This window comes from Silene latifolia, chromosome 3, assembly GCF_048544455.1.
Source record: "Silene latifolia isolate original U9 population chromosome 3, ASM4854445v1, whole genome shotgun sequence".
Classification (NCBI taxonomy): domain Eukaryota; kingdom Viridiplantae; phylum Streptophyta; class Magnoliopsida; order Caryophyllales; family Caryophyllaceae; genus Silene; species Silene latifolia.
Window position 1 is genome coordinate 125,476,070 of NC_133528.1, and position 72,089 is coordinate 125,548,158.

The window sequence follows — 72,089 nt, forward strand, 5'->3', positions numbered from 1 at the left end:
GGCTTGGCTGCGGTCAAGTTGGAGGCACAACGAGGACGTTATGTTCTTTAAGTGGGGGGGATTGTAATACCCCAAGTTATTGAGAGTAAGGTTGTCCCACATCGGGGAATTGAGGAGGTTGTGATATATTTATAAGGGATTCCACCCACCACTTAGTAACAAGGCCTTGTGCTTTTGGGCTTAAATGAGGACAAGTAATGGGCCCAAAGGTACATATCCCATCTTATTGGGTTGTGTTACGACCGTGGTGGGTCGGGTTGTTATAACTTGCCCATTTATGGGTCCATGCTGGTTCTTATATTTGTCGCACAAATACGTGTAATTTTATTTTAAACATCGTTTCATGTTTAAATACTTCCATAATTAATTCGTCCAAATCACTCCGTAAATATATACGTGTACCACTACACATATTATTTACGTACTAATATTAATCACATTAATCAATTAGTATAATTTTAGTGAATTATGAATTAATTAACTAAAACCCGTCTCCCAAAATATATTATTCAATTATCACATAATTAAATAATAACTGTCGTTCCTCGAGTTCGCAACTCGAATTCTCTCTAAAAATAATTGACTAACCTTTTAGTCTACAAATCAAGGGACTAAATAAATTGTATCTCATACAATTAATTAGTAATCTATTGGGGTTCGTTCCTATAGGTGTGACCGAAAAGGGGTCAGTTGATCACCGCCGTCTCACGACAATAACGTCAAACTCTAGTCAGCCAACCGTTATCAATTTACATTAATCAACTGATGAGGATCAAATAATTAAATATCTGATGATATTCCATTAATGAGATTTATTATGTTAACGCACTATTGTGGAGGACACTAACTCTAACAATCTCCCACTTGTCCGACATAAGGTGTGCGCTACCAATTCTCTTGTCCGTTTTAATCTCCCACTAAATGCAAGGTGTCTTTCAGGTCGCACTTGCACACGAACATATCGCGAGTGGTTTTCTCGATCGGGAGTGTGACTACCTGACCGAAAAAATCTCTCACAGGTTACTTCCGAGCGTGGCCACGCATTTGTAGTCATTAACTCCTCGAGTGGCCTTGAGATATAGTTACCCAACGTGGGTGGACAATTCCTGTTGCCCTATCTATCATATTGCATAATACAGCTCACCATGACCTAGTAAATCCCCTTTTGGTCTCCTTTCACGGCACGACCTAAGACAAAAACCAAAGTCACTCGGAAACTGCACTTGCTCAGATAATAGTCTCCAGTCAAAAGAATCGACTCATTAGAACATCTTGGAGATCCCCGCCACTACCAGGCGTCTATAATAGAACTTATGGACTCTCTAAATGGTCACTGTCCGGCAAAATGTCACACACTCTGCCTATGTAATCGACTAGTCATCACACATGACCTTATGGTGTTGAACAACCATCAATCGACTTACAATCTAGTCACTCTGAGACGTCACCTCATTAAGTGACTAGGGACAAAATACAATGTTCATCTTATTCACTTGAATAGTGTTCAACATTGTCTCCACAACTTATTCAGATAAACAAGGTATTTAAAATTTAGTCACACTAAATAAAAGATTCATAAAAGAATGAATGCGAAAACAATGAATGTGATTATCATATATATAATAAGAGATACATTATCCAATTATTACATATCCATAATCTAAAGAAAATCTGGTACTCGTCTCAATCCCATAGCGACGACATGACCATTATGCTTAGCCTTTGATAAAGACTTGGTTAAAGGATCAGCAATATTATCATCTGTCCCAACCTTACAAATGTCAATTTCCTTCCTTTCCACATAATCTCTAATTACATGGTATTTCCTTTCAATGTGTCTAGATGTGTTACTAGACTTAGGCTCTTTGGCTTAAAAAATAGCTCCACTATTATCACAATATAGAGTGATAGGATCTTTGGCGGAATGGACTACTCCTAGCCCCTCCATGAATTGCCTAATCCAAATAGCTTCCTTCGCAGCCTCAGACGCTGCAAGGTACTCAGCCTCTGTTGTAGAATCCGCGGTAACGCTTTGCTTGAAGCTCTTCCAGCAAACAACTCCTCCATTTAGCATAAACACATAGCCGGATTGGGATTTCATCTCATCCCGATCGGTTTGAAAACTTGCGTCCGTGTAACCTCTTACACGCAACTCAGTTTCTCCTCCAAACGCTAAGAACGAATCCTTAGTCCTTCTCAAGTACTTAAGGATGTTCTTTACGGCTATCCAGTGACTCTCACCAGACTTGGCTTGATAACGACTTATCATGCTCAAGGCATACGCAACGTCGGGACGAGTGCAAATCATAGCATACATGATAGACCGAACAGCGGAAGCATAAGGGACGGTCTTCATGTGTTCAATTTCCTTAGGGGTGGAGAGAGACTGTGACTTGCTCAAAGTAATCCCTTGGCCCATAGGTAGAAATCCTCTCTTGGAGTCTTTCATATTGAACCGGTCAAGAACTTTGTCAATATAAGCTTCTTGACTCAATGCTAGTATCCTCTTGGACCTATCCCTATAGATCCGGATACCTAAGATTCGTTGTGCCTCTCCCAAGTCCTTCATTTGGAAGTGTTTCCCTAGCCACTCCTTAACGGAAGTGAGTGATGGAACATCATTCCTAATGAGCAATATGTCATCCACATATAGGACAAGGAATGCAACCTTACTCCCACTAAACTTCATGTATAAACACGGTTCTTCCACACTTCTAATGAAACCATATTGTTTAATAACATGATCAAAGCGATGATTCCAACTCCTAGATGCTTGCTTACGACCATAAATGGACTTCTTGAGCTTACACACCTTCTTAGGGTTAGATGTATCCACAAAACCTTCAGGTTGTATCATGTACACCTCTTCTTCTAGAATCCCATTCAAGAAGGCGGTTTTGACATCCATTTGCCAAATCTCATAATCATGAAATGCGGCAACCGCTAAGATTATCTTAATGGACCTAAGCATATCGACTGGAGCTAAGGTTTCGTCATAGTGTAAACCATGAACTTGGGTGAAACCTTTTGCCACCAATCTAGCTTTGTAAACATCCACATGTTTATCCACGCCGAGCTTAATTTTATATATCCATTTACACTGAAGGGGTGGCACTCCCTCAGGTAAATCCACCAAGTCCCATACTTGGTTCTCGTACATGGAATCCATTTCGAACCGCATGGCTTCTTGCCAAAGCGAGGAGTTGGGACTAGTCATGGCCGATTTGTAGGTAGTGGGTTCATCACTTTGAAAAAGTAACAAAACACCATCCTCTTTGATGTTACCAAGGTAACGGTCAGGTGGATTAGAAATCCTACTTGACTTTCTAGGAACAATTACCGTTTCAGAGGAAGAGAGAATGCTATCCTCCACGTTCTCCTTTACCTCATTCTTGGTTTGTGGCTCTCGAACTTCTTCAATTCAAATTTTATCCCACTCTGTCTCCTAGAAATAAACTCCTTTTCTAGGAAGACAGCATCACGAGCCACAAACACTTTGTTCTCGTGTTTATTGTAGAAGTAATAGCCACGTGTTTCCCTTGGATATCCTACAAAAAGACATTTGTCAGACCTGGGTGCAAGCTTATTGTCAGACTTGATCTTAACGTACGCTTCGCAACCCCAAATACACATAAATGACAAATGAAGGACTTTCCCTGTCCATATCTCATGTGGAATCTTATCGGCCACTTTAGTCGGGCTTCGATTTAGTGAAAATACTGCAGACAAGAGGGCAAAACCCCAAAATAAACTAGGAAGCTCAGTTAGACTCATCATAGACCGAACCATATCAAGTAAAGTTCGGTTTCTCCTTTCGGCCACACCATTTAATTGCGGTGTGCCAGGAGGAGTCCATTGTGATACTATACCACAATCTTTTAGGTGTGAATCAAATTCAATATTTAAATACTCACCACCATGGTCGGACCGTAGGGTCTTTATCTTTTTATCCAATTGGTTCTCTACTTCATTTTGGAACTCTTTGAACTTGTCAAAGGCTTCACTCTTGTTCTTCATTAAGTAGACATACCCATATCTACTTAAATCATCAGTAAAAGTAATGAAGTAGTGAAAACCTCCTCTAGCGGTGATGGTTAACGGTCCACACACATCCGAATGTATGAGAGCCAAAACCTCACTAGCTCGTGTCCCTTTTTCCCGCAAAAGGTGCACGAGTCATATTGCCTAGAAGGCAAGACTCGCATGTACCATAAGATTCGAAACCAAATGGTTTGAGCACTTTTGATGAAGCAAGTCTCTTAATGCGTCTTTCGTTTATGTGGCCTAAACGACAATGGCAAAGGTAAGATTCGTTTGGATCACCCGTTTTGAGTTTTTTAGTTTCCACATGATAAACGTCATTAACATCATTTAAAATATTAATGCCTCCAATTGAAATGGCCTTGCCATAAACCACGTCATTAAAAGAAAAAGTACAACACTTGTCCTTAATCATAAAACAAAAGCCTTCCGCTTCTAACGCGGAAATGGAGATGATGTTCTTGGTTAAAGTTGGTACAAAATAACACTTATTTAAATACAACTCTAAAACACTAGCTAAAGTGAGCACATAGGTCCCCACGGAAACGGCGGCTACTCTAGCTCCATTTTCCATGCGGAGATCCACATCACCTTTTGCTAGTGCTTGCACGTCCCTTAAACCCTGCAAATGATTACAAAGGTGAGAGACACATCCGGTATCAAGTACCCAAGTGGAAGTACAAGCATAATTAACGTCTATCACATAGAGAGAGGAAATCATACCAATAGGCGTCGCACGCCCTTCCTTGAGATTCTCCAAGTATTTGGGACAACGCCTCCTATAATGCCCCTTCCCATTACAATAGAAACATTTGGCCTCGGAGAGCTTGACACTTTTTGCCTTGGGATTGCCATTCTCAACGGCTTTCCCTTTTCCCTTGTCATGTTTCTTTGACGATTTCTTGAATTGGGACTTTTCTTTCCCTTTTCCTTTCTTGACTCCAAGGGACATTTTCTTTAACTTCATGGTTAAAACATCTCCCTTTTCACTCCCACTAGCTTCCATATCCCTCTCCGCTTGGGTGAGGAGTGCATGAATTTCATGGTAACTCTTATCCATGTCATTCATGTTGTAGTTTACCCTAAAGTGGACAAACTTGGTGAGGAGTGAGTGGAGGATACGATCCACCACAAGAGTCTTAGGAATCTTACAACCTAGACGCTCTAGGATGTCAACATATTCAACCATTTTGAGTACATGGGGACCAACCTTTTGGCCCCTCTCAAGCTTAGCTTCAAAGAAGCGTGCCGCCGCATCGTATTGACGGACTTTAGGTGTTTGTGAAAACATAGTGATCATACGAGTGAATATCTCGTACGCATTTAAAGAAATGCATGATAGCTTGAGCTTTGGTGCCATTGACCATATCAACACATTCTTGATATCATTCGACATCCTCACATGGTCATCATAGGTGGTCCGCACCGCCGATGAAGCCCTTGCACCGGGCTCGATAGGAGGAGCATCGGTCAAGTAAGTGAGCACATTGTCGGACAACGCGACACTTTTGATGTTGGATTCCCATTCAAGAAAGTTACTACCGTCATATTTTAAAATACATTTGTCCATTACGGACCTTAGCCATGAATCTTTGCCTAGTAAAGTAGTCGATGGAGTTGATGAAGTTGCCATTGCGAATTAAAATGCTACAACAAAAAGGAAAAATTAACATTCATTGTTTTAAAAATTACTTGTAGAAACATGTTTAGCAAGTTTTAGCATTTATATAATGACCTCCCACTAAATTATATAAATGATTCCAAGACCCAAATATTAAACAAAAATGAGCATCGCTTGGGCGAAATATCCCATAATTGCGTAAATTCGGTAAGTCACGTTGACTAATTCTACCTCTAGAACTCTTGGTCGACGAATTTTCTTAAATCCATCTACTAGCCCCGGAACACAAGACCGTCTTATATCCCGTTGAGTCCAACCAATTTTAGCGTGTGATAACCGTTTACCACCCTACTTACCCAAGGAAAAAAGAGAACACCCCGCTTGGGCGAGCGTGGCTCTAATGAACAAGAGATTCATAGGTGTTACTTGTAACACCCCCATACTCCAAGTGCCTTACCAGGACCACTCAGGTATGAAGATATTACCATCTCGGTTACCCGAGGCAATGATAATCAAATTAACAATAAAGAAACAACGTTTAAATATAAATACTTAGTAAAAGGTTACAATCTCGAAACCAAAACCAAAAGTACAAATACATGTTCTCAAACTGACTGTTTACTGTTGTAACTGAAATGTAAAGAAACTACTAAGCTACAGCGGAAGACTTCTATCAACATATCGTGGCAATCCCAGCTATCCCAGTACTCAACTCATACCTGCTCAATATCTGCTCACCATCCCCGAATGGATCACCGCAGGTTTACAAAACAACAACCGGGGTCAGTACTAATCACACAACTCAATATATATATCAGCAATAAGATAAACGGACAGCTTAACTGTCACACACACAATCACACCAATTCCAACAATCTCAATCACCGACTGTCCACTGGACCAGTCCTGCCAGTGGGGGACCGCAGCCGTACCCACCAAATCCCCGCTCCTCATAATGAGCGATAACCCTGTCCATTAATGTGCACATCTCTTCTATGGCGGGTTCCACAGAAGGAGAAACTAGGGCATGAAGCCACTCCCGCAAGTGACCCCACTCAGCCGAGGACACGCCTCGAGAAACTTAGACAACCAATCACAATCACAAACACAGCCGTCACAATACAATTACTATAGCAAACAATCAATCTCAACACATCAACAATCATCCCATTATGGGACTAATACTGAGTAGGAAATCCTACCTGGAAAGCACACTATCAGACGATATCTACAGCTGTATCAAAAAGCTTCCTCTACGAAACCTCCTCCTATCATACAACATACAAATGCTACCAAATCACATACTACTCAAAAACCCCCAAATCCCTATATTAGGGTTTAACCAAAACAAAGGAAAGACAACAAAAAGGGTACATAGATCTTACGCTCGACGCAAGGATCTCAACGGTATAACCAACGATGAAAACCGACCTTCCAAACTCCGGGATTTGCTAACGATGCGATTAGGATTAAGAACGTACTTGCTTTCTCTCTTTAACAGTAAATTAGGTTTTGCAAAAGTGTTTAGAATAATGACGACGAAGGTTATATATCTTAATCGCATAATTAACAAAACCCGAGAAAAACTCCCCGTAAACCGGCTACTCGATCGAGTACCCAAGGTACTCGATCGAGTACCCCCTTACTCGATCTAGTATCCTAGATACTCGATCGAGTACCCAACAGGTCAGAAACTATTCTAAAACGCAACTCACCCTTACTCGACAGAGTAAGGCCTACTCGATAGAGTGCCCGAAGACTCATAAATACGGAGTATTACAGTCTTCCCTCCTTAAAAAGAATTTCGTCCCCGAAGTTCAAACCACTACTAAACAAAGGTACTCCCTCAACGCTTCCGACTCACTACCAAAACAAAACTCAACATAAAACATGTTACTAACCCAACTCATCCCGACCAACATTCCGACACAAGATACAAAAAGGGTATAAAACGGTTAAAACTCTTTGCGATCATCTCCTACCCCCCTAAAAGAAACAAGGGTACGTCCCCGTAACCATACATACCTGATCAAACAGAAAAGGGTATCGCTCTTTCATGGATTCCTTTGGCTCCCATGTAGCTTCCTCAGTCTCGTGGTTAGACCAAAGGATCTTAAGCAAAAATGTCTCACCACTCCTAGTCTTCCTAACCTTTCGGTCAAGAATGTGCTTAGGCACCTCAAGATATGATAAGGACTCATCTAGCTCTAAGTTCTCTGCCTCTAACACATGTGACGGATCACTCACATACTTCCGCAGCTGCGATACATGAAACACATTATGCACTCTCTCTAACGCCGCTGGTAAAGCCAGACGATATGCAACTTCCCCAACTCGCTCTAAGATCTCATAAGGCCCTATAAACTTCTGACTTAACTTGCCTTTCTTCCCAAATCTCATAACCCCACGCATAGGGGACACTTTCAAAAGAACCTTGTCCCCAACTTGAAACTCTATGTCCCGGCGATGTAGATCTGCATAACTCTTTTGCCTATCCTGAGCTGCTCTCATCCGTTCCCTGATCATCTTAATCTGTTCCACTATCTCATGCACCATCTCTGGTCCTAAAACCTTTGCCTCAAAGACTATCGTCCCAACAAATCGGACTCCTACATCTCCTCCCATACAAAGCCTCAAACGGTGACATACCAATACTAGTGTGATAGCTGTTATTGTAAGAAAATTCTATCAAGTCCAACCTCTGTTCCCAGCTACCACCAAAGTCCATCACACAAGCTCGTAACATATCCTCAAGAGTCTTGATTGTTCTCTCAGTCTGTCCGTCTGTCGCAGGATGAAATGTTGTACTCATCTTCAACGTTGTTCCCAACGATTCCTGCAACTCTTTCCAAAACCTTTATATAAATCTCGCATCTCTGTCAAACACTATGTCCTTAGGGACTCCATGTAACTTAAGCACGTTCTTTCGATAGGCCACAGCCAATTGTGCTTTAGTCCATGTATCTTTCATTGGAACAAAGTGAGATGACTTGGTCAGTCGATCCACTATTACCCAAATCATGTTGTTACCTTGTTGACTCTTTGGCAAACCCACGATAAAATCCATGGAAATGGATTCCCACTTCCACTCAGGTACCGTTAAAGACTGAATCTTACCTTGTGGTCGTCGCTGTTCCCCTTTAACTCTCTGGCATGTCAAACAACGGGACACAGACTCAGCTGTCTCTTTCTTCATCCCAGGCCACCAAAACGTGTTCTTCAAATCCTTATACAACTTATCTCCACCTGGATGAACTGAATATGGTGTGCAATGCGCCTCTGTCATGATAGTCCTTTTCAACTCCTCATCATTAGGAACACACCACCTACCGTCAAACCTCAAACTACCGACTGTGTGAATAGAGAATCGAGACACTGTCCCTTTCTCTACTCCAGCTCTCCACTCAACTATCTTAGGATCCAACGCCTGCTTACCTCGAATGTCATCATAAAACTCAAGCTACACTGTCATATCACCCATGGCATCTCCTTTCTGCATTATATGTATCCCAAACCTCGCTACCTCATCTCTCAGCCTCATCAAAGATAGAGTTGTACACAAAGAATGTACACTCTTCCTACTCAAAGCATCAACAACTACATTGGCCTTCCCTTCATGGTAGATAATTTCCATGTCATAATCGCCAATCAGCTCCATCCACCTCCTCTGTCTCATGTTCAACTCCTTTTGAGTGAAAATATACTTGAGACTCTTGTGATCAGAAAATACCTTAAAGATTGCACCATAAAGGTAATGTCTCCAAATCTTGAGAGCAAACACCACTGCACCCAACTCCAGATCATGAGTAGGGTAGTTCTCCTCATAAGGCTTCAATTGTCTAGAAGCATAGGCAATCACTTTACCGTTCTACATCAACACACATCCCAACCCATTCTTTGAGGCATCTGTATAAACCTCAAAGTTCTCGATCCCTTCAGGCAATGCTAAGACAGGAGCTGTGGTCAAACGCTCCTTTAATGTTTGGAACGCCGTCTCACAACTCTCATCCCAACAAAACCTGTTCTCTTTCCTCATCAACGCAGTCATAGGTCTAGCTATCTTGGAGAAATCTTTTACGAACCGTCTGTAGTACCCAGCTAAACCCAGAAAACTCCTGATCTCAGCAACATTCTTTGGTGCTTCCCACTTTGTCACTGCTTCTATCTTTGCTTAGGATCCTGACTACCCCATCTTTAGAGATCACATGCCCCAGAAAAGCAACTTTCTCTAACCAGAACTTACACTTGGATAGCTTAGCATACAACTCATGCTCCCTCAAAGTTTGCAACACGATCCTCAGATGCACCTCATGCTCCTCCTTAGTCTTAGAGTATACTAGGATGTCATCGATAAACACCACTACAAACTTGTCCAAAAACTGTCTAAAGATCCTATTCATCAAATCCATAAACACTGCCGGTGCATTAGACAACCCAAACGGCATCACCACATACTCATAATGGCCATACCTCGACGTGAAAGCTGTCTTTGGTATGTCCACCTCTCTAATCTGCACTTGATGGTACCCCGACCTCAAATCAATCTTAGAAAAGACTGATGCACCACTCAACTGATCAAACAAGTCATCTATCCTTGGCAAAGGATACTTATTCTTCACCGTCACTCGGTTCAACTCTCTATAGTCTATACACAACCTCAGACTCCCATCTTTCTTCTTCACAAAAAGAACTGGTGCTCCCCACGGCGATACACTAGGTCTAATGTATCCCTTCTCTATCAGATCATCCAACTGTTTCCTAAGCTCCTCCATCTCCTTAGGACCCATACGGTATGGTGCCTTAGAGATTGGCCCCGTCCCCCGGTTTCAACTCTCTTTGTGAAATCTATCTCTCTTCCCGGCGGCAACCCCAGAATCTCCTCTGGAAACACATCCTCAAACTCTCCCACCACTGGTATCTGATCAACTGTCGGACCTCTATCCGGTCATCTCTCGCATGGCACAATATCAAAGGACATCCCTTCCTCAGATATGACTTCAAAGTAACAGCTGCAATCAACTTAACTTTGAGTTTGACTAGAAACCCACGATAAGACACACTAACGCCCTTAGGACCTCTTAAAGACACTTTCTTTTGATGACAGTCTATCTTAGCTTTATACTTTCCCAGCCAATCCATCCCAACTATCATCTCAAAACCGTCAAAAGGAAACTCTAGCAAGTCTACAGGGAAATCAACTTGCCCAACTATCATAGGTACATCCCTATATAACCTCCCACAAGATACAGACTCACCCGAAGGTATAAAAACTTTCTCATTGACAAACTCATACACCCTTAAACCCAACCGTTTAACATGACTCGAAGATACAAACGACTGAGAAGCCGCCGAATCAAACAAAAGAAAGGTATGAATACCATTAACAAGAAAAGTACCGGTGATAACGTGTGCATCCTCCTCAGCTGCTTTCTTCTCCATCATGAATAACTTTCCATCGGTCTTTCCGTCCACCTCCCGGACAAGATTGGCCGATGTGGTCGGCTTAGCACCCGACCCTTGGTTGTTGTTGTTGTTCGTTGGTGGTTTCTGATAAGAATTACCGCCGTTGCGGTTGCCTCCACTCGGTAGCTCGACTTCCCGGTTTGGCCATGACCCGGCCCGGCCTATTGCTCGCATAGCTGCTTGCAGTCTCGGAAAGTTCCGGCGCACTTGTGCACTCATGTCTCTTGTGGCCTACACCACCACAGCTATAGCAGGTCACTCCCCAACTACCACTAACACTTCCACGGCCACGCCCAAAGGAAGCCCCAACACTGAACCCTGACCCAGAAGAAAACCCTTTAGACTGATTGTGGTTGCCTTTCTTGTGATTAGATTGGCCACCACCCTCGCTCTCAGACTTCCTTTTCTCACCACCTGACCTCTCCTGAGCCATCTCCACCAACCTCTCAGCTCTCCCAGCCCTCTCATAAGCTTCCTTAACATCAGTAAGGACTCCCACGGGTAACTTATCCATAATCTTAGGGGTCAACCCCTCTTAAACCTCGGCCTTGATTCTCCTCACTCAAACCCATATCCTCAAAGCATACCTAGACTTGTCATTGAACTGCCTGTAGTACTCGGCCACAGACATCTCAGCGGTCATCTTAAAACTGTCAAACTCTTCCCTCAACTTACTCCTCACATGCTCCGGTACAAACTCTTTTCTCATAGCTCTACGAAACTCTTCCCAAGGTATAGCAGGTAAACCTTGGTTCACATACAACTCCTTAGCACTCACCTTCACCGTATCCCACCACTTACCATTTTGCCGCCTCGGATAGAATGCACTGCTCCACTCTCATCTCATCGGGACGGTGAACCAAATCTAATATGTTCTCCATCTCTCTAAGCCGGCTATCAAGAAGGTTCGGCTCCCCAACCCCCTTGTACTCTTTCGGGTTAAACCTCGCTATATAGAGGCTGATTTTAGAGTGATCAACCTCTTTCTCCTTATCCTTATCCTTATCCTTATCCTTCCCCACAGTCTTTAAAGCCTCAGTGAGAGCATCCTGATGCTCCAACATCTTAACGATGTCATCTATGTTCATAAGCTCAGCTCTCGCATACAAAGCAGTCTTCTTGGGCGGCATCTTGAAACTATATCAGAAAAGGGGTGGATATAAACATACGCACTAAACCTCAAAACACGAAAACAAGCTGCCCAGACCCTACTCGATCGAGTTCCCAAACATACTCGATCGAGTAACAGGCTACTCGATCGAGTGACCCCCTACTCGATCGAGTGCCCGAGGTACTCGATCGAGTGCCCAAAAACACGATTCTGGACTCAAAATCGTCAAAAACCCACCCGATCGAGTCGGTCCCACTCGATGGAGTCATGCTAACTCAGAAACGCTACCCGCATGCTATATCATATGTTAACATGCTAAAAACTTTATAAAGCCAACATTATATCATAACTAAGCATATAATGCTACGCATCTTTTCATACGATCTACGAAATCATTATATCATGTTATTAAACGCCACATTGTAAACATCCAACATGTTTTCATTCCAACAACAAGTCTACATATATCATCAACCTTTCTTTCATATTCTCAGCTTTCTACTTCTCCAACAGTTACACACACTTCATCACATTTACACACAAGTTAACCATACAACACACACGACCTTGACATACACCCCCCCATATGACCGGTTCAAAATTGTAGGGCGAGTTCGCGACTTCAGGACGTCTCCCAAGCCTTTGCATTAGCTCCTACAACCTTTACCCTGGGTTCATTTTAATTGACTCCCTATGTTCATTAGGTTCATTGGTTACAGGTTTCAGGATCGTCGCTCTGATACCATTTGTAACACCCCCATACTCCAAGTGCCTTACCAGGACCACTCAGGTATGAAGATATTACCATCTCGGTTACCCGAGGCAATGATAATCAAATTAACAATAAAGAAACAACGTTTAAATATAAATACTTAGTAAAAGGTTACAATCTCGAAACCAAAACCAAAAGTACAAATACATGTTCTCAAACCGATCGTTTCATCGTTCTAATCGAAAAGTAAAGAAACTACTAAGCTACAATGAAGACTTCTATCAACATATCGTGGCAATCCCAGCTATCCCAAAGACTCATCTCATACCGCTCAATATCTCGCTCACCATCCCCGAATGGATCAGCAGTTTACAAAACAACAACCGGGTCGTACTAATCACACAACTCAATATATATATCAAGCAATAAGATAAACGGATGACTTTAATCACACACACAATCACACCAATTCCAACAATCTCAATCACCGATCGTCCACTTTGGACCGATCCGCCGATGGGGGACCGCAGCCACCCACCAAATCCCCGCTCCTCATAATGAGCGATAACCCGGTCCATTAATGTGCACATCTCTTCTATGGCGGGTTCCATGAAGGAGAAACTAGGGCATGAAGCCACTCCCGCAAGTGACCCCACTCAGCCGAGGACACGCCTCGAGAAACTTAGACAACCAATCACAATCACAAACACAGCCGTCACAATACAAGTACTATAGCAAACAATCAATCTCAACACATCAACAATCATCCCATTATGGGACTAATACTGAGTAGGAAATCCTACCTGGAAAGCACACTATCAGACGATATCTACAGCTGTATCAAAAAGCTTCCTCTACGAAACCTCCTCCTATCATACAACATACAAATGCTACCAAATCACATACTACTCAAAAACCCCCAAATCCCTATATTAGGGTTTAACCAAAACAAAGGAAAGACAACAAAAAGGGTACATAGATCTTACCCTCGACGCAAGGATCTCAACGGTATAACCAACGATGAAAACCGACCTTCCAAACTCCGGGATTTGCTAACGATGCGATTAGGATTAAGAACGTACTTGCTTTCTCTCTTTAACAGTAAATTAGGTTTTGCAAAAGTGTTTAGAATAATGACGACGAAGGTTATATATCTTAATCGCATAATTAACAAAACCCGAGAAAAACTCCCCGTAAACCGGCTACTCGATCGAGTACCCAAGGTACTCGATCGAGTACCCCCTTACTCGATCGAGTATCCCAGATACTCGATCGAGTACCCAACAGGTCAGAAACTATTCTAATACGCAACTCAACCTTACTCGACAGAGTAAGGCCTACTCGATAGAGTACCCGAAGACTCATAAATACGGAGTATTACATTACTAATTGGTAAGGCTAATCTCAATTTTAGTTATGTGAGAGATCTTGTCAATTTAGTCATAAATTCCTTATAAGTGAATTAATTCGGTGAATGTAAATGACGTGAATTGACAACCGTGAAAATAAAATGCATGTGAATGGCGATTTTGGCATGCGCGAAAATAAAACAAGCAAACATGTAAGCATATGAATAAATCCTAGTATGGCCACCTAGTTAATAAAAAACTAGTCTATTACATTTCGGAAACCAACTCCTTGGTCCATTGCCTCTTTATTCCAATAGTGGATCTTCCTTGTGGGATTTGGAACACCTTCTAAAAATAGACTCCGTCTCGATGTAATCCGTCTTTTGGAAACGCCGGTAAAAATAACTATTACAAATGAATCACATAGCTATTCCTATTATACATTAATTAATAAAATAAATAAAATTATTAATTAATTACAAACCGACGATACAAGATCGTATTTAATTACAAACAAATCGATATTCTCATTCATTTCGGGTAATAACGATTAAAATTAAACTAGGCCATACTAGGTACATCAAGATAAATACTTTAAATAAATGACAATCATTCATTCAACTTAAATAAATATGCTTAAAATGCTGTAAAATCATGCCAAAATCGCCCTATCTATCAATCGTTGGTATCCATCTCGGTTTTTGTGGATTTAATCGATTTTTAACATGTAAAAATCAATAATGAACTCTTAAATATCATTTAAGTCCAAACTAATTGTCCAAACTATTTTGAACCTCGAAATTAGTCCTCACTAATTTTATGATAAATAATTAGTTTGATTTGGTGATATTTTGCTAATTTAATCGATAAAATCATAATATTTAAGTAAAAATCCAAAATAATTGAAAACTTACCCAAAAAATTGAAACAAAAATTTTTATTATTCTGGAACACTCCCAAGAACACCAAAATGTCAGAAAAATTGCCCAAAAATTCCGGATAAAGTTTATGAAGAAAAAGATCGATATTTATCGGTTTTTAACCAATAAACATCAAAACAAAGTGAAATCACATATTAAAAATCACTTTTAACATTTAAATAATATTTTTAAATGTACATAAATTTATCATGGGCAGAATCAAATGTTTCAAAATTATGATTATTTTATTTCACTTTTATCGACTTTTATCTCATAAAATCAATAAACATGCAAAAAATTCGAACCAACCTTCAACCTTTTGTATACAATCAGTAGAAAACATGCATGAAATCCATGCACTAAATCAACTTTTAACTATTTTTAATTAATTTTTAAATAAAATACGGCATTTTGACTCGGTCTTCTACCAAAAATCATTAAAAATAGCAAAATAACTTCAAAAATCACCAAACTTAACCACAAACCTTTTAAGATCAGTAGGTATGCATGTCCCAAAAATTTCGTGCTAAAACCTCTTCTAACACAATTTTTGAGTTTTTATAAATTATCTCATAATTCATTAAAATGCTTAAAATCAACATGCAAATTACAAGCCTAAGCTCTGATACCACTTGAAAGATCATAGATCTATATTAGACTCTCTAATAAAAATTAAATTATCTCATAATTTGTCATTTAGGTGATCTATGTAACATGCATGCTAATATGAAAGCATAAAAATGAAAGTATAAAGAAAAACAATTTCCTTTCATTGATTTTGTGGTAAAAAGGGCACAAACTAGTTCACCTTACTAGCTTGTTCTTGAGCTTATACCAAATGGATGATCCTCCTTTCAAATCTTCAAAGAGAAGATCTCCTTCTTGTTGCACCCAAGAACTAACCCAAAAATAATAACAAGTAATTAACTAGAAACTTGTTAATATTATACCCTTGATAATATTTTAATTTTACTAACTCTCTTAGTAAATATTAATATATGTATACTAACAATCTTAGTAGTGATGAATATTATTTTTTAGAGAGAGGAAGATATACACATGCAAAGATGTACAAATGATGTTGTGTGTAAAATAAAACAAACATCTTGAGTGTATAAGGGGGGGAAAAACCGGTGGGTGGGGTTGGTGAGGTAGAGTGTTGAATTTATCTTATATTTTTATCTTACATCACATGCAAAATCTTATATAAGATAACTTATGGTAGTATACAAAGTAAGGTGAAATGATTATGTTCCTAATCATCCACTACTCAATATTACACGGTCCACTTGTGTAACACCCCAAGTTATTGAGAGTAAGGTTGTCCCACATCGGGGAATTGAGGAGGTTGTGATATGTTTATAAGGGATTTCACCCACCACTTAGTAACAAGGCCTTGTACTTTTGGGCTTAAGTGAGGACAAGTAATGGGCCCAAAGGTACATATCCCATCTTATTGGGTTGTGTTACGACCGTGGTGGGTCGGGTTGTTATAACTTGCCCATTTACGGGTCCATGTTGGTTCTTATATTTGTCGCACAAATACGTGTAATTTTATTTTAAACATCGTTTCATGTTTAAATACTTCCATAATTAATTCGTCCAAATCACTCCGTAAATATATACGTGTACCACTACACATATTATTTACGTACTAATATTAATCACATTAATCAATTAGTACAATTTTAGTGAATTAACAATTAATTAACTAAAACCCGTCTCCCAAAATTTATTATTCAATTATCACATAATTAAATAATAACTGTCGTTCCTCGAGTTCGCAACTCGAATTCTCTCTTAAAATAATTGACTAACTTTTTAGTCTACAAATTAAGGGACTAAATAAATTGTATCTCATACAATTAATTAGTAATCTATTGGGGTTCGTTCCTATAGGTGTGACCGAAAAGGGGTCAGTTGATCACCGTCGTCTAACGACAATAACGTCAAACTCTAGTCAGCCAACCGTTATCGATTTACGTTAATCAACTGACGAGGATCAAATAATTAAATATCTGATTATATTCTATTAATGAGATTTATTATGTTAACGCACTATTGTGGAGGACACTAACTCCAACACGTCCTACCCCCGGGACGAGCGTCCCTCGCTGTTTTTCATTCTTTTCTTTCTTTTCTGTGCAAGATCGTACCCTTGCACCCTTTGGTTATTCCTCCTTATCTTTTCCTGAAATTTTGCTCAATAAAAATGTAAGAAAACTCTCCCTCACTACTCTCATGCAAGAAATTGTAAATAAAAGTGCGAAAATGTACAATATTATACAAGGTAAAGGTTCGAGAAACGTCTTACAAATGGTGGTTTGAGATAGGACTCCACCAAACTAGTTCAAATTATAAAGTTTCTTTGTCCATAGAGATCAAGGCTCTTAGAAGAAGATCGAAAGCTTGTGAACAAGCTCCAAATAAGCATAAGTATGGTTTGCTTAACTTCAAGACGAAGCTTGGCTAAGGAAGTTTGTCTTGTTTTCTTCTTTTTCTTGGCACTTGAATATTTACGATGCTTCAAACCGATTAGCCCATGATTCTTGTTAGCGTAAGGTAAGAAGTATGGTTCATGGTTGTCCGGAGACTTCCACTCACTACCTTTTTCTTCAATTTTGGTGATGATGATAGTATTTGGATTTATCAATCCTTCTAGGGTAGAAGGAGAATTCTCATGGAATTGATGACGGGGTACCTTTGGAGCTAAAATTGTGGGTGCCAAATTTCTACAAGCAAGTTCATTTGCAAGTTTGTTCTTGAGCTTTTCCACCAAGTACCCTTTATATGATGTTTTGACCTTTTGGAGAAGGTCTACCATATCCTCTCCAACAATCATAGGAGTGGGTGCGAAAAGGTCTTCATGATCAATAGGAAAGAGGAATTCATCTTCTTCATGGAAGCATACCTCAAACTTCTCAAGGATGGGCTCCTCAAGTAAGGCAATCTCACAACTTCATTCCTCTTCTTCATTGCAAGACACATATCCCGCATAAGCTTCTTCCATAGGTTTGTCATCATTTCTATCTCCATACGAGTCATAGATAGGGGCTTCACTCCTCTTTATTAACTCTTTCTCCAACACCTCAATGTTCACATCAAAAGCCATACCCTCATACTCACAAAGGTTAAGAGTATTTGGCTTGCTCAACCTCATATCTTCCTCATCAAATACCACACTTTTATACTCACAAGAGCTCAAGGAGATTGGCTTTTCCCACTTCACATCTTCTTCATCAAAGGTCATTGCCTCAAATTCACATTCATGTTAAATGCTCAAGGATTTGTGGGGAGTGTTTGTTTGGGTTGCTTTCATTTGGGCAATTCGAATTGCCAACTCCTCACCATGGGTAACAATGCTTTGGAGAACATTGTTCCTATTTTGGCTCTCCTCTAAAATTTGTGTGAAGAAATTTTGTTGGTCTCCCATCATTTGGAGAACTATATCTTGAATGTCAAAGTTGGGCTCATCTTTTTGTTGTGGGTGGGTGTGAAAGTGCTCATATTGTGGCATTTAGAATTGGTTGTAATGTGAGTTTTGGGTGGGTGGTTGTGGATAATGGATGTGGGGATTTTGGTGGGAAAAATTGGGGTAGTAGTTAGGATTTTCATTGTATGAGTTGTAAGGTAGGTTTGTGTTGACTTGCTTCTCAAACTCCCCATACCCATAGTCATACTCAAAAGATCCACCACAAACTCCATATGTCAAGTCTTGGGTCATCATTATATCCAAGATAAAGATACAACTACAAACAAGGAAACTACAAGAAAACGGTAAAACGAACCTTGAGGAACAAGTTCGTCAAGGTTAAACCACAATTAAAATAGACAAACAAGTAAGAACTTAATCACAAAACACCTTCCCCGGCAACGGCGCCATTTTTGACGTGAGCGTGTCGTTGTACACCCAATCAAAACACATTTATAATTCTCAACAAACAACTAGTTGGTGGTTAAGTCGAGGTCGATCCATGGGACGGTGTGCTTTGGGTTCTAAGTCTATCTATCTGAATTTATGCTAGTGTTACAATTTGTTTGGGTTTGTAGTTGTGTTCTAGACTAATGCAAACAATAAAGTATAACAAGCAATGAAATGAAGGATGTAAACAAATGATTAAAAGTGCTAGGATATCATGGGTTCATGGGAGATTCATGGGAGTCGATCATACAAACATGTTCACAAAGTTGCAAGCAATTAATGTTGTAGAGGAACCGAGTTGGTTTATGTCTTACGGTTCTTAGGAAGAGTTGGGTCGCGGAGCCGAATCGATTAGATTGTACAACACCTACAAGTCGACTTACTTTCCTCCTAATCACTTCTATGCATGGTCTAACAAGACTCGAGTTGGTTTATATCTTACAAGTCAAGTTGAATAGATAAGAGATGGTTGTAAATGCAAGGATTCATAGGCTTAGCATTTCATCAAACATAACATGTGCATAGGTTGACATCACAACAAGCAAGCAAATTAATTATGAAAACATATTAAATTAAGCATGATTAATACCCATGTTTGTTTCCCTTAATTACCCATTAATCCTAGCTAAAGGAAACTACTCACTCATTATCATGGAAAACATGTCATCAATGGTGTCAATCATTACAGCAAGTATAAACATGATAAGAGCTTAAAGAAATAAACAATAAAGGGTAAAGAGCAAAGGAATTATACCAAACGTGAGATGATCCAAATAATAAAGCAAAGAATAAAAGAAGAGAACTTGATTGATTGATGAAGAGTTGTCAATTCTCCAATAATAACCCAATAATCTTCAATTACCCCATAATAATAATCTTGAACAATAATTAAGGAAAGATTAATGTGTGATTTTTGTGGAAAGATTGAGATTAATCTAATCTTAGCTACTCCTAATCTAATCTAAGAGGATTTTCTAATGTGGAAGCCCCCCTTTGATTATCATCAAAATGGGGTATATATAGTAGTGCCTCATTAGGTTAACTAAGACTAAATTAGTAATTAACAATTCTAATTGTTGAGTAGGGAAATGCTTCTCTCAAAGAGAGATGCTAGTCTCCTTTTTGCTAGTCTTTCAGAAATATGCGCATCTCGAGTGGCACAAGGAAGAGGACGTTTTGCACTGTGAAGGAATCCGAGCAGATTGTGGGTCGGGAAGCTCGGACTGTAGCAGGGGGAGACGAGCGACTGGGCAGTCGGGACGCTCGGATTGTTGGAGCAGAGGACGAGCGGCTTAGAGCTTTGGACGCTCGGATTGTTTCTCAGAGTATTTAGCTTCTTCCTCTCGCATACTTCTTATTCTTGCAATGTTGGTATTAGTTCTTGCCTCTCCTTCCATACTCGTTCAGCCAAATTTATCAATGTCCTTCCAAATAAGCTCAAGAGACGAGAATTTCCGCGTAATTACCTTCTTTCCTACAAAACATACGAAATAATGCACTAGGAAAGCAAAATAGGAAGCATTTGACGGATAAAGTGGCTATGTAATGTTATAATAGTATGCGAAATAGGCTCAATTAGGGGACTAAATGTGCGCAATTATGAGTCACATCAGTATCCATTTGAGAGATTTCTTAATCATTTAAAAAAACGATTGGCAACAAAGCTCGAGTGGAGGGTTCAATATGCAACGCTTTTTTGTTAGAGGAAATTTCAAATTTCTGTTCTTTTTATTTCGAAGATCACATTGACACAAAAGCAAAAGACTTAGATGTTGGTGTAAATTCCGATGACCAGTTGAAATCTAAGTTACCTGAGTTATTCAATGATAACATGAAAACTACAACCGGGAAATGTACACAGAGGTACTTAACTGAGAAAGAGTATGAAGAAGCTTATTTTTATGTGCGAAGGAACTGTGGAGAATTTTTAGAGACTTATGAAAATTAAGTTAATACTTCATCATTACTCAATTGTTTTTTAATTATCAAATTAGATCAAATTTATAGGTAATACATAACTAAAACATGCTTTCCCTACTTATAGAGAATTTGAGACACATATCAAAATCAATTTTCCGGATGTCACATCCTCTGATGATGTTTGGGCAAAACATGACAAAATTTTCCGAAATGGTTCCGAAATCAAGTAAGTGATGATACATTTTCTTTGAAATTGAACTACCCATTTAGATTTCTTATTAGATATTGAAAAAAATATAACAACTTAATTAATATTTTTTTTATTCATAGGTTCATAGATTGAAGGATCATCTAATAATAGCTTTAGCATTGGGTCCTAGTAACATGGTGAAGTCTTGGAGACGGTATTCCATCAATGGCTATAAGTTTCGAGCTTTTAAAGAGGAAGTTGATGTTTCGAAGTCTACGTTAAGCAATGGGGTTTCTGTGAATTCAACTGAAGGGTTGGACTACTATGGAACCCTAAATGAAGTAATTGAGCTTTCTTATTATGCCGAGCAAAGGGTTTATAGGGTTATATTGTTTAAATGTGATTGGTTTGATAATTCCCCACAAGGACTTAGTATCCATAAGGTTTATGGACTTGTAGATGTAAACGAGAAAAAGAAACTTCGTGGACATAACCCATTTGTGGCAGCTTTTCAAGTCGATTAAGTTTGTTATGCTCCTTATCCAACCATTAAGAAAGGTAATCAAGGTATTCAGTGGTCCGCGGTTTTTAAAACCGAGGCAATATCACAAGTTGATGCTCCTATTGAAGAAAGTGTCTTTCAAGAATATGTGATTGTTGTAGGGTAATATCCGTATAAAACCCTTTCTTTATAGGATTATAACGCAAAATTTATATGTAGTTTATAGTCATAAAACGAGAATAACAAGGAAACGACAAAGATATAGAAATCAACCTCGGGTCCTTTGATGCACGGTGTAAAGAACAGAAATCAACAGCGATTCCCTCCTAATTGTTGCACCCAAGATGTCCGAGTTATGCCCTTGTGCTAGATCAAATCCTCTAATTGCTTTTGCAATATTGAGAGGATAGTTTTGTGAGTTGTGTTGGATGTGAGATCCGAGTTCTGAGAGGCACAATTCCCAAAACCCTAATTTTGATTAGCAAAATGATAATTAGGTTAGACAAGAGGAGAAGCTCTCCTTTTGTCTTTGGATGGCTCGGCCAAACCGAGTGAGAGGGAGGAAATGGGCTTTTCATTTCCTCTTCACTTAAACTCGTGATCCGGTCCATAGCTCGCTAAGTGTATACGACCTTAGATTTCATTATAAACTGTTATCGGTTATCGGAAATTAAGGCATCAACTAATAATACGGGTTAGTTGAATTATTAATACATGTCCGACAAAAAAATATTGTATAATTATATTCAATATACATTTAATTTAAATATAAAACGCTTATATTTAATTTTACGAATTAACTGGTTAATTCGCCTTTAGCCCATGATATTTAATCCGTATTAAATATAATATCTCAACATCACATTTTGACTAATTATTAGTCAAATAACTCAGACTAACTGGTTAGTCAAATTTGGCATCTATATGACTGTATTTTCATACCGTCACATCACTCAAACGTATCCTATAGGTGTGACTTTTAGGGACCAGTTGATCACCGCCATCTGTATGACAATAACGTCAAACTTATCTAGCAAGCCAACCGTTATTGATAAACGTGGATCAACCGATAATAATACCAAAAGTATGCCCTTTGATCCTTTTAGAGGTTTATAAGTCCTTGCACTAACCGTTAAGGACACTAACCCCAACAAGCTCCCACTTGTCCGTACAAGTGTATGTGCAATGACGTTATCCGCACTAACTGGAGGACACAAGCTCCAACAAACTCCCACTTGTCCGTACAAGTGTATGTGCGATAACCGATTCTCATATTCATTTAAAATTTCTCCCACTCAATGTAAAACAATTTGCAGATCTGGATCCACAAAGGTCGTATTTTACAATCGATCTGTATCTAGAGTGGTTTCCCCGACTAGAGAGTAACTTAACTGATAAAACGAATCCGTATCCGAGCATGGCCATGCATTTCGATTCTGACTCCTCGAGTGGCCCCGAGAAATATCGAGTACCTGATAAAGGCTGAATATTTCCTTCAACTCGAACTCCTTCCGATCTAAGCACAGCATGAAATGACCCAGAAACAATCTACTTGGCCCCCTGTTACGGATGACCGTGAGAAAGAAACCAAAGTCACCCAAAATCTGCCTTAGTCTCAAGAGACAGTCGATAGTCAAAAGAATCGACTCTTAGGATCACCATGGAAGTCCTATCCACGACCGGGCACCGAATGTTATAAAACATTTAGGACTCCACGTCGATGTCACAATTGTGTCCTACGAAATATCCGTATAAATCGCCTCTGTGATTGGTCAGTCAACCTGTTGACTTATGGCTCGTTGAACCCACCATCAACCAACGTCACAAAATAATTGCCAGAGTTATCAGCTCATGTGGGCAATTAAGGACTAAAAAAAAAATATAATGTTCGTTCGAGTTCACTTTGTGGTGTTCAAAATTTGTCGTACAAATCCACATGAAAAACAAAATATATATAAAATATCAAAACGATGATGTTGTATAGAGTACAAGAGAGAATGAATCTGATCCATAAAAGAGTACTACAACTTTGGAACACGTTTAATTCCCATGGAATTAACGTGCCCTTCATGCTTATCTTGTCGTAATGCTTTAGTGAGAGGATCTGCTATGTTATCATCTGTAGCAATATTTTCTATCACTCGCCTTTTGCTCCACGTAATCCCGGATTAGATGAGCTTTCCGTTGTACATGTCTAGACTTGTTGCTAGACTTTGGCTCCTTAGCTTGGAAGATGGCACCACTATTGTCGCAATAGATGGTGATCGGGTCATTCGAACTGGGCACTACAGATAGCCCATGTAAGAATTGACGCATCCATATCGCTTCCTTTGTAGCTTCGGACGCGGCATAGTACTCGGACTCGGTCGTAGAATCTCTTTGTAACAGTTTGTTTCGAACTCTTCGGTATTGCAGCGCCATTAAGAGTAAAAACGAATCCGATCGAGATTTCGAGTCATCACGATCCGTTTGGAAGCTAGCATCTGCGAATCGGTTGCGCATAGCTTTTGTTCGCCTCCATAAGTCAATGCCCAATCTTTAGTCCTCCGTAGGTACTTAAGAATGTTCTTGACACCATCCAATGTGATTCACCCGGATCTTTGTTGGAATCGACTTGTCATACTCAATGCATATGCCACGTGCGGACGTGTGCATATCATGGCATACATGATTGATCCTATAGCCGAAGCATAAGGAATCCGGTCATGCGCTCTTTCTCTTCCGGTGTCTCACGGTGCTCGAGACTTGCTCAAATGCACCCCCGGAGACATAGGAAGGAACCCCTTCTTGGAGTTAGTCATGCTGAATCTCTCTAGGACTTTGTCTATGTAAGACTCGATCGAGAGATAGCATCCGTCGTGATCTATCTCGATAGATACGGATGCCCAGAATTCTTTGTGCCTCTCCCAGATCTTTCATCTGGAAATGGTTTTTCAACCATACTTTCACCGAAGTTAAGAGAGGTATGTCATTCCCAATCAGGAGTATGTCGTCAACATACAATATTAGGAAGACAATCTTGCTCCCACTCGACTTGATATATAGACATGGTTCCTCGACCGATCGAGTAAATCCATTTTCTTTTATCACTTGGTCGAAGCGATGATTCCAACTCCTTGATGCTTGCTTAAGTCCATAAATGGAACGCTTAAGCTTGCACACCTTCTTAGGATGTTCTGGATCGATGAAACCTTCGGGTTGTACCATGTACAACTCTTCCTCCAAAAAACCGTTTAAGAAGGCGGTTTTCACGTCCATTTGCCAAATTTCATAGTCATGAAAAGCGGCAATCGCTAAGATAATCCGAATGGAACGCAGCATGACTACGGGTGCAAAAATCTCATCGTAGTGCAAACCTGGCACTTGGGTGAAACCTTTAGCAACAAGTCGTGCTTTATAGATATCTTGTTGACCTTCCACAGAATGCTTTATCTTGTAAAGCCATTTGCATTGAAGGGGACGAACCTTAGCAGGTAAGTCAACAAGATCCCATACGTTGTTCTCATACATAGAGTCCATCTCGGATTGCATGGCCTCAAGCCATAGCTTTGAGTCAGAACTAGTCATAGCACCTTTATAGGTTGCGGGTTCACTACTCGTTAAGAGTAGAACGTCGTCTATATCATGTTCCTCGACCATACCAATGTATCTTTCTGGAGGAATAGAGACTCTTCCCGACCTCCTAGGTTCCTCAGGAATATTCACCGCAGCCGGGATTGAAGGAATAGGTTCCTCCAATGGTTGCTCGGTGTTTGGTTCTGGAATCTCCGACAGGTCGAAGGTTCTATCACTCTTAGCATTCTCGAGAAATTCCTTCTCTAAGAATGTCGCACTAGCCGCAACAAAAACACGTTGTTCGGTTGGCGAATAGAAGTAATGACCACGTGTTCCTTTAGGATAACCTATAAAGTATGTCTTGACCGATCGCGGGCCGAGCTTATCTTCAGGTCTCCACTTGACATAAGCCTCGCAGCCCCAAACCCGTATAAAGGACAAGTTAGGGACGGTTCCCTTCCATAGTTCATATGGAGTCTTGTCAATGACTTTAGACGGACTTCGGTTAAGTATTAGAGCGGTGACAAAGAGCATAACCCCATAATGAATCGGGTAAAACCGTGTGACTCATCATGGATCGAACCATATCAAGTAGTGTTCGATTTCTCCGTTCGGACACACCATTCATTGAGGTGTTCCGGTGGAGTTAAGCGTAGGGCGATCCCACGAGTCTTTAAGGTGTTGATCAAACTCGTGAGAAAGATACTCGCCACCACGATCTGAACGTAGTGTTTTTATCTTTCTACCAAGTAGGTTCTGTACCCTATTTTGGTATTCTTTGAATTTCTCAAAGGATTCACTTTTGTGCTTCATTAGGTAGACATAGCCATATCTACTTAAATCGTCCGTGAAAGTGATGAAATACCTATAGCCTTCTCGTGCGGTGATTGACATAGGTCCACATACATCCGTGTGTATGAGTCCTAATAGGTCGACAGCGCGCATTCCAACACCTTTGAAGGAAATCCGAGTCATCTTACCGATGAGACATGATTCACACGTGCCAAATGATTGAAAATCAAAGGCCGAGATAGCTCCATTTTTAATGAGCTGTTTCACGCGTTTCTCATTAATGTGTCCCATACGGCAGTGCCATAGATACGTTTGATCTTTGTCACCAACCTTTAACTTTTTATTCATTACGTGTAATATTTCGGTGGTCTGATCTAAAACATAAATTCCATTCATGGAGCGCCCTGCCATAAATCATATTGTGTAAAGAGAAAATGCAAGTATTATTCTCAATTACAAATGAAAAACCAAGTTTGTCAAGTGCGAGTAAACCGAAATAATGTTTTTCGAAAGACTGGGTACATAATAGCAATCATATAATGATAACTCAAATCCGCTAGGAAGCTGGATCACATATGTTCCCCTCGAGACGGCAGCCACTCTTGCTCCATTCCCGACACGCAGGTCAACCTCACCCTTTACGAGAGGTTCGAGATTTCGGAGGCCCTGCACATGATTACACAGATGAGAACCACAACCAGTATCAAGTACCCAAGTTCCGTAACTTGCGTGGTTAATCTCAATCATATGAATAAAAGTAGAAGAAGAAGACATACCAACAGTTTAACGCGGCCGCTTTTATGTCCTCATGATAAACAGGACATGTGCGTCTCCAATGCCCAGTCTTGTGGCAGTGATGGCATTCCATGTTTTCATTCTTGCTCTTTGTCGTGCTTGATGAGGTGCTCGACTCACCAGGCCCACTCTTACCTGAACCCGACTTCTTAAACTTCGCCTTACCTCGCTAGGTTTGCTCGAGCTTTGCTCTTACCCTTTCCCTTGTTTGTTACAACGAGAACATCCTGTTTCATGCTCCCACTGAACTTCATGTCCTTCTCGGTCCGGACGAGGAGGAGTGCGATTCATGGGGAGTTTTCTTCAAATCATTCATATAGTAATTCGCTCTAAATTGCGAATAACCATCGTGGAGTGAGTGAAGAATGCGGTCGATCACAATGTTCTCGCTGATCTTACAATCAAAGGTCTCCAGCTTCTCAACATTCTCAATCATGCTGAGAATGTGTGGGCTAACCGGTTGGGTTTTTTCGAGTCTCGCATCAAAGAAGCGAGTGGTATGCTCATAGGTCACGATTCTCGGTGCTTTCGAGAATTCCTTAGTGAGCGTGGTGAAAATCTTGTTTGCACCATGGGCTATGAAGCGTTTCTGCAAATTGGGTTCCATTGCAAAAATGAGTACGTTTTTAATCGCACCCGCTTCCATACAGAAATCATTAAACTTGGTGATTTCAGCAGCTCTAGCCGTGGGACCTGGGTTTTTGCGGGATGGGCTCTAAGAGATATTTGGGCTTCCGTCGCCAGCGGCAGCATTCCGTAATGCCGCCTCCCGATCCGCGAAGTTTGATCCATCATTCTTGATCGAGTGGTGATTCATCCGATTCATGAAGATCCGAAGCCAGGACTCACGGTCCAATGTGGCACTTGGCATTGGGTTATCGGTAGAACCAGCCATTTGTTATTTGCGATTAAAAAAACGTGATCTACACCGAAAAAGGAAGAAAAACAAAACGAAATAAGCAACTCATCGAGGTGATTTAAGTCTATTTTAAAATTCATTTTAAACATGTAGACTCTCCCACTTGCATAATTGATCTCCCTCAAGAATGATACAAGTGATCCCAAGACTCAATTTCGTAAACCGATAAGCCAACTGTTTAGCTAATTCTTCCGTAAGAACTCTTGGTCGATAGATTTCTGTAAATCCTATCTATAGTCCACCATAATCACAGGATCGTACGAGTGATCATAGTGTTGAGATAAAATAGGTCAATCGGTTCCAACTTACCCGACGTAGAAGGGGTCATATTATGCCTACCGACGAAGAAGGGACTCATTGGAGTTTGACCTATAAAGACTGTTCTCAATTTTTGTTTATACGAGGAAGATCCCATCAACTAAATTATAATTCATATTAAGTGAACGAATAACTAGCGTTTGCGTGAATGAATTAATTTGGGTGATGGCTTATAATCGTGTGACATGCGAATGTCAAAGAAAACTAACTCGTGACCTCTATATGTGTCAGTTTTCATGCAATTATTAGGTGGTTTGGTTTTTAGGCGGAATATGATGCATACTATCGTTACAATAAAATAAATAAATGAATGCGATACGTAAATAAAAATTCCTAGTGTGGCCTATCCTAGTAAAAAGAACAAAATACAACTTTGGAATCCACCGTTGGACCCGAAAAGCTTGTCTTGATGTTCCATCTTTATCCAAGTAGCGGGAGTGAGCATCCGGTCTCCATCTTTAGTCTTCTCAAGAATTACAATTTAAAATTTACAAATATAAACCTATTTACATTCTAAATTAAAAACTGTAATTAAAAGAAATAAAATGGAGATACGAGATCTCAAAATACAACCAAGACCGTGTTCCATCATTACGGTAACACGTTCTACTAAGGCCACACTAAGTTACAACCGTTTGCAAAATAATTAAATACGTAATTAAAAGGCATTCAAAACATTCAAAATATAAACAAGAACGATAAAATAAAATGCATCAACTAAAAATTAAATTTATTCGTGACATAATTCCGTAATTATGTTAAATTTTTATCCAAACCACCAAAGATAATTAAAATTACATGACAAAACCGCTTTAGTCAAGTTAATTTTAATCCGAGATAATCCGTTACAATAAATCATGTTAAAGTAACTTTATTTTACGTGGGTGAACCGTTTCACTAACAAGCGAGAGCATAAAAACGTTTTATGCATAAAATGGCCGAAAAAAAAACGAAAATTTTTTTTTTTTTTTTCTTCTGTACTGCTGTACGTGAACAGTACCAGGGGCCAAAAATTTTTTTTTTTTTTTTTAAATGCTGTAAAAAAAAACGAGAGCATTAAAAGTCCAAAAAAAAATTTACACGGCTCATTCATGAGCAACTAAAGATCAAAACAAAACGGTTTGATAAAACACAATTGTAATTTTAATCTAATCCGTATAGAAAACAAAATACAATTGTTATATCTTCAACATATTGCAATCATTATCGTTAAAATTACAACATGCGAAGAACGAATAAAAACAAGAGATCAAACGATCTAACAAAAACTTGTGGCACGCAAATCAATGCAATAAAAAAAACAGAAAACAGGCCGTGAACTTGAAGGCCACTCGGTTTTCATAAAAAGAACAGGTTTGCCGAAACAAAATTTGCCACACGAAATTTTATGCAATTATTTTGACCGATCTTTAACATATAGCGATGAATATCGATTACAATACAATATGCAAAGATCGAAAATGAACACAAAACAAAAGGTAAACATTACCGTGTAAACTTGACACGGATCACAAGGCACAAAACAAGAAAAAAACGCAGCAAAAAAAAAATTTCTGCCGAGTAAAAAAAATTTGAGCCGTGGCAATTTTTTAACCAAAATTCATCGTTTCAACAATCGTTTGATGAAAAACACATATAAAAATTTACGTGGCCTCGCTCTGATACCACTTGTAGGGTAATATCCGTATAAAACCCTTTCTTTATAGGATTATAACGCAAAATTTATATGTAGTTTATAGTCATAAAACGAGAATAACAAGGAAACGACAAAGATATAGAAATCAACCTCGGGTCCTTTGATGCACGGCGTAAAGAACAGAAATCAACAGCGATTCCCTCCTAATTGTTGCACCCAAGATGTCCGAGTTATGCCCTTGTGCTAGATCAAATCCTCTAATTGCTTTTGCAATATTGAGAGGATAGTTTTGTGAGTTGTGTTGGATGTGAGATCCGAGTTCTGAGAGGCACAATTCCCAAAACCCTAATTTTGATTAGCAAAATGATAATTAGGTTAGACAAGAGGAGAAGCTCTCCTTTTGTCTTTGGATGGCTCGGCCAAACCGAGTGAGAGGGAGGAAATGGGCTTTTCATTTCCTCTTCACTTAAACTCGTGATCCGGTCCATAGCTCGCTAAGTGTATACGACGCGGTTTCATTATAAACTGTTATCGGTTATCGGAAATTAAGGCATCAACTAATAATACGGGTTAGTTGAATTATTAATACATGTCCGACAAAACAGTATTGTATAATTATATTCAATATACATTTAATTAAATATAAAACGCTTATATTTAATTTTACGAATTAACTGGTTAATTCGCCTTTAGCCCATGATATTTAATCCGTATTAAATATAATATCTCAACATCACATTTTGACTAATTATTAGTCAAATAACTCAGACTAACTGGTTAGTCAAATTTGGCATCTATATGACTGTATTTTCATACCGTCACATCACTCAAACGTATCCTATAGGTGTGACTTTTAGGGACCAGTTGATCACCGCCATCTGTATGACAATAACGTCAAACTTATCTAGCAAGCCAACCGTTATTGATAAACGTGGATCAACTGATAATAATACAAAGTATACCCTTTGATCCTTTTAGAGGTTTATAAGTCCTTGCACTAACTGTTAAGGACACTAACCCCAACAATTGTGAATGATCACTCACTTTCACCGATTTTGTTGGAAGATATAGAGGATGAAGATGTATACGAAGTGGCAGTGGAAAGAGGTCAAGGGGAATATGACAGAGACGTCGGAGAAGAAGGGGATGAAGATGAAGTTGAAGAACTTATTAGATACGAAAATGAGGAATCAGAGGAAGAAGTAGGAGTGCTTTTTTCAGATGATGAACCTGTTTTGATTTGTAGTGACAATGATAGTGAGGAGGACTAGTTGTAATTGTACAATTATTAATACATTTGTAAAAAAGTTTAAATTTTAAACATTCAATAAAATTTGCATTGTTTAAAATTATACTCCCTCCGTTTTTTATTACTTGTCGTTCTAGCCTATTTGGTTTTTTGTTTTATACATGTCGTTTTAGCTTAACATCAATAGTCTGTTTCAATTTCCAAGGTTTGGTTATAAGAAACCTCTCAATTCAGCCAATAAAATGCATTAAAGAAGAGGCAAGTGGTAATTAGTTCACAGTTTTCCATAGGACACATGAACACCAAATAAAACAATAATGATAAAAAGTAGCATAGTTGCAAATCTTAATTTGTGTGAATCAAGTTAAAACGACATATACCCTGTTTTTCATAGTTAGTGTTTATTTCAATTGTTTATATATACCCTGCAGAAATAGTTGATTTAATGGTTGATTTGAACTAACGATTTTTTCTTTGAACTAACAATTTGAATTGTTTTCAAGCAGTGATTATGCCGAACATTTTTCACCGTGTTTTTGGGAGCAATAGTAATGCATCTCAACATGATCGGGAGGACGAGGAGGTTGAAGATGAGGTCGATCCTGAACCTCCATCACGAAGACAGGTGGGTATGCAGGTGACTCTCTCATCAGCCCGTGCTCTGTTAGATCATTTTTGGTAAGTTTATGTTAATTTTTTTATTTTTAAAACTTAACATTTACAGTTTTAATTTCAAATATTTATGTGTTTTTCAGGTGGGATGACGAACCAATCAAGAAATATGTTACTTGGTCGTTCACCCGTAACACAGGAGATGAGTACTTCACTAGGTGGGGTGAAGCGAGTCTCGCACAGCGTCAGAAGATGTGGAATTACTTTGCGGTAATTATGTTTTTCAATAATAATTTTCTTAAATTTATAATAATTTTCTTAAGTTTTATATAACTAATATCACACTTGTTTTTGAAACAGACTCATGTAAGATCCATCGATCATGGCTATGATCCTATTCCTGAGTGGTAGTCGAGGGTAACGAGGCAGATTACCACTCTTATTAATGGACTAAAATATATTAAGAAAATGCCAAAGTGGGTGCCTGATACTTGGTGGGATAACCTTAAGACTAGTCCATAAGATCTTACTTTTGCCAAACATTCGAAAATCAACACGACAAATAGGAAGTCGGGTGGTAAAGACGGGAAAGCATTGGGCACCCACACTCTTGATCGGAAGAGTTGATCCGATGCTTTTAAGGAATTGGTAAGTATTGTTTATATTACTTTTAAAAAGTGTAATATATATATGATTGACAAATATATACTTGATTTTACTTGTTTCCATACTAATTTCAGGGTCAAGAGGCCACTCCCTACAAGTTGTTTACGAAGACGAAGAAAAATAAGAAGGGCGAGTGGGTTAATCCTCGAGCTGCTGAGATTGACGTAAGTTTTTATATTCAATTTAATATTTATTTTTCTTAGAAAGAACGATAATATCTTTCTTATATATATATATATATATATATATATATATATATATATATATATATATATATATATATATATATATATATATATATATATCATTTTCGACGATTTTGTCTCTTTTTTCAGCATGATTACCAAGAGGAGATGAGTTAACCATTGCCACCTGGGCAGTCTCCCGACGAGATCCGGGCGTACTACAAGGCTGTAGGAGGCTTTGACGAGAAGAACCGAATGTTTGGGACCGGAGATAAAGGGGCCGAAATATTGTATGATCTTCCTACTAACAAAGCTGGCCGACGGTCTTTCTCTTATGCTCCTAGCATGATTTCACGGCTTTCCATCCAAATGAATGATGAGCGAGCCGCTCGAATTGCTCTTGAAAAAACCGTTCGTGAACAGGCTGAACAAATGGCGGCAATGCAAAAGGCTTGGGCTGATATGCAAGCATCTCAACCCCCAAAAAGTGTTCACAATTTACTCCACATAGGCGGGATGACTTTCCGCATGGTGGACATGGGTTTGGAGATGGTAGTTTTATTGAGCCTATACGTTATAGCCTTTAGGTTAGAGCCTTTAGGTTAGATTAGTGTTGTCGTCTAGTATGGATTATGAAAAAATATTGGTGATTTGTGTTTAATTAGTAAGACAATGTATGAATTTGACCGACTTTTTATGTGAAAAATTTGCTTTCAATTCTCTTTTGTTGTCTATTGATTCCCGCAATAGCGGTCGACGTGAAAATGGATTCCCGCTTGGCGGTCGACGATTTTATGTGTTTTGCAGGTTTTGGTTGTATTTGAAACGATGCAAATAGGCATCGTGACTGTATTTGAAACGATGCAAAAAACGCATCGTGGTTGGGCAGCAGGCTGCTGTTTCCAGGCCTGATTTTTAATAGACTTGACGGAAATTCCGTCAGTAATTCCAAAAAACTGACGGAATTTCCGTCATTTCCAACTTTTTTATGTGTTTCAATTGGGTGTCGAAAAACTGCCATGTGTCATTTTGTGATGGAAATTCCGCCAGTAATTCCAAAAAACTGACGGAATTTCCGTCACTTCCAACTTTTTTATGTGTTTCAACTGGGTGTCAAAAAACTGCCACGTGTCATTTTGTGACGAAATTTCGTCAGTAATTCCAAAAAACTGACGGAATTTCCGTCACTTCCAACTTTTTTATGTGTTTCAACTGGGTGTCAAAACACTGCCACGTGTCATTTTGTGACGGAAATTCCGTCAGTACTACCATTTACTGACGGAATTTCCGTCACTTTCCAGCCACAAATAGGGACGGTTTTCCCGTCAGTGTTCCGTCAGTTATTTCATTTACTAACGGAAATTCCGTCAGGATAGGTTTTTTACTGACGAAATAAGCTGACTCTGGTTACTGACGGAATTTCCGTCAGGAAATGGAAATACCGACGGAAAAACCGTCAGTATGGCCTGAATTTTTCCATCGGTATCCCGCGTTTTCGTTGTAGTGTAACCATCACCTCCTGCCAAGTATATCCATACCATTAATACTCAACCTCTAGCAAACGCCTCCTATAACCACATCTTATACTTCCTCACAACCATACACATCAATCGGGCCTCTACAAAATAAACCTCTTTAGAATGATCATCTTTCCTATTTATCATCACCCTTAACCACTAGTGACAAGTCCTCAACACTACCATCGTTCGGACATCAAACCTCTTACACTCATCTCTAAACAGCACGGTTTCTTTCCTATCTTTGGTTAACATCCCAAATAACGAACATCAAACCCACCAAGAAAATTACCTCAACATTATTTTCAATTCCATCCTTAATTTTATTGTCACCCAACTCACCACCAAGATCTCATATCGTGCAAATTCTTTACCCAGCTTTTTACTTTCCTTAATTCCTCGAAACTCATGATTAACAGGTCATCCTGGAACTCATATATAACCGTTAACTCAAATCCTCATGATAGTATTGTACATCTCGACGATTCCTTACTTTTATATCACATAACTCCGGTGAACATTCTCCTAGTTTACTCCCCTCATTCTTTTCTTTTCACATTCGACAAAATCAATTATTAGTTCATCTCCTTACTCCTTATACCTAACTCTCTGATAATTCGGTTACCATTTTGTTGCTCCAAAACTTAAATTCCATTACTTTATATCGGTACTTTCTCACTCTTTCTTACCATGGGTCCTTTCTCATAATTCTACTCACTCACACTTGCCACTAATTATCAATCCACAAAATCAACGTTTACTGTTCAACTCACACTTCTCACTAATCAGTTTCTTTTTTTTTTTTTTTTTTTTTTTTTTTTTTGGAATCCCAAAACTCATTTCATATCGTTAGTCGCCCAAGGAAATCACACATTAGTTTCACCTCTTGATAATACAAATTCCCAAACTCACTCGCTATCTGCAAATCCACATCGCTGCATAACTCAATCTAAGCTCTTTATACACCATTTCTTTCCATCTATCTAAAACGACCTTTCCATTACATATATTCTTAACCAACCGAGTTATAACTATCTCCCTTCATAATCCTTAAACATCCCAAGTTACCACCATTTGCATCTCTTATTTCAATCTTTTCATTCTCACGTTCCATAAACTTACATCACCCCCTCACCCACATTCACTTACTTTTTCATTACTCAACACACAATCATATTACTCATCTTATCTCACAAAACATGCTCTATGTCTCAATTAAGCCTTACCAATCTTCCTTTTTCTCTTTCCACTATCTATCACACCCACATATAACTCATGTCCTAATCACCGAACTCTTACTCACCACAGGTGCCACTCCTTACATCATAAGATTGAGTAACTTACGCATTAGGACCAACACATAGGTAAAACAATGCATAAAGAATCCAAAGAACACCTTTGAATTAAACATAATATGCAACGTAGTCAAAAGATAAGCATATGACCCAAAACAGGGGTCACTAGATCGAGTACAGGCCACTCGATCGAGTAGGTGACTTACTCGATCGAGTAGGTGAAAGTAAGAGGCACGTACAACAAATTACCAGGGCTACTCAATCGAGTAAGGGCTACTCGATCGAGTAACAAGAGGTCTACTCGATCGAGTAAGGGCCACTCAATCGAGTACCCTTCGCAGTTCTCAACACAGTCCAATTTTCGTAAAACGATCATATCTCACTCGTTTCTTGGTCATTTTGGGCTGTGACATATCGTTAGAATCGTAAAAGAACAAGATATCACCTCCAATTAGAATCACATCAAAATCATTTATGCATCTCAAGTTATAACAGTTTAAAGACAACTTTGCTGTAATCAGACGACATAACTATTTGATTTTTCTCTTTCAAACAACTTAAACATCAACAAAGTGAACAAAAGCGACTCGATACTTGTAAACCCACTATCCCTAACCACATGTTACTACCTACCAAAAGCCAAACAATAACATCTATCATGCTCATATAACATTCAACTTAACAATCATGTACTACCCGCATGCTTTAACTTTATAACTTTTCGTAACACAAAACATACCCATACATTACAAATCCTATTTCCATGTTACTAATACAACAATATTATAAATCCACTTCGTCACCTAAACATATTCATAATCATGAAATTCATATTCTCATACAATTGCCACTTCATCTTTTCCAATCAATTCATCTAGTTCAATCACATTCTTCATCTAACAAGTGCATATGATACAACAGTACACAATTATATGAACTTATTATATAACTTTACGCAAACAAAATTGTGTAAAATCATATCACACCCCCTAATCACATGTTACTAGTATAGCCACATTATAAATCATTCATCCTGCAACATCATTATTCATCACGTTTTATCATATATGAACTACTTTCTTTTTCCTCCACATCATTCATCATTCTCATATACTTTTCCAACAATTCCAAACAACATTGTAAACCAACTATCATGCAACATTCATATTCACAACACTTTATCATTTACCACATTCCCCATTCCACCACAATCATTTTGCAATATTTCTATACAACACATCATCCAACATACGCAATAGAACATTACCAAACACATAGCGATCCCATGACACCCCATCGTGACCGGTTTAAAGTTGTAGGGCGAGTTCGCGACTTTAGGACGTCTCCCAAGTCTTTGCATTAGCTCCTAACAACTCCTACCCGGGTTCATTTTATTTTGACTCTCTAGATTCATTGGGTTCATTAGTTATAGGTTCCAAAATCGTCGCTCTGATACCACTTTGTTACACCCCCATACTCCAAGTGCCTTACCAGGACCACTTAAGGCATGGAAGTGCTACCATCTCAGTTACCCGAGGCAATGATAATCAAATAGACCATAAAGAAACGTACTTTAATAATAATGTTTAAAGTGATACAACACAAAACCGAAACTGATAAAAGGGAAAATACAAAGTTACTCAAAATGCTAAACCAACTAAACAAAAGAACAACGTTCGACACAGCGGAAGACTTCTAAAGCAGCTCGTGATGACTCAACCCAGCTATCCCATGCGCATCAATCATACCTGCTCAATAACTGCTCACCACCCTCGAATGGATCACCACAGTTTTAAAAACATTTAAACGGGGTCAGTACTAATTACACAAAATCAACAGCTGCAATGAAACGATAATACAAACAACTCAAATCCACACATCTCAGTCACCACATCTCCACCCTATCTCCACATATCTGGCTACACACTGAAGTGTGTAGTCCTGCCAGAGTACCCGTCGCAACAAGTACTCATCACCGCCAGTTGGGGGACCGTAGTCGTGCCCACCTAAGCCCCGCTCATCTTATCCGAGCGATAACCCAAGTCCATTAATGTGCACATCCCTTCTGTGGCGGGTTCCACAGAAGGCGAATCAAGGACGTGAAGCCACTCCCGCAAGTGACTCCACTCAGCCAGGAACGCACCACGAAGATCACAGACAGTTATACGATAATACAATACTTTTACTAACAATCACCAAATCAGAATCCAATACGATAATATCCAATCAACAACAACGAAAACAACATCAATACCAACAATGCCATTTAATTAATACTGAGTAGGGAAACCCTATCTGGAAAAGCAATCACCACAAACGATCTAGCAGCTAATCAGAATTTCTCCTCTACGAATCCTCCTCCTATAACATGTACACAATCAATTACTACCAACACTACAAAAAACACCCAAAAGCCCCAACATTACCAAATTAGGGTTTCAAAGAAACTCAACCAAACGTTATAAAAATTATACAAGGAACTTACCCTTGACGCGACGAACTCAACGGTGTAAAGAACAAGACAATCCGACGATCCTAGCCCCTTAGGATTTGCTACCAACGCGAAGAAGGAGAACAACGTAACTCTTTTTCTCTCTTGAAAGGTTTTAGAAAAGTGAAAACTGATTAAGAAAGGATGACGGAAATCTTTTATATTAATCACGCGTTATTAACAAAACCCGGTTAAAATAACCCGTAAGACACACTTACTCGATCGAGTAAGTCACTTACTCGATCGAGTGCCTCTTACTCGATCGAGTGCCACACGTACTCGATCGAGTACCCATCAGGCAGATTATTGTATCGTATAAAAACATACTTACTCGACAGAGTAAGCCCCACTCGATAGAGTACCCAAAGACATAGAAAACCGTAGTATTACACTCTCCCTCTTTACAATTGGGATTTAATTTTTCCATGTATTAGATAGGCAACCAAACGAGGCCTTAAAGTAATTATGATAGTGGTAACCATTTCCTAAGAGGTAGTTAACTAGCTTAGACCCACCCGTGCATTAAATGCATGTCTTATAGCGTTATTTTTATTTCTACTAAATTACATATATAATAATGGCATCTCATTAGATGTTCATTTTTCTCCTCAATGCATTTTGCTTTGATAAATAAAAAGTTGAAACTGAAAATTAATTAAGAGAATTGAGTAGCATGTTGAAATGTATTTTTGAAAAAGTATTTTTTTATACCGCAAAGTTAATGATTCCAAGTTAAAAATTTTCTCAATTTTTTGCCTCGAAAGTAATTAAAATGGTTTATAATTTTGTATTATATTTAGTATGAGTCAAATTATTCTCAAAAAATAGCATCAGTCAAATAACTAGTAATTCATAGTTTGATACAATTTTTTAAAAATATTTAAATTAAAGATTATAGATTAGAGTTAGTAAAAAAAATATAATTTGATGAAAAGATTAATTTTAATAAAAAAAAAATAATTTAATGAAATAAATTATTATTAGCTTCCTTACTTAGTTAATGTATACATAATTATTATTAGCTACCTTATTTAGAAAGATGCTTTTTGGAGAGAAAATTTGTAAGGATGACTATTCATTTAGTAGATAGGGGATTTTATATTTTTTTTTAAAAAAAGAAAGAAAAAAGAAAAATAGGAAGTTAGGAATGAGTGGGGAGTTGAAGGGAGTGGGGAGTATGGAATATCCTACATATGGTAGGTATGTAGGATATAAGTATTGTTTAAAACTTTGAACCAGTGTTTTTATAGAGTCATGAATTTATTCAATCTGTACCCGTAATTAGGTAAGTTCAACGTGTTGGCCCAACTCGGTGTAGTGGGCCAGAGTTTTGCAGTGGCCAGCAAGTGGGCCAACCCAGCACGACCCGATGCCATTCTCAGGTCAGGCTAGTGCTGCTACTTCCTCGGCTTGTCCCGGTCCAAACACTAAAAAAAACAAGGGGTCAATCCGTCAAGGCCTAGCCCGCTACTAAGTGGATTGGGCTCTGGCCAAGCAAACTACCCAACACTCGGCCCAGCCCGATCACTCAATCGAGTCATCCCTACACTGCTAACTCTTAGTATGGCCCGTCCCAGCTCGACCAACTCATGAGCACCCCTACCTTTTGTACAAAAACATGAGGGCTAATTTTCATCGATGACGTTTTAGTAACTATCGATGACATTTTTTTTTAAAAAAGACGATAAATATCCTTGCACTCACACACTATTTTCTCTCTCTAAAAAAATCTCTCAAATTGTAGTAAAACTCAACTAAATTAAAAAAAAAAAAAAAACCAACAACAACAATTAACAAGATTAATTAACATGACGGATCCCGAATCACCGTTAAATCTATTCGATAATTGATTTACGTCACGTATTGACTTAGTAATAGCAAACATTGCGATTTTTCTGCGTAAATCTGAAATTTGTGCACCCAAGGTTCAGTCATGTACCCAACGTTCAGCCATGGTCCAAACATGGGAATCCAACGTTTGGCCATGGTGAACGTATTTTTTTGGCCAAACGTTAAAACTCAACGTGGCTCCATGGTTACACGTTGAATTTCGACGTTAGCCCATGCTTACACGTTGGGATTCAACATCCGTCCATGGTCGAACGATGAGTCTCCACATTTGGTACATGGGCGATTGTTGAATCTCAACATTTAGTTCATGGCTAGCTAGTTTCTTTTTTTTAAAAAATACCGTGTTTAATACGTTTATTTGTCGTTTTTTTTAAAATTATTTAAGTTTTCTAGTTAATGTGCGTCAATTTCTAACATTTTTTAATTGGTTTAATGCAGATGGGATATCGAAATGTAATTGGTTTTTAGTAGAATTTGAGAGAAAATTGTTTAGAGAGAGAAATGAGTGTAAATGTGCAAAGGGCATTATCGTCTTTTGAAATGAAATCGTCGATGATAGTGTAACTAAAACGTGGACGATGTTCACAAACCGGGAAAAACATATGCTTAACGATTTTAAACTGACCCGACCCAAACCGTGCCTTTCAAAGCCCGACACTTATTCGGACTTTACTTGCACGAGGAGCAGCAAGAAGTGACTAGCATATAAAAGTGGAGCTGTTTCTACACCATGCTAGATTGCTACACGATTCCTTTGTTTCAAATTTAAACCCCCAAATTTACAATTTCTCAACAAATTGCGTCTCTACCTAAATCAATCAATAAATCTCTCAATTTTACAACTCCAGGTATGTATATTCTCTCATTTCGTCTTTTAATTTGTGTATGATCATTGCCTATTTCTAATTATGCCATGAAATGTAGTTTTAATTGCGAAATTATGCTTAAATTAGGGTTTTAATGGCGACTGAACAATCAGTAATTGCGGTGATCAGGGCTTCTCGACCATCTTTTCGTAACAATCACGATAAGGTGGCGTTTGCAGTCCACGCGTCGTTCCTTGCTAGTGGTTTTGTACTTACCGCCACCGGTTCCCCTGCTTTCGCTGATAACTCGCTATCTTCATCGTCATCTTCTGGTATTTTCTTTTATTTTTCTGCTTCCTTTCAATGTTTTATGTAAAACTGTTTACATGTAAGTTACTAAAAACAGGTTTTATGGGGATATTTCTGTCAATTTGCATGTGATTTTACGATAATACTCGTGTAGAATCGCTTACACATATTTGTGATTGAAATCTTGAATGACGTCCATTCATTTTAGTGAAAGCTTGTGGAAGATGGCCTTTTTAGAATGTTTACATGTGGAATTTTGATTTTGGTATGCTTGGATTTCCTTGGGAGTTTATAATCTTACTTGATATCGAGTCTGTTGGTAAGTGCTGTAAAAAATGGGCATGTAAGTAGGCTTATTAATGGGCAGCTTGTGCTCTTGAATTTAATGGGTCATGACTACCGATTTATGTAGAGCTGACGCAGAAGCAAGGACGCGTCTAATTGATGTTGATCTTAAATTGTATACAATGGCAGAATGTTTTAGGATTTAGTCTGGGCGATTTGATGAGGAAAGTAGGTGGGGAGAGAGGTACATAGTTGGTCTTTCATGAGACGGTGTAACTCTAATAAATAAGTGCGGGATACGAGTATTAGTAAAACGCATATTAATTGATAGCAAGAGAGTAATTGAACCAACGTGTCCGAGTGTCTCACAAAAATATTTGTATAACACTCTTTATGAAACTTTGTGGAGCCAGCGAGAGTTGCTGGTGGATGTGAGGTTCCTAGTTGAAAGAGAGAGTGGCCTAGAATCCGCAGTAGTTGAAATTACCATTTTTTTTAGTTTAGACTGAGTTCCTTGTTTCCGGTTGATATGCGTGAGAGGTTTGTTTTTGCTTTTTTATTTTCCTTCTTTTTTCTTTACAATCTAATTAATATTACGGTTTTTTATTTTATAGATGAGGTAGGAATTGAGGGTTGGAATGAGGTGGAAGACGAGTATGCCTTCTTATATATTAACCCTGAGAAAGGTAATAAGAAGATTCTGGTGAAGTGCTTGGTGATGGGTGATAAGTTGATGGTTGATGCTTTAAGTGAGGGTGTATCTGAACCTGCCCATCTTGATATCAAGTACATACTTCCCTTATTAACTATACTAGAATTTTACACTTGACGCATTGTGATTTGACATCTCATTTCTTATGTTTGGGTGTGTGACAGCGTTGACGAATTTGTGACCGAGGCTGATGCAAGTGGTTATAATGCACAATACAAGAATTTGGGGAAGTTTGTTAGCTGTTTGGAGTCAGAAATTTTGTCTAAATTGGATGGTGGTGCTGCGGGAAGTCACTTGAGTGGCCCATCGAGGTAATAATGAAGTTTAGTCTTGTTCTATAATCCCATTACTTCTGTATGTAAATATATATGCTTATAAAATTAGGAGGCTTTACGCTTTTGATGTGACACACTCTGACACTGCGTCATAAGAGCTGGTGAAGTTTGGTATATGATTAAAACTGTGTAAGAGTGTGTTATTGAATCGTCAAACGCCACTGACAATGTAATTGAATATATGTGAAAATGCATGATAAATGAATGAAAATTTGAGTGGATCCCCTCAAAAAAAAAAAAAAAAAAAAAAAAAAAAATTGAGTGGATCATAGATGATACTTGGTCAAGTTCCTTACCAGTAGTTAACTAATTCTTAGTAAATTGCTGAATCAGACTTTTTAATAGTTAAGCATTTCCATTTGCTTACTTTCATATGAATCTGTTTCTCATTTTCTACGACTGTTCTGTGGCACAACATGCTATTTTGTTGTTATCATCACTAAGACTATAAAACCATTTACAGTCTTGGTGTAATGTCACTATTTACAAATTACTACTCAAGTGATCCTTGTAGGCGACTGTTTAAATACTTTCTGTTATCTTCTTAGTTCTTAGTTATTACTTTCATATTGCTGGTGGCCTTTCTATTATCCACAATTATCCTTCATTTAATCCATTCCATATTCATGGTGATCTCTTTATCATTAAGTGACTGTTTATCATTAATTGTCATGTGGTTTTGCACTAAGCTATTGTATAACTGTTTTACAAGAGACTTTTACATAATGTGCAAATTGAAGACATCTGGATGATGATTGACTTCCTGAATTTTCCCTCCATTCGATTGTTATCACTATATTTATCACTAGATCACAGGTTTACCTGGCTTTTGTATTATGTTTTACTCCCCTTTTGTTTTTCACTTTTTATTTTTTATTTTTTTCGCATTTTGAGGTGTGCGTTCAACCCATGGACGGTTCCAAAGGATGATTCATGTCAGCCGACCCCAAATCATTTTGGGACTAAGGCTCTGATGTTGTTGTTGTACAGATCACGTGTTTCTGAGGAGCCGAACAGAAATCCTGATGGGTCTGGATATCCTCATGATTCTCCTACAGGGTAACTCTTTTCTTTTTATAGAACTTATTTGAGCACTCAGGTTTGTTGATTTTTTTATTAGCAATTTGGCCGCAAATAGGTTGGAATAATTTGAAACTTTTCTGACGCTTTGTCACTTAGTTGGATACTGCTTCATAGCTCGTCTGTTGATATACACATTTCTCATTATTATGGGGTTTACATTAATGGCTCGTTGGCGACTAAAGATTTACTTTGTTGTCGCTTGTTTACCTAGGGCTTGACAGATACACATGATTTTAAATTTCAGTGATAACAATGCCGATGTGGACACATTGTTCTTATATTAAAAGAGAGCACGCGAATAAGTTTAACCGTAAAAGAAGCAAGGATTTACTCTTGCTTTTCTGTATAGGTATGTGCTTCCTCCTGTCAATCCTGTAGGTGGAAATGATCTTTTTCCTAGTGGCGGAGCTGGAATATATCCTTCTAGGTTTCTTTCTTTCTTTCTAGATTTTTCATGCATTCTGTTAAATGTCATGTTATCTTCAATATCCACCCTAATACTAACCTGCATCCTTTTCGAAATATTACAGAGGTGATTTTGGTGGTGGATCGATGCTAGTAGGTTTGTGATATTAGCCATTGTAAGTGAATTTGCTCATGGTTTATCCAATCTTAGCAACTGAAACGTGTCATTGTTCTCAGGTCCTGAAGATCCTAGGTGGTTTGGCGGTGGAGGTGCTTTCTCTGACATTCCGGGAGGACCAGGAGGACTGTTAGTATTAAGCTTATTTTGTTTTGTGCGTCTCTCCTTTTTTTGGACATACATGGTTTAATAGTCATTTGTATTTTTCTCTATCTGGCAGCGGTGGTCCACCACCAGGCGCTCGATTTGATCCTTATGGCCCACCTGGGGTGCCTGGTTTTGAACCTGGTAATTTTGGAAGGTATCAATCGTCATCTTTTTTTGCTTCAATGTTCTCGATTGTGCTTCCTTTGTGATTTGTGAAGGTGATGGTATCAATATCGAGTGATTAAATGGGTTTTGTATGAGACGGTGTCACACTAACCAAATCATGTATTTCTCATTTAGTTTTAAGGTTTTAATTAATCGGTCAGTCTCATATGTTAAAAGTGTTTCATATTGTAGCTTTTGTGATTGACGCTTTAGCATACTTCTAGGATTATTATTATATCCCAAGTTGATTAACCAACCGGCCTTTGATCTACAGATTCCCAAGAGGCCCAGCTCCTGGAGGCGGGACACACCCGGATCTTCAGCCAAGGATGGGTAGACCTGGGGGGAGGATCCACCCCGATCTTGAGCAGCCTGGAAGTGGTGGTTTTGACTATATATAGATATCGTGTAGATTACGTTTTGTTCTGTAAAAGTTGGGTGGGTTTATAGTCCAGATATTTAGAGTGGAGTTCTTGGTTCTCTCTTTCTGGTAATGTGAGGTTTCTGAAGTGTGTAGAAAAAAATGTAGTCAAATGCTGAGCAAATAAGAACTATGGCTTGTATATTTTACTCCGAAAATCCTAATGATGTTTTAAGAACGCTTAACATGCGTCTGAAATTTTTGCCAATTGATAGAAAAAGAAACTTCCTACCATGTATGATTGATCCACCACCAATTGATAGAAAAAGAAACTTCCTACCATGTATCATGGACCTGGCAAACGGTCAGTTTGGGCCGGTCATAATGGGGAGCGTTACATTTTCTGGGTCAGGTCATTTCGTGTCAATAGTTTAATTTGATGATTGATTCTTCATTTTAATATGAACAATGTAGTGTGATTTTAAGTGGTCACTTTATGTTTGTCTGGTCATTTTCGATTTGGGTGATTTCAAATCGGGTCAACAAAGCTCGGGTTGGGTCAATTCAGTTTTCGGATCACATTCGGAGGTTATAGTTTGGGTGGAGTTAATTTGGTAGGGATTGGTTTTGCAAGGTCTAATCATGACGTTAATTAATATATGGGATATTTTACATGGTACCCCTCAATTTTTCGACTTTCTACATGGTACCCCTAATTGTTGTCATTATCACTAAGTGTACCCCTCTTTATTTTTCGTCAATTAAACTCAGTTTTAGGCATTAAGTGATTACTTGGACGCGCAACCAAGCTTGTCATTTGTCATCCCATGACATAACAAGTCATTACCTAACGCCTAAAACTGAGTTTAATTGGTGGAAAATAAAGTTTAGGGGTACACTTAGTGATAATGACAACAATTAGGGGGTACCATGTACTCCCTCCCGGCTTGCTGTTTTCTTCCCATTTCATTATAATACTCCTCACATATATTAGATAAACGGGAAGAAAATTAAAAGCCAGAGGGAGTATGTTTTAAAAAGTGTAGGAATACCATGTAGAAAGTCGAAAAATTGAGGGGTACCAGATAGAATCCTTAATATATTAAAGAAAAGAGAGTGAAAATAATGAAAATGATTTGGGTATTCACGAAATTAATCCACAACGCAAACCAACTTTCTCACAAATGATTGTAAATACATTTGTATTACGAGTAGCAATTAAAAAAGAAAAAAAAAAAAAGTGGTATAGTACAATGACAAAGGACGCTATCGACACTGATATTTCTCTTTTGCTGTATTTATCAACCAGCAATAGAGATTTTACGTTTACTTATCATACGGTGAGAAACTCGGAAAACTGGTGGTTCAAACTTTCAAAGGGCCATTTCTCTTTGGAGTTCAGCAAGTTCATCTTCTTGAGGGTCCTTTTGGGCCGCAGGCCGTGTGGGTTGCTTATATGGCGTCACTGGGGTTGTTATTGGTTGTAGAAGTTGTTCCTCCAACTCAGCTTCTTCAAGCCCTTCCAGCTCCTCTAACAGTTCATCCTTCAACCACCAAAGTATAACACGGAAACGTTTAAAACAAGATAGATAAAAAGGCCAAGCCTCTTGGTGAATGACATTCTTCTCTTCTGGTTACATAAGTCCAGATTCAGCCTAGATCGTACTAAACATGACAAAACTGACTCCATTTGATACAAAAAACTCCCGACTATGAAATGACCCAATCTTAAGTGACCCGAAACACAAACCTCAAAACTTATTGCTAGACATGACCCAAACTGATTTAAATGATCTGAGACGTACCCACCCGACCCAAAAACAATGCACTTGAAACGAGCCACATCGCAAGCACCCGAGCCGAATGACTTGTTTATCAGGTTAGATAGGGTGACAACTTTTCCTCCTAAGTTTCTAACACAAATCATTCAAGGCACAAGTTCAAGCTCCATCAACAACTCCTCGCAGCAGTAGAAACTGTAAACAACAAAATGATTCGTACCTCGTCAAAATCATTGGCGCCAATTGGAGCAGCAAGTGCATCTTGTATCTGTCTTAAGTTGTCAGTTTGTTCATTGATCTCATCCATTGTCTTGTCCACATCAATAATATTTCTGGGAAGAGGAGAACATGTGTACCATCAGGTCGTCAGTTATTGAGAAATTACCCGTATCATGAAGTTCAGAATTCAATTGAGGGTAAAATTGCTGCCTTGCATACACATCAGGCATTCAGATTTCAGGCATCAGGTTGTACAAAGTGCTATAAGCCTACAAGGTTACAACCTAGTCCCGTAGTTTAATCATTCGGATATGATGGAATTCAATTTGACAAAATAAAATAATACAGATGGATCCAGCCACAAACACAAGAACGTAGTTTGACAATGATGATTTTTTATTCGACACTGTAAGATACAGACACAATCCCCATTTCTCAATTATTTCTTGCCTTTTATTTATGAGCCAATAAATTGACGCTTTACTAAATAATAAACAGATTTTCTATTGTCAAAGATCGATGCAGAATCAATGTGTACGGTCTTTAAGTGTATATCACAAAAACTCTTTCTAGTAAAACAATTATTTGACCATAATAAAGTTTTTTTGTTTTTCTTTTTTTGCAAGATTATGAGAAATTCACTTTAATATCATGCTTCCTACTGCATATATAAGTATATAACTAAAGATTACACCAACAAATAATCAAAATTTCATGAAACCTAACACTCACGTTTCTTTTTGCATGTCTTTCATAGCTTTAGCTCCAGATCTCAAAGCATCAACAGTCTCCGTTGTTGCTTTTGCTCCATCAAGCAATATCATCTGGAGACAAATAGTAGCACAGAAAGGATAAAATATGTGTCTAAACCACGGATGTTTTTGAGGGAGAACAGTAAAAGAAATGCATGAGCCTCCCCATGTGAGCATGTGCTTCACTCAAGTGAGTGAACTGAAGGCGCATAGCGCTGAAGAATGAAATAGACAAAAGATGGACATAATCGACCAGCTAAGCTCAGAGGATGGGTGAATTCTCTTCAACAGCCTAAGTACTTGGAGCACATTTCCAAGTAGAAGTGATCGAATTATTCCAATCGGTAATGTCTTAACCTGATCATGAATTCGCAGTTGAAAATTTCCCAGCTGTTCCACTTGTTGTTCATACATCTTCTTTCTCTTTAAACATTGTATTGCAGCTTCACAAGAGAGCAAAATGATGTCAAAACACAGAGAAGAAACAACTAAAAGTAGCATCAGCAAAAAATTTCACGCAGTCATCATTTAAGCAATGTGGTTGAGTCCTTTCTCTTCACTTGTTTCATGCCCGGTGTTCCATAAATTGTTATTTTTCAGTTCTGTTTATTCCTCTTTATGCCCAACCCTTGTATTTTCATTTTATTTCTCTCTGTCACACCATCCCACTGCACTTTTGCTTAATTTCATGTCTGCCTTTTTCCTTTTGTTGTAATCTATTTTGTAACAAGTCTTCCCTCCTTTAGGGTCCGTTTGGATTGAAGGAATTGGAGAGAAGGGGAGGGGAGGGAAAGGGAGGGGTTTAATTTCCTTTGTTTAGATAAAAAATATGGGAGAAAGGAAATGGAAGGGGAGAGAAATGAGAGGACTTATTTTCCCCCCTATAGAACAAATTATAATCTTTCCAAGGGTGGCAAGATTTGGAAAGAAAACATTATTTGGACTCTAATTATACCACCACCATCCTTCAATCCTCCATCCATTCTTCATCTTCCTCCTTCCTCCCCTTCCATTTCCCTTCATAATTTTTGTTATCCAAACACCCACATTCCATTTGCCCTCCCCTTCTCTCCCCTCCCTTCACCTCCCCTCACTCCCCCTCCCCTCCCTTTCCCTCCTAAAATTGTATCCAAACGGACGCTTAGTCTCTATCCTTCTATGTCTTTTTATTGTTTTTATAGCAATACGGAACAACTAAGTTCCAGAAATTAACATAAGCTTAAAAAAGGGAACATAGAGAAACAAAGGTACCAAGGACGGACAAATTAATTTTTTCAATCACAATTCAGCACGTGTCAAGTGCACGAGCGTTTGTTTGTGTAAAATTTCAATCTCAAAAGTACCAGCTAACACAAACATACCACGCTTATTCTTAGCTCTACTGAATTCTTTCGCCTTCTCTACCTCCCCAGCAGCCTTCTTCATGAGAAGCTCTTCTTTCTTCTCTAACATTTCAAGAGCCTGCAGAACATATGACAGCCTGAATACTCAACAATGAATAGGAGGAAGATGATGACAGACAAAATAGCACTCGGCCAGTAGATATATATACTTATCAAATGTTATAACCCTGTTGTTAAATAAGATAGAGATCAGGTTACATATAATAATGAGTAATTTAATAATTACTCCCTTTTAGAAACCACTTTTCTAAAATTACTCCCTTTTGAAAACTTTTTAATAATTTACTCCCATAAAATGTTCTCAGGTTAAAAATTGCACCCAATTAGACTTTAAGGTGAAAAGTTGTGTTTTAGGACCGTTATGCCCCTATGTTAATATTTAGACATTAGCTTTAAACAACCCACCTTCTCACTGTTTACTTCATCTTTCAGATTTAACATATTCAAACTCAAAATTTAACCCTAAAATCTCCCCCAAATTAATTTGGGTTGAACTTTATTGCTTTGTATTAATGTTTAATTAATTCAATATTAGATACGAGTTCCAGATGCAGTATGGATCAATTGGATGGTCATTTGGGGCCACTCTTGGCTATGCACAAGCAGTTCCTGAAAAGCGAGTTCTTGCATTCATTGGAGATGGTAGTTTTCATGTAAGAAGTTTATCCTTGGTTCTTGTATCTCAATTAACCTTTCATGAAACACCAAGTTTGCATTTTTACCTTGCTGATTGAATTTATTCATGATTTTTCTAGGTGACTGTGTGGTCAGAAGACCATCATCTTCCTGATCAACTATGGTGGATACAACTCATACAAGTATTTTGTGAAGAACATTATTTGAGGATTTGTGTTACTCGTATCTGGCGAAGTCTTTGGGTCGACATTAAACCAACAGGTATTTTGCGAAGAGGAACTGGTGAATGCTATTGAGACAGCTACTGGACCGAAGACGGATTGCCTCTGCTTTATCGAGGTGACTGTGCAGAAAGACGACACAAGCAAAGAGCTTCTCGAATGGGGTACACGACAGTACGACACAAAAAAACACCTTAATTTCTGGGATCAAAGCCCCTAATTTCTGGGTTTGAAACCCCAATCAATCCTAATTGGGGAAAATTATAAGAAAAGGGAAGAATTGAAGTGGATGAATGAAGTGAGAAGTATAAGGGAGAGAGAAGACATGAAGTATATAAAAGATGAAAGAAGGGCATTTTCGTCATAAAAGTAGACTTAAAATCAGAAATTTCAAATATTGACGGAATATGTCACCGGAGTGTCAAATTGGGTGCAATTTTTGACCTGAGAACATTTCATGGGAGTAAATTATTAAAAAGTTTTCAAAAGGGAGTAATTTTAGAAAAGTGGTTTCTAAAAGGGAGTAATTATTAAATTACTCTATAATAATTACTTGGTTCATAATTTTGTTTGTCCAGGAACTCAGGATCAGAAATATATGCCATTTCAACACAGGTTACTATCAGCTATTTCCTGAGCATGACAGAACATGAAACAGCACCACCAAAGCTGAATAATACAAAAGGCGAGTTAAAGAACAAATTCATATCAACAATTCTCCTATACAATTGTCCTATTATCCTATACCATAAGACGGGGCCAAATAAGAGAAGCCCAAACGTCGTGCTTATTTAATGTTGACTTCATTTTGATAACCTGATAATTTATAATGATGTCAGACAAATAAAATTACGTAACTAGATATATGTATTATCATTATAAATGACTCCGTACCAGCCTATCAGGTAGTCAAAATAAGCTTTAATTTTATATACGCAAAGAGTTCTCTACGTGGGCCTACTTTAAATTAGTTGGTCTTACTAATAATTTGTGCAGGCGTATACTGCTACAGTATGCAGGGTTGTCTTGGCAGTCAAGAGTAAGAGGCAGCATTTCTAAGAAAATGACTACACTGCAGCTCGCCTCGCTCTTCGCTCGCAAAGTCGCACGCCCAAGCATATCATCCAGCGCAATTTCAGAAATGCTATGTCCTATACATCATATTATTTGTCGGTGTGAAAAGCTAATAAGATGCTGTGTGTGAAAAGCTATCCACTTGAGAAGAAGGCTATAAAATGTCTGAGAACTGTGAAGGCACTCAGCAACGATCCCATGAAATACACAATAACATTAATTCCATACAAGCTACACAAGTCTAACATGCACACTATTCTTGTAATCATCGCAATCTATCCCTATTTGGAGTTTCACTAAATGATGTCCCTATAAAAAGCCTTCAAACTTAAATTCAGGTCAGCATCGTCTCAATTCTCGTAACGTCATCATTCCCATCATAAAATTCTCAACAGATTCAAGCATAACTGATATCACACCGTACTAAATCACTTCACGAAGACAAAATCAACCACTACTCCAACAGATCAATCCGGACTACTACTAGCATTGTCGAAACTCTCTCTTAACGTTTCAAGGTAACACAGCCTTACTCTTACAAAACCAACCGATGTTAATTTCATAATCGTATCGATTTCTAATTTAACAATCAACACACTCCAGGAAACACATTGAAATCAACTAAACCTCAAATTAGACAATTAAAAAGTTGATAAAGAAGAATTAACCTCACTCATTTTATCAAGAGTAGCCACTGTACTTGCGACAGCAGTGTTTTCCCGCGGTCCGGCACCGAAAAGTCTAGCAAACATCTTTAATGACGTTTTATTCCCTGAAAAACACAAATTAAACTCGATTAAAATAAAAAAAATAAGAAACACTAGGGCGATTATAAAATCATAATCAACATAGAAAATTCGAAACCCTAACAAATCAATAAAATTGAAATTGATGATAGGAATCAAAATTTACCGAAGAAAACAAGCAGATTGTGCGAAGACGGCGAGGAAAGTGATCGGAGAATCGATAATAGAGACAAAAAATTGGAAATTGATTGAGAAATTGCAGTGTTTGTTTATATGTATGATTGTATGGGATGGATAGAGATTACAAAATTGCGATTGCAAATTACAATCCGACGAACAAGTAGGGAATTGAAAACGAAATCAACTCGTTTACTTCTTCTACAAGTTAAATACAGAGTTACTTCTGTCCTTTACTCCTAGTCTAATTCCTGTAGACTCTTACTCCCTCCCCAACAACAATAATTCTCATCTGAAGTCTCTAGACAGTTTTTTGTGACCATTTTTATGGTTTACGTGAGTTACCTTTTTGTGGTAAAATAAGTTGTATAGTATCTTAAAATATCACCACTTTAAACATATTTGACCCGTCTTTCTTTCACTTTAGATGGATATATTCGTATATAATGAGACTAATTGTTGAAAAAATGTTGGTTTAAAAAGGGGGCTGTAAAACGTTGTCGACGTTTTTTAAAAGGGTTGTGCTTTTTCACATAAGAACTCTACTCTTTTACATACAACTTTTACGATTTTACCCTTGTTATTTTTTCTAACCCAATACAACTCAGTTACAGACCGGTCAAAAACTCACCCACTCACGTCCTCCCTCCAGAGCTCCGCCCTGAGCTCCGCCCTACCCTACCCCACCAGCCTCCCTCTCTTGCTCAGGCCAACCTGACCGCCAAGGCACCAGGCCACCACGCACTTCTGGAGCCGAAGATTATTTGTATAAATGCATCCCTTTATGATCTAGTAAATAAAATGTCTTTTGACAATGAAAGGCGAATACTATATGCTAGAACTGAACTATGAAGATTCATGTATTCGTATTGGACAAAAATTTCATCAATCATAAGCCTCGTATGTTATCAAAATTAGGGGAAGAGTGGTGGTCCATAAAAGCAATTTGTTGTTTTTATATCGCCTATATCTTCATTAGAATCAATTTTACTTCAATTTCTTGTTGTTCCATCTGATGATGGAAGAATTTATTTCACTATTGGCGATGTGGGTATTAACGATCGTCCTCTCCTTATCACCACCACCGCACCACCACGCACAGATTCTCTATTTCACGCACAACCTGTAATACCCGCCCTTTTAGGGACCCTTTGACCATCGTTGACTGCCCTTGGGGGCAGGAGTAATCTAGAATGTTATGACAAATCCATCCTGGGTGCGTGTCAAGAGTAGTACTCGATAGAGTAGAGGCTACTCGATCGAGTAGCCGTGGTACTCGATCGAGTAGGGGGTACTCGATCGAGTATGTTGGGTACTCGATCGAGTGCCTGGTTTTTTGACGGGGGTTTTATATCGCGTTTTGTTAAATCCGCAAATCACTTTCGCCACTTTCCTCCTATCCTTCAGCCGCCTCTTTCCCTTCCCTTCACCTCAAAACCTCCATGGATGCCTTTTGAAGATTCTTGAGTCTTAGGAGAGCGTCTCTTGAGTCGGGTAGCGGTCTCTTGCTGAGTTTCCCCTATTAGGTATGTCATATTCATCATCCGTGCCTTTGCTTCTATAGTTAGGGTTTTGCTTGTAGTAATAGATATTTGCATGATGGTAATAGGCTTTGCTTGGTTCTTTGGATGTGTTATCGTCGGCGTGGATTGGTTGCGGTCGCGTAAAGGTAGGTTCGCCTACTCAGTTTCTGTAGACGGTCTAGTGTGTCGGTCGCTGTGGTAATATTGCGGTTGTTTGATATAGTGTTTTGTATGTGTTGTGATTGTGATTGGTTTCTATGGCTCTCGAGATGCGTTCTCGGCTGAGTGGGGTCACTTGCGGGAGTGATCTCACGCCCTAGTTTCGCCCTTCGTGGAACCCGCCACGAAAGGGGATGTGCACATTAATGGACAGGGTTATCGCTCGTTTGATGAGCGGGGCTTAGGTGGGAACGGCTGCGGTCCCCCCACTGGCGAGGATCGGGTCCGGTGGGGTCGATGTGAGTTTGGTTGGATTGTTGTGATTGCGGTTGGGACTAGTGTCGTTGTTTGTATTGTTGTTTGTAGTTGTCTTGTCTTGTCTCAGTACTGACCTTGTGTGGTTGTTTGTTTGTTATGTGTCTGCCGTGATCCCTTATGGTGAGCAGTCGGTCTTAGCAGGTGTTGATGATGTTGATAGCTGGTTTCCGGGCAGGGATGAGTCTTCACGAGTTATGATGGTCATAGCGAGTAGTCCTTGAGTTGTACCTTTGTATTGTATTTTGGTTTAAATCACTTGTAACACAACTTAATAGTTCTTTTATTGACGTTTGATAATTACTTTCCTCGGGCAACCGAGATGGTAACACCCTTATATGCTAAGGAAGGCCTAGTTAAGGCTCCTCTGAATATGGGGGTGTTACAAAGTGGTATCAGAGCGACGATTTTGGAACCTGTAACAAATGAACATAACGAATGTAGAGAGTCTAATAAAATGAACCTGGTGTATGTGTAATGGGAGCCCCGGTTGATGCTAGATTTTGGGTGAGTAGGCGCCCTCATTTCAAAATTTTGGCCCCATGACACTTAAGCCAGTCACATGGGATGGGAATGTGGAGTCAGTATGTCTATGTGTGCTATGTATGATAATTGTGCCGGAGCTACCTCCGGTTAAGTTTTTGTTAGAACTAATAGAGGTGTGATAGTAATGTTTGGGCCGATTATGGTAATTATTGATAAGATTGTTGAAGCTCGTTGGATGAGTAGTGAGCTTACATGATGGTTATGAAATATGTGACAAAAACTTATGTAGCTGCTATGATGATAAGTATAGTATAGTGAGTTATAATTCGAGACATAGCATAGGGTAATGCGTTATTGCCTTATAGGATGGTCGAAATCTTTCCGTTGCGTAATATTTGATTCGTGCAAGGTGAATTACTTATGATAGATTGTAAGACATGATCGAGTAAGTTGTTTAGAAGTATGCATTTATGCGAGAAGTGATAGATTCATTTGTTATGAAATTATACAATTACATGTCAACGAGAGGATGAACTAATGTTAACTTGAACGTTTCAATTTAGTGGTAACATATAAAGTAAGCTTAAATGTAATACGGTCTTTGTGATTATATTCATGGAAGATTCGGTAGCGAGGTAAACGGAGTAGGGTAATGGGTGGAGTGTAAGTGGCATAAACCTCAATTGCTTAATAATATGGTAGACTTTGTTAATAATAGTAATGTGTGAAGGAACTTGATAATGAGTGCCGAATTCCGAACTTAGTTGGAATCGACACGTGGTGTTGTTTTTGCAGGAATCTTCAAGCTATTTCGTATTTATGGCCGAGTACTTAACTACACTTGACCGAGTGCAAGTGCTTACTTGACCGAGTAGACCTCACTCGATCTAATTAGGAAGCTATGATGTCGGGATGTGGGAAAATTCCTGCAGATACTCGACGATTTAGCTCCTACTCGATCGAGTAGGGTGGTACTCGATCGAGTACCCCAGGCACTCGATCGAGTAGGTTACTGTGCAGCATTCCTACGGGTTTTCTTAAAACCCTTCATCTTTCTAATTCTTCTTCTTATTCTTCTATATTTCGACACACCCATCCTAAATCACTCTCAAATTCCTTTTTCCTCTCAAATCCTCTCATTCTCTCGGGTTAGTGGTGATTCTTGGGGTCGATTTTTCTTGTTTAATTCGTTTCTTTACTTTACTAATCAATCAAGGTATGTTATTCTTCTTAATTTATGTGATTTGTTACTTTGAATGTGTTAAAATAGTGAAATAATCTGAAAATTTCGATTCACATGAGTAAGTTGTTGTTTTGATGGTTGAAATATGATTCACATGCCTCCTATTCGTGCTTGTTGGTGACTAATTGCTGTAGATTAGATTAGAAACTTACATAGTTGGAATCGAAATTTCTAGGGTTACCAAAATTGAAGTTGATTTTTGATTGTTTTGCAATGGTTAGATGGTAGAATTGAGCCTTAAGCATTGTTTATATCATGTTGGAGGATAGATTTTGATGATTTTACCCTTAGAAATTCGCCTTAAAACTCCGTCTTAAAAGTGCCCCAAGTGGAAATTCGTGATGTATTGTTGAAAATTTATGTTGCAATTCACATTATAAGTATAAGTTGAACCTCAATATGATAGTAGGAACGATTGTTGATGAAATGATGCCAAAATTGTCTCAGCTGTAAAGACCGTCTGAAAAATTTAGTTGGGTTACTGAACATAATATGGAAGTGATGATGCTATGCTATGAAATTTCTTACTCTTTCTCTTGATTTAGTAACATGTGATTGGAAGTGTGTCTGGAATAACCTTAGAATCATGCTAGGATATTCAAATTTGTCGAACATATGTAACCGCCATGATAATTTCCTTCTCCACCGTGGCTTGTGAGTAGTAATAATTTGAACTTTTATGTTAAAATTTTAGAAACTGTTGACAAACATGTGTACTTATCTTAATATCCAAGGTTAATAGCATGAATTATGTGCTTCACATGTCAAAATTTGTTGGAAAATTGTGTGCTTAGCTGGGTATGTGAATTTAAATTACATGAAACAAGTGCTTGAATGTTTATACAAGTTGTTTGGACTTATGCCTAAAACAGATGCCGAGACTGAACCTTGGGCTTCGCCAAAGTAAGCGGGGGAGGGGTAACCCACTTGAGACAGGGGAGGGGAGCGGGCCCGTGGTACCCGCAGTCCCCGAATACCCTACAGTTGTGTTTAGTTGTGTTTGTTGACTTCAAGCAAAGGGAGCGCTTTGTAGCTTTACAAAAACGCAAGATGAGACCTACAAAGTGTATTGACACCGCTGTGTTAGAGGAGTTGGAAATAGAGACGGATGTCCATCACATATTCGAGACCTTGGGGTTTACGGGTTTGTACCGGCTGAGGAAGCACACTTACCCCTTCCTTACCCTAGAATTCATGAGTTCCTTTAACTATGACCCGGGTCGATTGAGTTTAGATTGATGAATACCCAGTTTTCGTTGACCATGGATTTGTTTGCCTCTCACCTTGGGTTGGCCAAGCCTCCCAAGGACTCCATCACCGACATTCCGGTGAGTGCGGCGTCGCCGCCTAATGCCTTGCTTGATCGGGAAGCAAGCTCCCACCTCGAGCAATATCTTTGATTAATGACGTTCAAAGACATCACCTTGAGAATCTTCCTCCGTTCTCTTTCAAACCTCCTCTATGATAGAAAGGATATCAGTAAGTTGAATAACCATGAGGTCTTACTTCGATGTCGTACACGAACCGGAGCGGACCAAGAAAGTGGTCTTCAATGCTCCTTCCATAGTTTGTCTTTGCTCTTGCCTTGATGGCTTCTTCTCCTTCTCGATACTTGAGCTGTGGTGCTATTGCCACTCGGTTAGCTGAAAAGCTAACCTCTTTTGAGGCATCTTCGGCATACGTGCCTCTAGTTACCCCTGTGCCTACCATGGATCGTGAATACTATCTCGACCTGAAATGGTTGAGGACCTTGGCTGATGGTAGCCTAGCATGGAGGGTGTATGGGATGAGCTGGATGAAGATTCCAGCTCCTGAGCACCTCCCAGCCACGGAGCCCTTGGAGCCGACGGTGGTGGACCTGTGGACTCGGATGACGAGGAGGAGGAGGATGATGACGGACCCCCCGGTGCAGACCTATCTCATTGATGGCACCATCCTCCAGAAGATGCCGGAGCCGACGAAGGGCGAGAATGCGGAAGTCCAGAGGGTGGAAAGACCCAGAGTGGTGAGGGGACCCCGTCGAGTGAGAGAGAGGGCCTCGGAGACTAGGTCACAGCCTGTAGCACCACAGCAGCAGCAGCCTTTTCCATGCTACCCTTACCTCGAAACCCCGGAGACGCGATCCAGTTACCTGGCGGAGAGAGTGTCATCTACTTTGACACTCCGGAACATGCATGAGATGGCCTACGCGCAGGGGATAGGGACAGAGGGACCGCATCCGGTGTGGTGGAGCGGAGTCGGGGACTACACAGGGGTTTTCCATTCCTACGGGGTGGATCAGTCGACATGGGGGGCACCTCCGACCTTCCCTTACGGTGGCTTGACCCCATGGTACGTGGGCCCGGGAGCAGGAGCAGGAGGTGATGCGGGAGTGGGTTCATCAGGTGCGGGTATGGCTGGAGGTGGTGGTGGTGGTGATGAGGTGATGATGGAGCAGCAGCAGCAGCAGGAGGAGTGATGCTCCTTGTTTCTATCTTCATTCATGATTGTTATTAGTAGTAGTTGTTGGTAGCGGAGTTAGATTTTTCGGTTGTTTTCTTTTAGTGGAAACTTTATTTGAGAACTTGTATCGTTAGGCCATAAGGCCGGATTTGCTACTTAAACTTGTTTGCAGGATTATTGAGAGTCGGGGCTGTTGGGGTTGGTGTCCTTAACAGTTAGTGCAAGGACTTATAAACCTCTAAAAGGATCAAAGGGTATACTTTGTATCATAATCAGTTGATCCACGTTTATCAATAACGGTTGGCTTGCTAGATAAGTTTGACGTTATTGTCATACAGATGGCGGTGATCAACTGGTCCCTAAAAGTCACACCTATAGGATACGTCTTGAGTGACGTGACGGTATGAAAATACAGTCATGTAGATGCCAAATTTGACTAACCAGTTAGTCTGAGTTATTTGACTAATAATTAGTCAAAATATGATGGTGAGATATTATATTTAATACCGATTAAATATCATGAGCTAAAGGCGAATTAACCAGTTAATTCGTAAATTTAAATATAAGCGTTTTATATTTAAATTAAATGTATATTGAATATAATTATACAATACTGTTTTGTCGGACATGTATTATTAATTCAACTAACCCGTATTATTAGTTGATGCATTAATTTCCGATAACCGATAACAGTTTATAATGAAACCGCGTCGTATACATTTAGTAAGCTATGGACCGGACCGCAAGTTTAAGTGAAGAGAAAATGAAAAGCCCAAATGGGCTCCTCTCACTCGGTTTGGCCGAGACACACAAGGACAAAAGGAGAGCTTCTCCTCTTTGTCTAACCTAATTCATTTTGGCAAAATAATTAGGGTTTTTGGGAATTGTGCCTCCTAAATTCCGGATCTCTCATCCTACACAAATTCACAAAACTAATCCCCTCGATATTGCAAGCCAATTAGGGGATTGTCTCTAGCACAAGGGCATTACTCGGACATCTTGGGTGCATCGTTTAGGAGGAGATTTGCTTTAATCTCTCATTGCCTTATTGCACTAGGACCGAAGGTTATTTCTACATCTTTGTCGTTTTTTTATGTTTATCGTTTTATGACAATATTCACATGTAAATTTTGCGTTATAATCCTATAATTAAAGGGCATTATACGGATATTACCCTACAAGTGGTATCAGAGCGAGGCCACGTAAATTTTTATATGTGTTTTTCATTGAACGATTTTGAAATCGATGAATTTTGTATAAATTTTGGTGCGGCTGATTTTTTTTTTAATCGGCACAAAATTTTTTTTCCCTCGGCAATTTGTAAATTGCTGCGTTTTTTTTGGGATCCGTGTCTAGTTTACACGGTTGTGATTTTGTCTTATTTTAATTTTGATCTTTGCATATTGTCTATGTAATCGATATTCATCGCTATATGTTAAAGATCGGTTAAAATCATTGCTTAAAATTTCGTGTGGTACAAATTTTGGTTCGAAAATTTTATTGAAAACCGTGCGGCCTTCTTGATATCACGGCCTGTTTTTCTGTTTTTTTTGCATTGATTTGCGTGCCACACAATTTCGTTAGATCGTTCGATCTCTTGTTTTCATGTTGTTCTTAGCGATTTGTTGTTTTAATCGATAATTACAACAAAATGTAAAGAACATGTCTATTGTATTTTATTTTAATCCGGATTAGAGTAAATTGCAATTGTGTTTTAATCAAACCGTTTTGTTTTGATCTTGAGCTGCTCACGTTTTGAGCCGTGTAAAATTTTTTTTTGCCTTAAAGGCTCTCGGCATTTCTGCCAAAATAAAAAAAAAAAAAATTTTTTCAGGCCCCTGGTACTGTTCACGTACAGTACAGAGAAGAAAAAAAAAAAAAAAAAAAAAAAATTTCTTTTGTTTTTTTTTTCGGCCTTTTTAATGCATAAAACGCTTTTTTTATGCTCTCGCTTGATTAGTGAAACGGTTCACCCACGTAAAATAAAGTTACTTTAACATGATTTATTGTAACGGATTATCTCGGATTAAAATTAACTTGACTAAAGCGGTTTTGTCATGTAATTTTAATTATCTTTGGTGGTTTGGATAAAAATTTAACATAATTACGGAATTATGTCACGAATAAATTTAATTTTTAGTTGATGCATTTTATTTTATCGTTCTTGTTTATATTTTGAATGTTTTGAATGCCTTTTTATTACGTATTTAATTATTTTGCAAACGGTTGTAACTTAGTGTGGCCTTAGTAGAACGTGTTACCGAAATGATGGAACACGGTCTTGGTTGTATTTTGAGATCTTGTATCTCCATTTTATTTCTTTTAATTACAGTTTTTATTTAGAATGTAAATAGGTTTATATTTGTAAATTTTAAATTGTAATTCTTGAGAAGACTAAAGATGGAGACCGGATGCTCACTCCCGCTACTTGGACAAAGATGGAACATCAAGACAAGCTTTTCGGGTCCAACGGTGGATTCCAAAGTTGTATTTTGTTCTTTTTACTAGGATAGGCCACACTAGGATTTTTATTTACGTATCGCATTCATTTATTTATTTTTATGTAACGATAGTATGCATCATATTCCGCCTAAAAACCAAACCACCTAATAATTGCATGAAAACTGACACATATAGAGGTCACGAGTTAGTTTTCTTTGACATTCGCATGTCACACGATTTTAAGCCATCATCCAAATTAATTCATTCACGCAAACGCTAGTTATTCGTTCACTTAATATGAATTATAATTTAGTTGATGGGATCTTCCTCGTATAAACAAAAATTGAGAACGGTCTTTATAGGTCAAACTCCAATGAGTCCCTTCTTCGTCGGTAGGCATAATATGACCCCTTCTACGTCGGGTAAGTTGGAACCGATTGACCTATTTTATCTCAACACTATGATCACTCGTACGATCCTGTGATTATGGTGGACTATAGATAGGATTTACGTAAATCTATCGACCAAGAGTTCTTACGGAAGAATTAGCTAAACGAGTTGGCTTATCGGTTTACGAAATTGAGTCTTGGGATCACTTGTATCATTCTTGAGGGAGATCAATTATGCAAGTGGGAGAGTCTACATGTTTAAAATGAATTTTAAAATAGACTTAAATCACCTCGATGAGTTGCTTATTTCGTTTTGTTTTTCTTTCTTTTTCGGTGTAGATCACGTTTTTAAACCGCTAAACTACAAATGGTGGTTCTCGATAACCCAATGCCAAGTGCCACATTGGACCGTGAGTCCTGGCTTAGGATCTTCATGAATCGGATGAATCGTCTACTCGATCGAAGAATGATGGATCCAACTTCGCGGACCGGGAGGCAAAGATTACGGAATCCGCCGCTGGCGACGGAAGCTCAAATATCTCTTGGAGCCCATCCGGCAAACCCAGGTCCCACGGCTAGAGTCTTTGAAATCACCAAGTTTAATGATTTCGTATGGAAGCGGGTGCGATTAAAAACGTACTCATTTTTGCAATGGAACCCAATTTGCGGAAACGCTTCATAGCCCATGGTGCAAACAAGATTTTCACCACGCTCACCAAGGAATTCTCGAAAGCACCGAGAATCGTGACCTATGAGCATACCACTCGCTTCTTTGATGCGAGACTCGAGAAGGGCCAACCGGTTAGCCCACACATTCTCAGCATGATTGAGAATGTCGAGAAACGGAGACCTTTAATCGTAACATCGGCGAGAACATTGGTATCGACCGCATACTTCACTCACTCCACGATGGTTATTCGCAATTTAGAGCGAATTACTATATGAATGATTTGAAGAAAACTCCCCATGAACTGCACTCCCTTCTCGTACAGACCGAGAAGGACATGAAGTCCAGTGGGAGCATGAAACAGGATGTTCTCGTTGTGTCAAATAAAGGAAAGGGTAAGGGCAAAGCTCAGGCAAACCTAGCAGTAGGTAAGGCAAAGTTCAAGAAGTCGGGTTCAGGTAAGAGTGGGCCTGGTGAGTCGAGCACCTCATCAGGCACGACAAAGAGCAAGAATGAAAACATGGAATGCCACCACTGCCACAAGTCTGGGCACTGGAGACGCACATGTCCTGTTTACCATGAGGACATAAAAGCGGGTCGTGTTAAACCTGTTGGTATGTCTTCTTCTTCTACTTTTATTCATATGATTGAGATTAACCACGCAAGTTACGGAACTTGGGTACTTGATACTGGTTGTGGTTCTCATCTGTGTAATCATGTGCAGGGCCTCCGAAATCTCGAACCTCTCGCAAAGGGTGAGGTTGACCTGCGTGTCGGGAATGGAGCAAGTGTGGCTGCCGTCTCGAGGGGAACATATGTGATCCAGCTTCCTAGCGGATTTGAGTTATCATTATATGATTGCTATTATGTTCCTAGTCTTTCGAAAAACATTATTTCAGTTTCTGCACTTGACAAACTCGGATTTTCATTTGTAATTGAGAATAATTCTTGCATTTTCTCTTTACACAATATGATTTATGGCAGGGCAGTCTCCATGAATGGAATTTATGTTTTAGATCAGACCACTGAAATATTACACGTAATGAATAAAAAGTTAAAGGTTGGTGACAAAGATCAAACGTATCTATGGCACTGCCGTATGGGACACATTAATGAGAAACGCGTAAAACAGCTCATTAAACATGGAGCTATCTCGGCCTTTGATTTTCAATCATTTGGCACGTGTGAATCATGTCTCATCGGTAAGATGACTCGTATTTCCTTCAAAGGTGTTGGAATGCGCGCTGCTGACCTATTAGGACTCATACACACGGATGTATGTGGCCCTATGTCAATCACCGCACGAGAAGGCTATAGGTATTTCATCACTTTCACGGACGATTTGAGTAGATATTGCTATGTCTACTTAATGAAGCACAAAAGTGAATCCTTTGAGAAATTCAAGGAATACCAGAATAGGGTACAGAACCTATTGGGTAGAAAGATAAAAACACTGCGTTCGGATCGTGGTGGCGAGTATCTTTCTCACGAGTTTGATCAACACCTTAAAGACTGTGGGATTGCCTTACAGTTAACTCCACCTGGAACACCTCAATTGAATGGTGTGTCCGAACGGAGAAATCGAACACTACTTGATATGGTTCGATCCATGATGAGTCACACGGTTTTACCTGATTCATTATGGGGTTATGCTCTATTGTCACCGCTCTAATACTTAACCGAAGTCCGTCTAAAGTGTTGACAAGACTCCATATGAACTATGGAAGGGAACGGTCCCTAACTTGTCCTTTATACGGGTTTGGGGCTGCGAGGCTTATGTCAAGTGGAGACTCAAGATAAGCTCGGCCCGCGATCGGTCAAGACATACTTTATAGGTTATCCTAAAGGATCACGTGGTCATTACTTCTATTCGCCAACCGAACAACGTGTTTTTGTTGCGGCTAGTGCGACATTCTTAGAGAAGGAATTTCTCGAGAATGCAAAGAGTGATAGAACCTTCGACCTGTCGGAGATTCCAGAACCAAACACCGAGCAACCATTGGAGGAACTTACTCCTTCAATCCCGGCTGCGGTGAATATTCCTGAGGAACCTAGGAGGTCGGGAAGAGTCTCTATTCCTCCAGACAGATACATTGGTATGGTCGAGGAACATGACATAGATGACGTTCTACTCTTAACGAGTAGTGAACCCGCAACCTATAAAGGTGCCGTGACCAGTTCTGACTCGAAACTATGGCTTGAGGCCATGAAATCCGAGATGGACTCTATGTATGAGAACAACGTATGGGATCTTGTTGACTTACATGCTAAGGTTCGTCCCCTTCAATGCAAATGGCTTTACAAGATAAAGCATTCTGTGGAAGGTCAACAAGACATCTACAAAGCACGACTAGTTGCTAAAGGTTTCACCCAAGTGCCAGGTTTGCACTACGATGAGATTTTTGCACCCGTAGTCATGTTGCGTTCCATCCGGATTATCTTAGCGATTGCCGCGTTTCATGACTATGAAATTTGGCAAATGGACGTAAAAACCGCCTTCTTAAACGGCTTTTTGGAGGAAGAGTTGTACATGGTACAACCTGAAGGTTTTATCGATCCAAAGACATCCTAAGAAAGTGTGCAAGCTTAAGCGTTCCATTTATGGACTTAAGCAAGCATCAAGGAGTTGGAATCATCGCTTCGACCAAGTGATAAAAGAAAATGGATTCACTCGATCGGTCGAGGAACCATGTTTATATATCAAGTCGAGTGGGAGCAAGATTGTCTTCCTAATATTGTATGTTGACGACATACTCCGGATTGGGAATGACATACCTCTCTTAACTTCGGTGAAAGTATGGTTGAAAAACCATTTCCGGATGAAAGATCTGGGAGAGGCACAAAGAATTCTAGGCATCCGTATCTATCGAGATAGATCACGACGGATGCTATCTCTCGATCAGAGTCTTACATAGACAAAGTCCTAGAGAGATTCAGCATGACTAACTCCAAGAAGGGGTTCCTTCCTATGTCTCCAGGGGTGCATTTGAGCAAGTCTCGGCACCGAGACACCGGAAGAGAAAGAGCGCATGGCACGGATACCTTATGCCTCGGCAATAGGATCTATCATGTATGCCATGATATGCACACGTCCCGACGTGGCATATGCATTGAGTATGACAAGTCGATTCCAACAACATCCAGGTGAATCACATTGGTTGGCTGTCAAGAACATTCTTAAGTACCTACGGAGGACTAAAGATTGGGCTTTGACTTATGGAGGCGAACAAAAGCTATGCGCAACCGATTCTGTGAGATGCTAGCTTCCAAACGGATCGTGATGACTCGAAATCTCGTCGGGATTCGTTTTTACTCTTAATGGCGCTGCGATCAGTGGAAGAGTTCGAAACAAATTACAAGCAGATTCTACGACCGAGTCCGAGTACTATCTTTGCGTCCGAAGCTACAAAGGAAGCGATATGGATGCGTCAATTCTTACATGGGCTATCCGTAGTGCCTAGTTCGAATGACCCGATCACCATCTATTGCGACAATAGTGGTGCCATCTTCCAAGCTAAGGAGCCAAAGTCTAGCAACAAGTCTAGACATGTACAACGGAAAGCTCATCTAATCCGGGATTACGTGGAGCAAAAGAAAGTAGTGATAGAAAAGATTGCTGAGATGACAACATAGCAGATCCTCTCACTAAAGCATTACGACAAGATAAGCATGAAGGGCACGTTAATTCCATGGGAATTAAACGTGTTCCTAAGTTGTAGTACTCTTTTATGGATTAGATTCATTCGCTTTTGTACTCTATACAACATCATCGTTTTGATATTTATATATTTTGTTTTTCATGTGGATTTGTACGACAAATTTTGAACACCACAAAGTGAATCGCAAAAACATTATATTTTTTTAGTCCTTAATTGCCCACATGAGCTGATAACTCGGCAATTATTTTGTGACGTTGGTTGATGGTGGGTTCAACTAGCCATAAGTCAACAAAGTTGTGACCAATCACAGAGGCGTTTTATACGGATATTGCGTAGGACACAATTGTGACATCGACATGGAGTCCTAAATGTTTTACAACATTCGGTGCCAGGTCGTGGATAGGACCTCCATGATGATCCTAAGAGTCGATTCTTTTGACTATCGTCTGTCTCTTGAGACTAAGGCAGATTTTGGGTGACTTTGGTTTCTTTCTCACGGTCATCCGTAACAGGGGGCCAAGTAGATTTTTTTTCTGGGTCATTTCATGTTGTGCTTAGATCGGAAGGAGTTCGAGTTGAAGGAAATATTCAGCCTTTATCAGGTACTCGATATTTCTCAGGGCCACTCGAGGAGCCGGAACCGAAATGCATGGCCATGCTCGGATACGGATTCGTTTTATCAGTTGAGTTACTCTCTAGTCGGGGAAACCACTCTAGATACAGATCGATTGTAAAATACGACCTTTGCGGATCCAGAACTGCAAATTGTTTTACATTGAGTGGGAGAAATTTTAAATGAATATGAGAATCGGTTATCGCACATACACTTGTTCGGACAAGTGGGAGTTTGTTGGAGGTAGTGTCCTCCAGTTAGTGCGGATAACGTCATTGCACATACACTTGTACGGACAAGTGGGAGCTTGTTGGGGTTGGTGTCCTTAACAGTTAGTGCAAGGACTTATAAACCTCTAAAAGGATCAAAGGGTATACTTTGTATCATAATCAGTTGATCCACGTTTATCAATAACGGTTGGCTTGCTAGATAAGTTTGACGTTATTGTCATACAGATGGCGGTGATCAACTGGTCCCTAAAAGTCACACCTATAGGATACGTCTTGAGTGACGTGACGGTATGAAAATACAGTCATGTAGATGCCAAATTTGACTAACCAGTTAGTCTGAGTTATTTGACTAATAATTAGTCAAAATATGATGGTGAGATATTATATTTAATACCGATTAAATATCATGAGCTAAAGGCGAATTAACTGATTAATTAATTCGTAAATTTAAATATAAGCGTTTTATATTTAAATTAAATGTATATTGAATATAATTATACAATACTGTTTTGTCGGACATGTATTATTAATTCAACTAACCCGTATTATTAGTTGATGCATTAATTTCCGATAACCGATAATGATTTATAATGAAACCGCGTCGTATACATTTAGTAAGCTATGGACCGGACCGCAAGTTTAAGTGAAGAGAAAATGAAAAGCCCAAATGGGCTCCTCTCACTCGGTTTGGCCGAGACACACAAGGACAAAAGGAGAGCTTCTCCTCTTTGTCTAACCTAATTCATTTTGGCAAAATAATTAGGGTTTTTGGGAATTGTGCCTCCTAAATTCCGGATCTCTCATCCTACACAAATTCACAAAACTAATCCCCTCGATATTGCAAGCCAATTAGGGGATTGTCTCTAGCACAAGGGCATTACTCGGACATCTTGGGTGCATCGTTTAGGAGGAGATTTGCTTTAATCTCTCATTGCCTTATTGCACTAGGACCGAAGGTTATTTCTACATCTTTGTCGTTTTTTTATGTTTATCGTTTTATGACAATATTCACATGTAAATTTTGCGTTATAATCCTATAATTAAAGGGCATTATACGGATATTACCCTACAGGGGCATCATCCCGACTCAATTTATGTGACAGTCATGTGTTATACGTGGTTACGACGGGTTATGAAAAGTACTTGACCTGCAGGTACTCGACAGAGTACCCCACACTCTATCGAGTAGCTGCAGAAAAGGAAGAAGGGGGACATTCTGATCTTGGGCTACTCGATCGAGTAGCCAAGACACTCGATCGAGTAGCATGGCACTCGATCGAGTACCACTAGTTACTCGATCGAGTAGCACTGTTACAGGGGGTTTTTAAAAATTAAAAATGTTCAACTGTTTTATAATTGCGAGTTCAATGTTTAAAGTTGTTGCGAGGGTATAGTAACGCCTTTGAGCCGTTAATTTCATACGTTACAAGTCATGATTGGAATTTTATAAGCATAATTGTTACAATTGGTGAAGCGGTAATAATTTCTTGTTACGATTAGTGAAACGGTAATCATTTTCCTGTTGCTTTAATATGGCATACGCCTCATTACGATCTACTTATCGGAGTTGTAACTCCGCCTATAATTGTGCATATCATTTTAACGTGTGTTGTCAACGGTAACTAGTTATTCCGGTGACTCGTGTAAGATTTCTAAATTAACGAGTATGTAGTTAGCGAGTAATGTCCACAACAAATAATATGGTTTCCTTTAATGTTAAGATACAATACGCGTTGACATTTAGGTGGTGAACTTCGGGGACGAAGTTCCTTTTAGAGGGGAAGAGTAATGTCGCGAAACAAAAAGGCTATTTTTGAATAATGCTTTGCTTGTTTACAATGTTGTTTGTTGTTGGTATTATGTGTTGCTTTAGTTACAAAAATTTCTGAGATATAATGAATTACTTTAGTGATTTAAAGTGAAGGGTTGTATGTTTCAAGAGACGGTCATGAAAAATAGTTATAGTGTGATAAATCGTGCTCGAATCACGTTGCCAAGCAACATGGTGGCGTTGGTTGTACCATATGATAATTAATGAGAGGCATGTTTCGATCGATGGTTTCATAGGTATATAGTGCTTGCGTGATAGTAGTAAAAGTCATTAGATATAAGTATAGACGGTGATGATGATGACATGGGAGGGGGATGGTGTTTTCGGGGAATAACGGGTTGAGCGGGAAGGTGAGTGGGGATGTGTTGTCCTCGTGTCTCGAGCGGAAGATAGGTGAGGTGAACTTCGGGGACGAAGTTCTTTTTAAGGGGGGAAGACTGTAATACCCGCCCTTTTAGGGACCCTTTGACCATCGTTGACTGCCCTTGGGGGCAGGAGTAATCTAGAATGTTATGACAAATCCATCCTGGGTGCGTGTCAAGAGTAGTACTCGATAGAGTAGAGGCTACTCGATCGAGTAGCCAGGGTACTCGATCGAGTAGGGGGTTACTCGATCGAGTATGTTGGGTACTCGATCGAGTGCCTGGTTTTCAGCGGGGGTTTTATATCGCGTTTTGTTAAATCCGCAAATCACTTTCGCCACTTTCCTCCTATCCTTCAGCCGCCTCTTTCCCTTCCCTTCACCTCAAAACCTCCATGGATGCCTTTTGAAGATTCTTGAGCCTTAGGAGAGCGTCTCTTGAGTCGAGTAGCGGTCTCTTGCTGAGTTTCCCCTATTAGGTATGTCATATTCATCATCCGTGCCTTTGCTTCTATAGTTAGGGTTTTGCTTGTAGTAATAGATATTTGCATGATGGTAATAGGCTTTGCTTGGTTGCTGGATGTGTTATCTGTCGGCGTGGATTGGTTGCGGTCGCGTAAAGGTAGGTTCGCCTACTCAGTTTCTGTAGACGGTCTAGTGTGTCGGTCGCTGTGGTAATATTGCGGTTGTTTGATATAGTGTTTTGTATGTGTTGTGATTGTGATTGTGATTGGTTTCTATGGCTCTCGAGATGCGTTCTCGGCTGAGTGGGGTCACTTGCGGGAGTGATCTCACGCCCTAGTTTCGCCCTTCGTAGAACCCGCCACGAAAGGGGATGTGCACATTAATGGACAGGGTTATCGCTCGTTTGATGAGCGGGGCTTAGGTGGGAACGGCTGCGGTCCCCCACTGGCAGGACTGGTCCAGTGGACAGTCAGTGACAGGTTTGGTTGGATTGTTGTGATTGCAGTTGGGACTAGTGTCATTGTTTGTATTGTTGTTTGTGGTTGTCTTGTCTTGTTTCAGTACTGACCTTGTGTGGTTGTTTGTTTGTTATGTGTCTGCCGTGATCCCTTATGGTGAGCAGTCGGTCTTAGCAGGTGTTGATGATGTTGATAGCTGGTTTCCGGGCAGGGATGAGTCTTCACGAGTTATGATGGTCATAGCGAGTAGTCCTTGAGTTGTACCTTTGTATTGTATTTTGGTTTAAATCACTTGTAACACAACTTAATAGTTCTTTTATTGACGTTTGATAATTACTTTCCTCGGGCAACCGAGATGGTAACACCCTTATATGCTAAGGAAGGCCTAGTTAAGGCTCCTCTGAATATGGGGGTGTTACACAACCACCCAGCCACCACGCATCATCATCGCATCACCATGGAGCCTCTTCTCGGTCTACGATGGTCGCACCAGCCACCACTCCCAATAACAATTATCTTATAAACCCTATTTTCAATATTATAGCTAACAAACAAATTCTTTTTAATAATCGATAGAAAAAATTGCAGTAAATAACATTAACAATTGTTAACAAAATAAATTAAATTAGAGAATTAATCTATCGTTGAAATTTAAGCGATTAGATTAATGAGAAAAATAAGAGTTAGTTTGATTAGAGTTGAGATTAGAAGGGTATTAGAGGAAAAGTTTATGACAAACGCTACAAGAATTCAGCAATCCGGTCCCCGTCCCCATTGGCAAGATCCTAATGATCCATCCGAAGGAGGCGGTTTTGACGCGGGTGCATTTTTTCCTTGTGCTTGACTTAGGTGCCCCTTTCCCAAAACCTAAGAACATGGTAGTGTAAGTTAGGCTTATGACAGATTTGGTTTGATTAGGATTTGTTGGTACACTTGTAAACTTGGTTTATTCTCATTTTATATATGAGATTTGGTTATTGGTGTTCCATTTGTGTTGCGTTGGTGTTGTAGTAATAGAAATGCAGGTACCAGCAATGAAATGGATTGGGTAGTAGGAAAACCGATTTTTCATGCAAAATTACACTGAAAATGGCGACTGAAATGTAAATTTGATAACTGATTTCAGTCGCCAAAACAGAGTACCTAAAGCAGTGGCCACTGGTTTGCCAGTACCAATGGCGACCGAAAGTAGTCGCCAAAATGGCGACTGATGGTGAAGCAGTCGCCAAATTGGCGATTGAAAGTCAACCATGGGCGACTGATTTCAGTCGCCATTTTGGCGACTACTTTGACTTTCAGTCGTCAATTTGGCGACTACTGTCAGTCGCCATTTTGCGTGTTTGTTGCCAATTTTGGCGACTGAAATCAGTCGCCCGAATTCCATTTGACGACTAAGGCCTGCGACTGTGTTCTGGCGACCATTTTCAGTCGCCAATATTGTTTTAGCGACTGATTTTAGACGCCAATTGTAGTCGTCCGAAACAGGATTTCTTGTAGTGAAAGTGTATGTGAAAGAGTAAAGTTTGTATGTGAAAAAGTAATTTCGTTTTAAAAAATGACACTCCATACCCTCCCCCCCCTCTCTCTCTCTCTCTCTCTCTCTCTCTATAATCTTTTCTCTCCCAAACAAACAACAAACCTTTAAAAAAAATCAACACTTTGCTCATCCGATTCAATGTCAAACAACGAACACTATACATCAAACGCGAACAACGATTCACCGGTAAGTAATTAACTACTTATTCTATTTTAGTTTGAATCGAATTAGTATTAATTGGATTGATAATCGAATTACATGTTAACTTGATATGAATGTTAATAGCTTGAATCGAAATAGTCTTCATAGAATTAGTATTGAATTACCTTATGAATAGAATTAGCATGAATCGATTGTCCTTCAATAGCCATCGCAAATTTGTTTCCTATCAAATTGTTAGACTTTGAACTTCACAATCCTGTATGGACATGGACGTGAATATTCATTGCCCTTCATGGACAGGGACGTGAAAATTCATTGTCCACCATGGACATGGACGGCTACATTCAACGTCTGGCATGGGCATGAACAATGAATCCACACGTCTGGTCTGGGTAGGGATAATGAATTTCAACGTCTGTGCTATTGTGGAATATGAATGTGGACGTCCAATATGGGCAAGGACGTGTACTATTCACATCTCTTATGGGTAAGGACGTGTACTGTTCACGTCTGGCCTGGTGCTGGACGTGAATAGTCATTGTCCGTTCATAGATCAGACTATTAAATTAGTTTTTCATCTTTTTATTTAGTTTTTTTTTCCGTATATTTAGGCCGTTTTACATATTTTAGCATCTAATCATTATGAATTTTACGTGTTAATAGGAATCAATTGAGGTTTTTGGTGAAAACGGTGTTAATTATAACCACCTATTTGAGACGGTAACATGTTTTGCGAGTCAGGATGAGACATTTGACTGAGCTCAAAAAATAGCGTTTGATAACGATTTGCCTTAGTAAAAGCATTAAATGGGTCCAAAAATCATAAACAACCCGAGTTGCAGGGCTCATACTTTCGTTGTTTGATGCGTGCCTTTTTTACGTATTTATTTACATATTCGGCACGCATTTTTATAAGTTTAATTGTTTATTTCACTCGTTTTTCCTCCCGTATTTGCTACTTTGGTGCGTTTCGTGCTCCATGTAGGTTCGAGACACACTTATACATTTACAAGCCAAATCCGTTTAACAATGGAATAAGAAAGGAGTTAGAAGAGTTTCAGACAAGTTTGACAAGGCGAGAATGGATTTTTGTTTAGTTGGTATGCATGCTTGAGGAGATAATCAACTTCAATTTTGTGCCCAATGCTCATGTCGCCCAACTTAGAGGTTATGTCGTCCGACATGTTTGCCAAGTAGAGCGACCAATACTCCCTGTGGTCGACACAGCAGCAATCGCAAAGCAGCGATCATAAAGAAGAGCAGCATGTGTCGGCCGACTTATGACTATGTGTCGGCCGACTTATGACTCGATGTCGGTCGACCACCATGTATTTTTTGGTAGACACAATGGAGAGCCAAAGCACGACATCAGCCTTATGTCTACCGACTTCAGATTTGTGTCGGTCGACATTAGTCTATCTTTCGCTAGACTTCCTCCATATTGTCGACAAGTTATATTATTTTATTTCTTTTATTTGGGCTTTACTATAAAAAGCATCATGGTAATCCCAAAATGAGGTTACGCTTTTATTTACTATCATACTGTTGAATACTCTCTTAGAACCCTAATCTTTCCTTGCTACGGTACTAATCTTTCCTCAATAATTAATCGTTCATTGTTTTATGTTAATTGATCTTTGTTATTTCATGCTTTTAATTATGTCTTCAATCTTAATCATT

The 72,089-nt window shown here is 39.2% G+C and overlaps 2 protein-coding genes across 2 annotated transcripts; one reads left to right on the plus strand and one right to left on the minus strand.

The window, feature by feature from the left end:
* Nucleotides 1-40,322: 40,322 nt before the first annotated feature.
* LOC141647983 (putative proteasome inhibitor) lies at nucleotides 40,323-44,663 on the plus strand. The gene is made up of 10 exons (XM_074456391.1): nucleotides 40,323-40,480; nucleotides 40,586-40,770; nucleotides 41,647-41,818; nucleotides 41,909-42,055; nucleotides 43,070-43,138; nucleotides 43,512-43,589; nucleotides 43,693-43,724; nucleotides 43,805-43,874; nucleotides 43,966-44,046; nucleotides 44,332-44,663. Exons 2-10 carry the CDS (start codon nucleotides 40,593-40,595, stop codon nucleotides 44,456-44,458), a joined length of 954 nt encoding a protein of 317 aa, XP_074312492.1. The 5' UTR covers nucleotides 40,323-40,480; nucleotides 40,586-40,592; the 3' UTR covers nucleotides 44,459-44,663.
* An 872-nt stretch (nucleotides 44,664-45,535) lies between these two features.
* LOC141647979 (vacuolar protein sorting-associated protein 32 homolog 1-like) lies at nucleotides 45,536-51,759 on the minus strand. Its single transcript, XM_074456386.1, has 7 exons — nucleotides 51,417-51,759; nucleotides 51,173-51,276; nucleotides 48,532-48,631; nucleotides 47,528-47,613; nucleotides 47,151-47,242; nucleotides 46,420-46,531; nucleotides 45,536-45,962 (listed from the first exon to the last, which is right to left on the minus strand). The coding sequence occupies exons 2-7, from the start codon at nucleotides 51,254-51,256 to the stop codon at nucleotides 45,792-45,794; spliced, it is 645 nt and encodes a 214-aa protein (XP_074312487.1). The 5' UTR covers nucleotides 51,257-51,276; nucleotides 51,417-51,759; the 3' UTR covers nucleotides 45,536-45,791.
* Between the last annotated feature and the right edge of the window lie 20,330 nt (nucleotides 51,760-72,089).

Coding starts and splice junctions, on each gene's coding strand:
- LOC141647983 (XM_074456391.1), top strand. CDS start 40,593: ATGGCGACTGAACAATCAGTAATTGCGGTGATCAGGGCTTCTCGACCA. Junction 40,771..41,646: donor ATCTTCATCGTCATCTTCTG/GTATTTTCTTTT, acceptor TTTATTTTATAG/ATGAGGTAGGAATTGAGGGT. Junction 43,590..43,692: donor GCTGGAATATATCCTTCTAG/GTTTCTTTCTTT, acceptor GAAATATTACAG/AGGTGATTTTGGTGGTGGAT.
- LOC141647979 (XM_074456386.1), bottom strand. CDS start 51,256: ATGTTTGCTAGACTTTTCGGTGCCGGACCGCGGGAAAACACTGCTGTC. Junction 46,532..47,150: donor AAAGACATGCAAAAAGAAAC/GTGAGTGTTAGG, acceptor TCCTCTTCCCAG/AAATATTATTGATGTGGACA. Junction 45,963..46,419: donor GCGCCAATGATTTTGACGAG/GTACGAATCATT, acceptor TGGTGGTTGAAG/GATGAACTGTTAGAGGAGCT.